This window comes from Cupressus sempervirens, chromosome 2, assembly GCF_028749045.1.
Source record: "Cupressus sempervirens isolate cs-2001-9-10 chromosome 2, ASM2874904v1, whole genome shotgun sequence".
Classification (NCBI taxonomy): domain Eukaryota; kingdom Viridiplantae; phylum Streptophyta; class Pinopsida; order Cupressales; family Cupressaceae; genus Cupressus; species Cupressus sempervirens.
In genome coordinates this window covers 746,489,261-746,560,972 of record NC_143119.1, presented here as the reverse complement: position 1 = coordinate 746,560,972, position 71,712 = coordinate 746,489,261, and the positions used below count along the sequence as shown (strand labels likewise).

At 33.9% G+C, this 71,712-nt stretch overlaps 2 pseudogenes; one reads left to right on the top strand and one right to left on the bottom strand.

Annotated features, from left to right (window-relative positions):
* Positions 1 to 12,419: 12,419 nt before the first annotated feature.
* LOC149575565 (leucoanthocyanidin dioxygenase-like) lies at positions 12,420 to 50,793 on the bottom strand (annotated as a pseudogene).
* A 5,508-nt stretch (positions 50,794 to 56,301) lies between these two features.
* LOC149575564 (jasmonate-induced oxygenase 4 pseudogene) lies at positions 56,302 to 57,269 on the top strand (annotated as a pseudogene).
* Positions 57,270 to 71,712: the final 14,443 nt, after the last annotated feature.

Genomic DNA, 71,712 nt, shown 5'->3' with positions numbered 1-71,712 from the left:
ATCTGAATGATCAAGTTGATAGAGTCACCATCAACACTAATGATCTATTCGAAATATAGTAATTTCTACTTAGAATTAATCATCTATCATTAGATGTTTCTAAATTATTAGGTTTAGGTTATGTTGGCTAAAGTATATTCCCGAAGTTTGAGTCAGCTATAGTATTTTCCAAAAAATTGTAGATACTTTGTCTTGTCAACTAATGTAAGATTTGTCTAGAATATTATACACTTGCCTATAAAAAGGCACTATGTATTCATTTGAAATCACGGTGAATGAAATACAATATATTTTTATTGTGCTACAACACATTGTATTTGGTGTTCTATTTTTTCTCTGTGCCTTTTCCCATCCATCAAATTTGTATTAGAGCAAGGTTAAGAAGAGGAATTTTAAGGATTATGCATAAGGAGGATTGCAGCAAAGAAAGGGGATAGAAAGTTATTGTGAGATTTGTAAGTTTCTTATTGTCCTATTTACGGTTTTTTTATATCTATGAATTTTGTTTATGAGTTTCTATCAAGCATGACTTCAAGGGGTTTTAGGCTTCAATTTTAATATTTTCTCGAAAGAATTATGATGATTGGGCTTTTAGAATGAAGCTTATATTTGATCCCTATGAGTTATTAGATACGATCTTAAATAATTATGCTTAACCTATAGATGAGTCTACATTAAATGCTAATCAAAAGAAAAAACTTCATGAAAATAGGTTGAAGAGTAAAAAAGCTTTGGAGATTATTGGACAAGAAATTGATGACTTTTTTCTTGGAAAAATTAAACAACTATTACAGCCAAGCAAGCTTAGGACATTCGTGAGACTACATGTCAAGGTACAAGTAAGTTAAAGATTGTTAAATTTCAAGCACTTAGAAGAAAATTTGAGAATTTACAAATGAAGGATTCTAACTCTATAGTGCAATTTTCAAATCATGTTATGAATGTGGTTAATCAAGTAAGGATGAATGGTGATGAAGTTATAGATCAGAAAGTAGTGAAAAGGATTTAAAGAAGTTTGCCTCCTAAATTTGATAATATTGTCATTGCAATTGAAGAATGTAAAGATTTAACAATATTAACCATATATGAGGTGTTTGGATCCTTGTATAATCATGAAGATAGGTTGAACAAACATAATGGTAATTCATTGGAGAATGCGTTCAAAACACAAATGATATTTGGTAGAGGCAGAGGAAGAGGAAATTCTAGATTTAGAGGAAGAGGAAGAGGTAGATATAATTTTCAAAAGGAAGAAGGAAAGAGTCCAGATCAAGGAGGAAGCATAAATTAATACTTCAACTCCAAGGGATACAATAATAGCCAGATGTCATAGAGGTATGATAAAACAAATGTTCAATGTTATTACTGCAAGAAGTTTGGGCATTTTACAAATGAGTGTAGAAAGAAACAAGCTGATATGAGTAAGCAATATGAAATTTTTTCTAAGAGTAGTTCTATGACTTTGTTCATTACTTGCAATGTAGCTAAAGAGAGTTCAAATGATTTTTGGTTTCTAGATAGTGGTTGCAACAATCATATGATAGGAAACAAATAGTTTTTGAAAACTTGTATAGATCAATTAAATTAAAAGTGAAGTTTAGAAACAATGAGATAGTGGAAGTAAGTGGAAAAGGTACAATCAACATCATAACAAAGCATGGTAAGAAATCTATTTCTAATGTATACTTTGTGCCTAGTTTGAAACATAATCTTATAAGTGTGGGTCAACTTAGTCAAAAAGGTTATAGAGTTATTTTTGAGAAAAATGTGTGTACTATATTTGATATGCCTCCTAGTAACTTGGTGATTGCAAGGGTAGAAATGACAAATAAAAGAATGTTTCCACTTTGGATGAAGAGCAATATGGTTGATGAAGTTGCAACAAGTTTCAAGGCAACAAGTCAAGATCAGACATGGATATGGCACTTGAGGTATAACCATCTAAATCTCAAAGGATTGTCTTTATTGCAAAGAAAGGAAATGGTAAGGGGCTTACCCCCAGTTGAAGCATCATTAAGTCCATGTGAAAGTTATATTTTGGCCAAACATCATCGAGAGGATTTTCCAAAAGGGATGTCATATAGAGCAAGGGCACCTTTAGAAATTGGGCATTCAGATATATGTGGTCCAATGAAAACACCATCATTAGGGGGAAGCATTTATTTCTTAACATTTATTGATAACATTAGTAGAAAGACATGGGTTTACTTTCTTAAATACAAATTTCAAACTTTTGGCAAATTTAAAGAATTCAAAGCTTATGTTGAGAAACAAAGTGGTTTACCTATCAAGGTATTGAGATCTAATAGAGGAGGAGACTATAAGTCAGATGAGTTTTTAGATTATTACAAGGATAATGGAATCAAAAAGAAATTTACTACCAGTTACACACCACAATAAAATGGTGTTGCAGAGAGAAAGAATAGGACAATAATGGAGATGGCAAGGAGCATGTTGAAAGTTAAGAATCTTCCTAATGAGTATTGGGTTGAGGTAGTTTCTTGTGTTTCTTATATCTTGAATAGGAGTCCAACAAAGATTGTGAGGGACATGATTCCACAACAAGCATGGAGTGGTAAGATTCATAGTGTTTCTCATCTCAAAGTATTTGGTTGTATTGCATATGCACATGTTCCTAGAGAAACTAGAAGTAAGTTAAATGATAAGAGTGAGAAATGCATTTTTGATGGCTATGATGAGTAATCTAAGGCATATAGGTTTTTTAATACTATCACCAAAAGATTCATTGTGAGTAGGGATGTTGTATTTAAAGAGGATGAATCATGGGATGAAAATATGGATAAAATAGTTACAAGTGCTACAAGAACTATCAATCATGGCATTTTGCATTCTACTTCAGATGATTTTTAATTAGTTGGATATATAGATAATGATTTTGTAGGGAATATTGAGGATAGAAGGAGAACATCTGGATATGGATTTCATCTTGGGGTAGGTGTTGTAGCCTATGCATCAAAGAAGCAACCTCTAGAAACTCTCTCATTAGCTGAAGTAGAGTATTTAGCGGGAACAACAACAACATGTCAAACAGTATGAATACAAAGGATTTTAAAAGACTTAATGCAAGATAAAGATGGACCTAATACAATCTATTATGATAACAAGTTTGCTGTTGCACTTTCAAATAACCATGTGTTACACAACAGGACAAAGCACACTAACACAAGGTATCAATTCATCAGAGAGCCAATTAATAATAGAGAAATTAATCTACAACATTGCAAATCAGAGGAGCAACTTGCAAATATCTCCACTAAGACTTTAGCATAGGGATAATTTAAGATTTTAAGGGAAGCATTGGGAATTGTGAATATTTTCTAGAAGTTTGAGTTAACTATAGTATTTTCCAAAAAATTGTAGATATTTTGTCTTGTCGGCTAATGCTAGATTTCTCTAGAATATTAACCACTTGCCTATAAAAAGGCACTATGTATTCGTTTGATATCACAATGAATGGAATACAATATATTTTTATTGTGCCATAACACATTGGTGTTTTGTTTTTCCCTGTGCCTCTACCCATCCGTCAAATTGGTATCAGAGCAAATGAGTGTAAAAAGAAACAAGCTGATATGAGTAAGAAAAATGCAAATTTTTCTAAGAGTAGTTCTAAGATGTTGTTCATTACTTGCAATGTAGCCTGAGAGAGTTCAAATGATTTTTGGTTTCTAGATAGTGGTTGCAAAAATCATATGATAGGAAACAAATTTTTTTTTGAAAGTTTGGATAGATCAATTAAATCAGAAGTGAAGTTGGGAAACAATGAGATAGTGGAAGTAAGTGAAGAAGGTACAATAAATGTCATAACAAAACATGGTAAGAAATCTATTTTTGATGTATAATTTTTCTTGGTTTGAAACATAATCTTACAAGTGTGGGGAAACTTAGTCAAAAAGGTTATAGAGTTATTTTTGAGAAAAATGTGTGCACTATATTTGATATGCCTCCTAGTAACTTGGTGATTGCAAGGGTAGAAATGGTAAACAACATAATGTTTCCACTTTAGATTAAGAGCAATATGATTGATGAAATTGCAGCAAGTTTCAAGAAAACAAGTCAAGATCAAGCATGGATATGGAACTTGAGGTATGGACATCTAAATTTCAAAGGATTATTGTTATTGCAAAGAAAGGAAATGGTAAGAGGTTTACCCCCAATTGAAGCACCATTAAGTCCATGTGAAAGTTGTATTTTGGCCAAATATCATAGAGAGAGCTTTCCAAAAGGGATGTCATATAGAGCAAGGGTACCTTTAGAAATTGTACATTTAGATATATGTGGTCCAATGAAAAGGATGTCATTAGGTGGGAGCATTTATTTCTTAACATTTATTAATGGCTTTAGTAGAAAGACACAGGTTTACTTTCTTAAATAAAAATCTGAAACTTTTGGAAAATTTAAAGAATTCAAGGCTTTTGTTGAGAAACAAAGTGTTTTACCTATCAAGGTTTTGATATCTAATAGAGGAGGAGAGTATAAGTTAAATGAGATTTTAGATTGTTGTAGGGATCATGGAATCGCCTAAGAACCCACATTGGCATGCAGGAAGAAGAATTTTGAGATATATTGCAGGAACTATGAATCATAACATTTTGAATTCTACTTCATATGATTTTCAATTAGTTTGATATACAGATAGTTATTTTGTAGGGAATACTGAGGATAGAAGGAGCACATCTGGATATGCATTTCATCTTGGGATAGGTGTTGTAGCTTGGCAATCAAACAAGCAACCTATAGTAACTCTCTCATCAACTGAAGAAGAGTATGTAGCAAGAACAATAACAACATGTCAAGTAGTATGGATGCAAAGGATTTTGAAAGACTTAATGCAAGCTCAAGATGGACCTACTCCAATCTATTGTGATAACAAGTTTGCTTTTGCACTTTCAAAGAACCATGTGTTTCACAAGAGAACAAAGAACATTGACATAAGGTATCACTTCATTAGAGAACTAGTGAATAATAGAGAAATTAATCTACAACATTGCAGATTAGAGGAGCAACTTGCAGATATCTTCACCAAGGCTTTAGCATAGGAACAATTTGATATTTTTAGAGAGATATTGAGAATTGTAAATATTCATGATGTAGAAAGTAGAAATTAGGGGGGAGTGTTAGAAATAGTAATTTCTACTTAAAATTGATCATCTGTCATTAGATCTTTCTAGATTATTAGGTTTAGGTTTAGGTTGTGTCGGTTGAAGTATTTTCTAGATGTTTGAGTCAGCTATAGTATTTTCTAGAAATTTTTAGATATTTTGTCATGTTGGCTAATGCTAGATTTCTCTAGAATATTATACATTTGCCTATAAAAAGGCACTATGTATCCATTTGAAATCACACTAAATGGAATACAATATATATTTTCATTGTGCCACAACACATTGTGTTTGGTGTTTTATTTTTGCCTCCTCTGTCCATCCATCACGGTCTATCTATACATCTATCTGTGAGATAGCTATTAGATGATGTTAGTATATGATAGGCATCTTGTTATCAAAAGTTCACTGTCAACTTTCTAAATAAAGTTTTGATCTATTGTGAAGTGTTGTTTATAGTAATTGAAGATAGGAATTCTATATAACAGTCTCAATACATCAAATTGGAGAGGGACTGGACCTCGTAAACCTGCACTTCATATAAAAAATATTTTGAATAGAACCAGACTCCAACTGAATAATTAAAGATATTAGCTTCAGAAGATTTTCTACAAACATATATACTTAACACAAATCCCAAACTACATTAAGAAAAGTAGTTGAAAGAAACATATATTATTATTATTATTGATTTTAGATTACAACCAGGGGAAATGATAATAACATTCAATTAGGATGCTTTGTTGAGGATTTTTCTAGCTGATGAACATGTCCTTTCATCTAGTCCTCTACTCTAAAACTTTTCCAAATATTCATTCCAAGATGATCCTTCATAAATAGGAGGAGGATTGTTTTTGTCAATCAATTCATATAGAGGATGGATTATCAAAAGAATTCAACATTGTCATATGTAAAATTTCAGTGAATTTCATTTGATGTATAGTTATGTATTCCCCATTTTCTTAATATTCTGGGATCCGCTATACTAATAAATACTTTATTGGATTGTCACACAACAAAATTGTAAGAATATTATGCATGAATGAAGTCACTAACATTGAAACAAATACCAAATGTTTATAATGAGTATTCTTTATTTTATTGTTATTACATTAAATCATTATATGTTAGTATTAATTTTTTACAATAAATTGAAACTCAATAACTAGATAACATCACATGAATATTAAATACTAGAATATAACAGTAAACCATCAAACCATATAAATAATATTTAATCACCTAATTAATAAATTTTAAACTAGATAAAGATAAGTTCACCACCACATAATTACATGTACATTAATGATCATATAATAAATCTAAATGATAATTAACCAAAACCAAGATGAGTACATAGATAGAAGTGACATTTATATTAGAAAATTTTAAAATTCTTTTACTAAAAAGCTTTGACAATAAGGGCTAACCATGAGTCCACATCCCAAAAAACTATCAACATACAAGAAAAGAGCGCTTTAGAGTCACAAAGCCTTTCCACCATTAGTGACTTAGTCCTATTTTCTACACATATACAACTTAATTCTGTTTTAGCTAATAAACTTGGCCCTTTCCATCCAATCCTTTTCTAAAAGACTTCTGCACATACTCTTTCCAAGGTGAACTTCCATACATAGAAGGATGGTCTTTGTCAATCAATGCTGAAAGAGGCAAAATAATGACTTCATCATGTGGACAACCAAAGAGAGTCCATGATACCCTTGCTCTATCCTTGTGAACTAAACTCATGTGCTCAATGCTCTTGTTTACCACTTCTTATTAATACCTATATTTTCAACCAAATAACCATTATATTCCTATGATTCAATATCTTTAACATAAGCCAATATCTATACAATCTAATTGATTGCTTATTACCTGTACTTTCAACAATAACCATTGTATTCTTATGATTCAATGTCTTCAACACAAACCAATACCAATATAATCTAATGAATTTCTTATAAGCTACACTTTCAATCAACATAATTCTTATATTGTTTATGATTTAGATTTAAGGCAAGACAACACAATGGTAGTTCTAAGTTTGTCATTTGAGAAGTCTTAAATTCTTATCTATTTGAACTTGATACATAATAATAAATCTCAACAAATAATAATTAATATAAATTGATGTTAAATGAATGCAAATCTAGGTATCTCTCTTGAATATCCATCCATAACTTCCTGCAAATAACAAGAATTATATACCTGGATAAAAGTACAAAGTTGTCTCACCTTTCAGGATGACTTGTCAAAATGATTGAATTTGAGTATTTCTATCTAATTTTTTTTTTTTTCAAACATATGATCTTGATGAAATTATTCTAGCTAAGTTATATATGGTCTCACACTTTTCCAATTGGAAATGTCTATTAAATGCATGCTTTGTACTAGTTAATACAATTATTTTAGAAAATTGACATTTAAATAACTCTTACTATTTATTATGATATTTCTTTAATAACATATAGACACCACTTTATAGAGCTCAAAATCAAGAATATTCTCATATAGAGTTCATAGTGTTTTAATTAGATATAATATATTGTAATTAAGAAATTCTACAAGTATGCATTTTAACACTCAAAAAGATGTCGATTTTGAGAAAGAAAAAAAATATTAAATGATTTTTAAAAAAATTAATTATATCATGTTCTAGAGGAGATAGTCCTCTTCTAGAATCTATAATTTTTCTTCTGGTTTGAATAGATTTATTTTGAAAAATGTGGTGGGAGATGAAAACTATCAATTTGAATAAGTTGAAATTTGAATCATTATAAAAGAGAAAATATAGGTCTAAAGCATAGTTTTATTTTTTATTTTTCTAGCTACATATATTATCAATAACATAATCTAACATCAAATAGAAATAAGTTTATTTCCATTTATTTTTTGTGGTGGGAACTAGACCCCTAATTTTTAGCTTTTCTTAGCAACTATAATTTATCTTTAAAAAATAGGAAAATATATAATTTCTTATTCCAAATACTTATTAAAAATTATAATCCTAAAATTCATGCCTTTCTACACATTTCATAAGTTTACTTCATTTTAAAATTCTAAATAATAATACCAATTTTACATCATTGAATGTGAACAACTACACTTGGGTTAGCCTTTTCCTTTGTAAAAGGGTGATAGAACTTTGTTCTTTTAGCCACCCATAAGAGTTTCTTACACATAAGATGCACCCACAAGAAAAAAAATGATGATTAAAGAGAAGTAAAGAATGTACATGAAATCAGAAGGCTGTTTGGGCCATCTAGACATGTTTCTTCTGTGAGGAGGCAAGACAACATTGTAATAATAATCTCCCTAGTCCACTTTAGCATCTTGGGTGTATCCTAATTTTCATCCATAGCCAATAGGGATTCCATCTTGCTTATTTCTCTACAATTCCTTTTCTTCAATGGGAAGATTGATAAAAGCTTTGCACATTTCTTGTATTCAAGAGATTAGAGAGTTTGAGACTCCATGATTGTTGATTTGAAAGAAACCTGACTCTTTTGCAGCTTTTGAAATTTTTGCAATGATTTCTTGTTCTAAATGTGAGGCTCCCAAGGAAAGAAAATCAATGACTAGAACATGTCTATTGTGTGGTTTGGAGGGATCAAGATTAAGTCTTACATAATGGAGGGGAACTATTACCATCATAGTATGGTGCTTTAGACTGCTGAAGGGATTTCATAATGTCCAAGTGGATGAAATCCTCACCATCATGGTCTCAAACTCTCCAATGGTTCCCTTTACAACTAGATGGTGTGCAAGAACATTTATGCTCCAGCTCTTCTCTATTATCTAACATATGAGAATCTCCATGATGAGATCCCTCTATAATCTCTAGTAGCAACGGCATCAATGTTCCAATGCCACCCATATCATTGTTACCTTGTTCTTTTCTACCACCCTAATTTTCCTCCTCATGGTGTTCTTCTCCATGGTTATTTCATCAGTCATTACCTTGACCACTAGGTCTACGTTCAGGAGGCATCACTAAGGAAGAGTCACAAACATAAGCCAAAATATGATAACAATACACACAAAGAAAAAAATGTCATTAAGGGAGCATAACATAGAGATCCCAATGTTGCAACATGGGCTTTGATACCATATGTAATGCTCTGCCTAGAGATCCTTGGAACAAGGATAAATAAAAGCCAAGATATTTTTATTTTTTAAAGCATGAAACCAAAACAATATCAACATGCCACCAATCATAAGATCACAACAAAAGACTTAACAACCAATCTAGGCTTCCAACGAATCTCCAAGTGACACAAAAAAACCAAAATGACAAAGCTACCAAGGTTAAGAATCACATTCAAATTTAAAAGCCTCTGAATTTTGAAAAGTCAAACACTAGAGTTGAAGAACTAAAAAGGGTAGCCAAGTCAACTCTCAAAAAGTTTTGGTCAAATGAGAAGTGCCTGATGGTTGCCTAATTAGGTTTTCTCATTGAGCCATGTGATATTTCTCACTATAGCTAGGTGATATTTTTCACAATAGCTAGGCAAAATTTTAATACAGCTATATAATACTTGTCCAATATCGTACAAAATTTCTAACAAGGCCATGAGATACTTTTAGGAGCCATATGATAGAGTTGGCTATAGCTATATACAATACTCTTCTAGTATCACACGATAGATCTCCTTAAGGCATGTGATACTTTCTAGTATCATATGATGAAACTCCTCAAGGTGTGTGATACTTTATCATTATCACCCAATGCTGAAGCACTATTGCCCAAGGATGCAAGGAAACATTTTGACGAACATTAATAAGGAAAGGAAAGAGGTAGAACCTTACCAGATCCACAAATTGAGACTGGGACACTCGAACACAAGAATAACATGACGAAAATGAGATTAACAATGTATTCAATGATGACAAATTCATCAGAGAATGAGATTATAATAGGACAACCAAAAGCAATCACATGGGAAATGTCTATGGAGGTGGTCTGACATTCTTTCTTGTTTACTAATGAAATTATAATTTAGAATGCTATTATATACTAATATTAACACACCTTGTCAGACATTGAATTTTTTTATTATGGGTATGATATTTAGATCACATGGGGTACACTCATTCTTGGGACAACTAAGGGTAGGTACTCATGTGGATGTTAAGTAGTAAGTAATTAATGCTTTCAAATTTTTTTATTTGATTATATATAGTTTTTTTACATCAATTGGATCGTACTACATGATCCATCATCAGGATGGTAGAGAGAAAAGAATATAAGATGGTGGAATGTAGATACATCAGACCTTAAAGGAAGAGGGATGGATGGGGAAAGGGGTAGGGGATGAGAGAGAAAGTACAACACAAAGTTGACAAGACCCAACCCCAAATATGAATAAAAATAATAGACCATGGGGGACAACAAAGAAAAAGGATAAAATAATAAATTAAGTGAGCTTGTGTGTCTATAAATATGGATGGTGTAGAAGATATATAGTTACTTGTCAGTAACAATGGATAAAATGTGTTAAGGTATTTGTGGTGATAGAAAATGATTTTGTTAATATTGGAGACAAAATTTATAATTGTTATAATAATATTGGTACATAGTAATGTATTCCATCTATTTGAAGTAATGATGATAAATATGTGGTATCTTATCCAATAGCTTATCACATGAATTCATTTCCTCTCATCTATCAAGGGAAGGATGTATTGTATATGTTAGATTCAAGACCAAGGGGAGGATATTCTGTGAAGGGGAGGACATTTTCTATATGTTAGATTCAAGTTCAAGTGAATGCAATTTCATATTCAAGTTCAAGTGAGTTTTAGGTTCAAGTTAAAATGAAGGGCAATTACAATGAATAATTGTATACCATTACAATTACAAGGTTACACCATTTTCAAAGAAGTTTATTGCACCTGATGTGTGCTATTATCAAAATGTCGTATGGACAAAACAATTCATAACACCCAATGTGTGCTCTTATCAAATTATAATACAAACAAACAATTCTTTAACACCCAATGTGTGTTATTCTATTGCACCCAATGTGTGTTCTTATCAAATTGTAACATGAATAATACAAGTTCATTGCACCCAATGTGTGCTATTTTTAGATATTATGCACCCAAAGTGTGCTAATTCAAAAGGGACAAAATAAGTCTCAAATTGAAACCTATCAAAGAAATAGGAACATTATATAAATTTAAAGTCCAAGAATGGACAACATGCTGAAATATAAAAGTTTGAACCTTGCAAGTTCAAATAGATTTTAGATCATATCACAGGTACAAGCTTTCAAAAGATGATTCAGATCAACCAAAAAATGTTTCTAGTTGAGCTCAAAGTTTGAAGAGTTTAGAATACTCCTAATTTCATGTAACCCTTTCTAGTTAAGGAGGGGATGTTAACGTATTAATCATTAGGGTTATAGAGTTAGGTTATACATTTTAGTTTTGGTAGTTATTAAATAGACTAGTTTATTTATGTAATGAATCTTGTTGAATAAAATATAGGAAAGTTTCCATTATGTTTCCATTACAGTGTTCTCATATGGTTTATGCTTTTGGAATAATCAAATTTATGTTTTTTCTTCTCATTTTCTTATTCTTTTATCTTTCTATACAAGATGATATAAATTCTAAATTTCAAGCATAAGCATGCACAAACTTATTAATTTTTATATTTAATCTTTTAATAGAAATCTTATTTGATTTAACATATGCTTCTTTAAATCTTTTAGCAAATTGAAAAACAAAAATGTATGACAAAAATGATAATGAACAGAATTCAAAATCTTAAAAAAAAGTTATGACTTACAAAAATAATCCAATCCTATAACTGCTTAAAGCTCACACAATATCCCCAAAAATATTTATAATGAATACTATGTCTTTCATCGTTTGAATTGACTAATACCCACCACTTCTGGCCTACTTGCCTCATGTTCCAGTACATTTTCTACTTAAATTTAACCAAGTAGTGTTCCATCCAGCTTTCCAATAATTAAAAAAGAATAAATTGAAAATTTTCAAGCCGTTATAGTTTAACAATTAAACTCAAACATTGAAAAAATATAAGAAGGTTGAAAATAAGCAATGAATGGCATTCACTTCCTTTATAAATTGATGCCCACTTTCTTCAAACAAATCTAAATCTTTCAACTTATAGAAGGAAAATTATATTCAAATAATTTTAAATAGTTCGAAGATAAACTTCCTGATAAGAACAGTTGACCATTAGTTCGCAAACCAAACTAGGAATGAATAATAAAAATAAAACATAATTTTTTAAGAAAAACTTTTCTCTTAGAGAAGTCAAGAGTGTTGCAGTTGATGAACATGCCCCTTTCCATCAATACCTTTTGATGAAGAAATTTTGTAGATACTCTTTTCATGAGGAACCCCGATACAAAGCAAGATGCTCTTTATCAATCAATGATGGAAGAGGAGAAATAACAACTTCATCATGTGGATGACAAAACATGGCCCATGAAATCCTTGCTTTCTTCTTGTTCACTACACTCATGTGCTCCATGCTTTTGTATCTCCCATTGCTCGCTATCTACAAAACAAATACTCCAAATGAAAAACTACTAGTTTTTGTTCTTACTAGGGGAATCTGATAACTAACTTCTTCCATTCAATACTTATTTTTAAAAAAAGCTCTTGGAAAATATTCTCAGCATCATTATAATAAAAAAATGGAAAACTCAAATGTAAATGTTGGTACCTCCAATGCATCAGCAATGTTAACAATGAGGGTGCCAGGGGCACTTTGAACATCAATCCAATTCCCATCCTTTCTAATTTTCAAGCTAGTGGTTTCATCATGGAGAAGAAATGTAAGTACATTGGGATCAGAGTGAGGAGAAATTCCAAGTACAACTTCTAGCTAAGGACATGGTGGATAATAGCTAACCCTAATATGCATTTCTTTTCCCTCTCCACCCATTGCTTTGTTTATTAGATTTTTGTTTTCTAATCCTTGATGAAATTTTAAATACAAAAAAATAGTACATAGCTATATCAAAAAATAAACATTGAACAAAGAAGCATATTCTATTCACTGAATTGATTGCTTATAAATGTATGATATGAGGGAATTAATAAAAGATGTTTCTAAAGGATAAGTGGATAATGTTGTATGACCTAGTTTCATGGAGGACATTCCTATCTGTTCATGGATAATGTTGTATGACCTAGTTTCATGGAGGACATTCATATATATTATCAAGGAAATCTGCAATGCCGTTATAATGAAAGCTGATGTGGATTTGACTAGCATGGGTTTTTTACTGTTTCTAACATCCTCCCTTAATTTCTACCACTAATGATAATGTGTGGGAGAAATTATAATAAAAAATTTAGATAGGATAGTCTTGACATTGAGCCTTGTTAGGTACCCATTTACAATCATAAAAAAAAAAGAGAGGGGAATATTATATGACTATCCCCCCTTAATGTTCACCTCAACCATGCCTAGCATGCCCCATAGTTTCAGAAATTTGGCCTCAAGCATATTCTTAGTAAATATGTTTGCTACTTATTCTTCACTTGGACAAAATTGGAGATTAACAAAATTTTCTTGAATAAGATCCTAAATATAGTGAACATCAATGTCAATGTGTTTTTTTTTTAGCATGAAAAATAAGATTATTTGCAACTTGGATAGCACTTTGATTATCACAATAAAAAGGAGTAGCTAAACTCTGTGCAAAACCAAGCTCAAATGAAAGGTTGTGAATCCAAAATGTTTCCTTTCCAACTTCTTTTGCTGCTCTATATTCTTCTTCACATGAGAACAATGATGTAGTAGTTTTTTTTTTGCAGCTCCATGTAATTGAACTTGACCCAAGCTGAAAAATATAACCACCAGTAGATTTCCTATCATCTATATCACCTCCCCAGTCTGAATCTGTAAAGCCAATCAAAGAAACTGAGGACTTGTAACTATAATGTATGCCATAGTAAATGGTTCCATGAATGTATCTTAAAATCCTTTTGGCAGCCAACCAATGAGTTTCTTTTGGTTCCTACATAAATCTAGATACCAGATTGACTGCAAAACAAATGTCTAGTCTAGAATGTCTTAGATAAATTAGGCTACTAACAAGTTGTCTATATAAAGTCCATCCACCTTTTTGGAAATAAATTCTTTAGTAAGCTTAATTCTAGATTGAAAAGGAGTAGGGGTTGGCTTAAATTCAAGCATGTTAAATTTTTCTAAAAGATCCAAAACATATTTTTCTTGAGAGATAAATAACCCATCATGAAGTCTACTAATTTGCAAGCCAAGAAAATAATTTAGTTCACCCAAATCACTCATATGAAATGACCCTTTAAGATCTGATTTCAAATCATTAATTAACCCAATATTTGGTCTAGCTACGAGTAAATCATCCACATAAACTACAACAAGAATAATTTCATTTTGCACTCTCTTTACATAAAGATTTGGATTTGATTGGCATTTTTGAAACCCATGAAGCTGAAAATACCTGTCAATCTTCTCATTCCATGCTCTTGGTGCTTGTTTAAGCCCATAAAGTGACTTCTTTAATCTACAAACAAGATTAGGATGTTGCTGATCTACAAAACCTGGTGGCTGATCCATATATATTTCCTCATATAAATCTCCATTTAAGAAATCATTTTTTACATCCATTTGATAAATATGCCACCCAAGACTTGTAGCCAAAGAAAGAATAATTCCAACTGTTTTCATTTTAGTGATAGGAGCAAAAGTTTCTTCATAATCAACACCCTCTTTTTGATTAAATCCCTTAGCAACCAATTTAGCTTTAAATTTTTCTATAGCACCATCTAATTTAAATTTTGTTTAATAAACCCATTTTCAACCAATCACATTCTTACCTTTGGGAAGTGGCACAAGTTCCCAAGTTTTATTTTTCACCAAAGCATCATATTCTTCTTCCATAGCTTGCTCCCATTCTTTCTTCCCTCTAGCTTACGCATATGATCTTGGGTCATTTACTTGTAATACTTTGGCCATGAGAGCACTACCATTCCTCGCTTGAATCTTTGAGCCTTGCCTATATATTTCTTCAACACTCCTTGTCTTTCGTCTAGCTGAAAAGTCATCTTCTTCATCATCACTACTTGCAGAAAATGTCTGATTACCAGCATTAGTTGTTTTATTATCACTACTATTTTCATCATTTATAGAGGTGCACAACTCATCCTCATCCATGTAGTCTCCATTTCTTTCTAAAATATTTGAAAAATGAGAAGCATATGTTTTTGTAGAGTGAGAAGGAGTGGCTATAAGTTATGAATGCTCATCAAACTTCACATCTCTACTAACAAAGAGCTTGTTTTTTGTCAAATTATATAACCTATAAGCCTTTGATTCTTCACTGTAACCCATAGAAAAACACTTATGACTCTTTGGTTCTAACTTTTCCCTTTTTGCATCAAGAATGTGTGCCCAAGCAATACACCCAAATACTTTAAAATATCCAATGTGAGATTTCTTACTACTCCATGCTTCTTCAGGGGTGATATTTGTGAGAGCTTTGGTGGGGATTCTATTTACAATATGTGTAGCACAAGAAATAGCCAAACCCCAAAATTTATTATACAAACTTTTAAAATGCAACATACAATGGGCCATTTCTAAAAGAGTTCTATTCATTCATTTAGCCACCCCAAATTGTTGAGGAGTATAACAAACTGTTCTTTGCACCTTAATACCATAATTTTCACAAAATGACTCAAATGCATAATTTCAATATTCACCCCCATTATCCATCCTTGAACATTTAATTATTTTGCCATTTTGATTTTCAACTAATGCCTTAAACTTTTGAAACACTTCAAACACTTCTCTTTTCCTTTCAAGAAAATAAACCCATACTCTCCTACTGTAATCATCAATAAAAGTGAGAAGGTACTTGGAACCTGAAAGTGAAGGATATCTTGGTTCACATAAATCACTATGAATGAGTTGTAGTGGATGATTAGACCTCTATGCTTTACCTGAATCAAAAGGATCTTGATGATGTTTTCCTAACACACAACCTTCACACACACCTTCACAAGCTAAAATTTTTGTTAATCCTCTAACCATATCCATTCTAACCATATCTTGTAATTTTCTATAATTTAAATGTCCAAGTCTAGCATGCCAAAGTAGTGTCATATAATCAGTCTAAGCAATAAAAGCATGAGAGAGTGTATATTTATCATCAATAAACCCCACAAATTTAAATAGATTCTCTTCATGATCAACTCTACCAATAGAAATTATATTTCTTGGGTCTTTTCTATCTCTAACAATAACTTGATTAGTATTGACAACAAACTCATATCCAGCTTGAACTATTTTGTATACTGAAATAAGATTCACCCCCAATCCTTCAACCAATAAAACATTTTTCAAAGATCCATTTGTTACATTAATAGTTCCTATTCCTAAAACTAGAAGTTTCATTTTATTTCCAATAGAAATTTCTTGATCTGAATTCTTCCCTTCATAAACATCAATAAACAAAGATCTATCCCCCGTCATGTGAGATGATGCCCCTGAATCTAAAATCCATTCTTTATTAGAATCTGAAGCAAAATATCCCCCCTTAACACTAGATTTACTCTTGGGTGTAGCAATTACCTCCTCATTTTCTTTCTCTTGCCTTTTTAAAGAAATAGCTACAAAACTATGTTTATTCTTCTTTCCATCCTTAAACCTTTCTTGCTTGGGCTTATATTGCTGCCTTTCATTGTCCCTCTTCTTCAAACAAAATTTATCCATGTTATTCTCACCCCCACAATGCCTACAAATAATGGGCTTTCTTCCAGCTTGCTTTTCTGCACCATCATTTCTAGAAAAATGGTTAGAACCTTTATTATTTCAAAATTTATTATTACCTTCCAAGTCTTTTTTCCATCATTTCAAAAAAATTTACTTCTGGCTATATATGCATGATTCTTCTTAATATGCCCTTCTTTAATAAGCTAAACTTAATCTAAAATAGATTTGCAAAATTGATCAAAAGTTTGCTGGGGGGTATTGGGATTTATTTGAAGAACCCTTTTCCTTGATTCCTTAAATACTTTATATGGCTAGGGGGGCATATGCACCGAGTTGTGGTGCCAAAAAGGTGACAAGTAGTTTTTTTTTCCTATTTTAAATAGCGCGTACGCACTATTTAAAAACATAAAAAAGTTTATATGATGAGCTGTAGACCCGCAGCCCATCATTTTCATCAGTATTTTCTTCTACTCCTACAACAAGCAACGTGTACGCGAGTTGAAGAATTAACATTTTCACCACCATTTGCCAAAATGCCTCCTCGTCGATGAAATCCAAGACCACAAGCGCACCCACAACGATGCCGTAAGTGATATAAAACTAACTTTGCATTGTTTGATATATTTTTCATATTGTTTTGTAAGTTTTTTATATTGTTTTGTAGGGTTTTTACAAATTTCATTTAGATTTGTTTATTTATTTGGATTTCAATTGATTTTTTATCAAGAAATGTTCATAATCAACCAAAAAATCCACAAGAACATCAAAACCCTCAAGAACCTCAAAACCAAAACCCTCCTCAAGAAGAACAAAAAATTCCACAACCCGAACCAATTACAAGACCTCCACTAGGCACGCAAGAAAATATAATAAATGAAATAGTGAGAGGCAAAATTGAATTAGAAAGATTCATTGCTCAGTTGAAAGAATCCAAACAAACAAATCCAATGAGGGCTCAATTGGCATCATCCCTCGAATCCATTAACACCTAGATAGCCTGAGTTAGTGGTCAGTTAGATATTCAGCGGGTTGAGAGGGATGAACAAAAAAGCTTTTATGCAAATAAATTGTCATATGAAGATGTTAAAAAAAAAGAAATACCAAAAGGTAGTATATGTGCATTATTTAGAAAACCCAGTGAGAAAAATACTATTAGAGATGGTACTAAACAATTCCCCATCCATTGGTGCATACACAATGCTATTAGAAATAATTTTTGGGATAGATGGCGGATGGTTTTTGATACCCCTCCTTGCAACAATCACGAGGTCCCCATGTATTTTTTGAAGAAATTATATTGTGAGTTTGTCCTTGCGGAGATCCCCAATTATTTTGATATATTAGACTCCCAAGGTAGAGGTGGGGGGTCATCATTTGAGAGGCTGGGAGCACGTCGTGACCCTAATGTAGTTAGGGCACCTGTGGTCAAGCCACATCGTGAGCATGTGACTATTCCTTCAGTTGTGAAGGAAAATGTAGAGGCCAGCACTCTAGGGACCATTAATACTTTGACATAGACCCTCATCCATTCCACGAGCCCATTAGTTGAGGGGGAGCCTTTTGTGCGTCGTGGTCACATGTGCACTTCATGCAGATCCCTATGCACATTTGGCACTCATGCTAGAGATGGTGCAGATGATGGGCTTGTCACCGATCAATTCCTGAATGACACATTTGGCATTGACACACAAGTAAATTACAATTATAATTTACTAATTTGATCACATTTCATATGTATAGTGAATGATTAATTAATTAGCATCTATTAACATTGTTCAAAATTCAAGGTCAGAGTGTTGCTGGGCCTAGCAACGATCCTCTAGGCCCATTTTTTGTCCCTTCCATGAGTCCTGAGGTATGTATCGATTTAATCATTTTTATTAATACATATATTTATTATGTAATCATATTAAGGATTGACAAAAAAAAATTATGCATGTGCATCAGTTCTCCACAGGACCCTCAACCTTTACCACAAACTCAGAGCATAGACATCATATGAGATTCACAGAGGTACAGTTGTTTCATGTTAATTTAATTCATTTGATTATATTTATTTTATGTTTCATGTTAGATGTAATGTGTATTGTATGGCATGCAACTCATGATGTCGGGCACAACTCCTCATCTGCAATAGTCTGTTGATAGTGGAGTGGCCATAGCTGTGGCTAGCTTACAGCCACTGACGAAGGTATGAAAGAATTTTATTCATTTTAGTTATTGTTTATAATAGTTAATCTCAAAATTTATAATGTTAACCTTTGTTTATATATTACTATAGCTTTTATGGTTTTTACACAAGCAGTATGTATGTTAGGCCTACTGATACTCTTTTAATTATGGATCAAAACCTTGTTTTTGTTTTACTAAGTGGTAAGGGGTAGTTTTGTTTAATGGTTATCTGCTAATAGTAGGTTAGTTTGTTGTTAAAGGGTCATCCCCCTAGTTTTGGCTACTTTTAATTCAAAAACTAGGAGTGAAGGTAGAAGTGACAGTGAAAGAATTAGATAAAGAAGAACTAGGAGCACATATTGAAGTTAGAAGTAGAGAAGAAGTAGGAAAATCAAATAAAGGTATGAGGAATAAGAGTAGGAGATAATGAAATTAAAAGTAAAGATAGGAATAGAAGATTAGTTGTATTCCGAGTTGATTGCAACTAGGAGTAGGACCTACAAGATGGAAGTTATATGTTTTCTATAACTAATAGTCAAGTTTAAAGATATAATTGGTGATTAGATATACTCACCTTGGTCTAGTAGAGTCATAAGTGCAGGAGAATTTGTGTTTTTAATTAATATTATTCATAGGCCAAAGTCAAATGTTGAACTTGATAATAGAACTAGGCATATCCTTATGTTTCAAAGAAAATATAGTTTTTGGAATCAACACCATCAACTCTTCTTCACTATTTCTTTGGGATGAATGGAACTAGCATAACAAAATTATACATTCTTTCATTCTCGTCATCCTCCTCCTCTCATACAAAATAAACTTGGATAAGATAACTTACTAGACTTTTGGATTCATGGCCCTTCTCTCTTCTTTTCATACTCTTATAGCTATGCTAGTGGGATAAATCATTGAGTATTTTCTTATCTTTTATTTTTGCTCTTTCTTTTCTCAAGTGACCACTTGAGCTTTTGCTATAGCTTTTACAACATGATGCTTGAGATTGAGACATTTTCTTGAGTGAGGTCTCTTCAACTAGTTGACTTGGAATCTTATTAAGCTTTAGGATTTTGTTGTTCTTTTATGTATCCTTGCAAATGAATGTAATAGTTAATATTCTTGGTTTGGGAGCTTTTGTCCTTCAACTTGGTGATATTTAATCTCCTTGTAGTTTTCCCAAAATCTTTACCTCTTTCACTTTTTTTCTTCTACTTTATTGTGTGCATGAGGTGGACACATGCTTCCAATAAAGTGGGGACTACATGTATCATTTGAAAAAGTAAGAACAGTTATTTGGTATTATTTTTAGCCCCATTTTAATATACATTATGCGTTCCTACATTGATTTCACACTCTCCTTTAAACACTCATTGGACCTTCAAATTATTATTTAAGTCCTATATTGATTCATTTTCTTTAAAAACTCAAGGTTACTCTTATCTATAAGTGTTCTTCTCTATTTCAACTTCAATAAAATAATTCATTTCATTTATTGGACCTTATCTTACCATTTATGACATGTATTTTCTCTCTAAACCCAAAAATAAGTTGTTTGATCAAATTTCACACACTCTAAATATCTTGGACCCACAATCAAAAGTTGGGTTGGAATTGGTGGGTATAAGATGACTTTGGTGATATTTACTTGGGTACAATATTTTTGTTGGTGATATGTGTATTTATAAGTGATTATATTTATTGAATTTTTGTAGGGTCTCGTCATGACTGACCATCCACGAGCATTTGAGGTGAACTTATAGAGTGACTATTTGTTGGTGGTAAGAAAATAATTGATTTTGTGTGTACATATATTTGATTTCAATGTATAATAAATATTGATTCATATCTACTTTCTTTGTATCAGTTGGAGCTGGAGAAGAGCCTCAACAAGAGGTCGAGTAAGCGTGTTAGGAGGGCCTTGTCATCTCCGCTATCTCCCTCCACACAACAGCAAAGGACATTGAGAGACTTGCTTCCTTCCCCTCGTGGGAAGGAAAAGATGTAGTTGATCTAGACATGTATATATATAGGCATTAGTGGACATATTCGATACACATTTGATGTCTATGACATTCTATATTTGATGTATGACATTTATTCGATGTATGACATTATTCGACTTATGACATTATTGGTTAATATATGATATGTTTGTTCATATACGACATATGATATGATATGTTTGTTCATGTTTGCTCATGTATGACATTAAATTAGATATGTCTGTGTGTGACATTAAATTATATATGTGCATGTATGAAATTAAATTCAATACCTAATCTATTCAAAAAATTGATATAATATTGATTAACAATAAACTTTATCATTGTTTAAGCATAAGTTAAGAATTTGCAATATGTCATCATCATATGATTTATGATCTTGTTCATGTAAAAAATTTTCCTTCTCTATCATTTGTTTATCAAGTTTAATTCAATACCTAATTAGTTTGAATTTTTGATACAATATTGATTGGAAATAGACTTTATTAGGCAATATTCGTGGACCTCCTGGGAATTGGTCACCTAAATGGGAACCTTGAGATTTATTAGGAACTCCATTAAAGAAATCAGTAGTTTGAAATTACTCTATCCAACAAAATAGTGGTCTACAAATATTAGAGACATAGACTTAATATTTACCAAGTGGCCATCCAATGCCAAGTGTTGTGGATGTATCTCCATTCAAAGTTCAATCACATGTTAAATAATAGATATTTTAGGAGTAAGAATAAGTTGTCTAACCTTATTAACATTCTTTTGTATGAGTTCCAAGTAAGGTATCAAGAGTGCTTGAAATTCAAGACTTTGTCTTCTCATCTTGTCCATGTCTTTACTTAAATCAACTTGGATTACCTAAGGCACCTCAATTAACTTAAAAACACTATTCTTCAAATCCTCATCAATATTTTCAACTTTCTTTAAAATATATTGTGTCAAATGTAGTACATCACATAACTATTGGAGTAGGTGGATTATCTCCTTAAGAATATTTTCTAGCTCGGTTGTAATACCACCAAGTTCAACTTGTTGAGTAGTAATGGACTCATTTAGTTTCTCCATAATCTTCTTCTCTATTCTTTTCTCTTCTAATTGTATCAAATTTTCATTAACATCAACATCAGGTGCATTTACCTATTTTACAAGTAAACTTAATTGATCAATCATTGGAGGTTTGTCATATACTGGTGCATCTAGAACAATTTTTAATAAGATGTCCTTCACATCATATAATACTTGTTTGTACTTCACTTCCTATCTTTCTCTTTTGCATCTTTCCCCTTCACAATTATCCATAATTTATCATAGCATCAAAATCCAATTTTGTATGATCATAGATTGAAACTATAATAGCTTCATCTAATATTACCTTATCTCTTCTACTCTTTTTCATCTTTTTCTTGTCTTGTAATGTGATTGATCTTATACTTGGTGACATAATTGGTTGCACTAAAGCCATCTCCTCCTTAGATTTCTTATTTTTCTCATCAATTAAAGGTTTGCCTTACTTTACCCACTTTTTGTTGTGCAAATATTAGGCTATTTAGCTAGTGTCCCTATAACAACATTTGAAAGAACAATTTTGTTTAGTTTTGGCTATGTATACAATAGTGTTCATTATTATTTAAGGGAATAGTGATAGTTACTAATCCATGTAACCCCAATAATGTTTCCTTTTATTCATTACAGTCCTATAATAGTTGATAATTTCTATAAGGATTTAACTAATTCTAACTTGGTTGTGCATAAGGTACCTATTAGTAAGTCATATTTTGCGAATAAGGAGTCTAAGAAGAATTTTGATCCTTTGCAAAGCTATTCTCCACATCAAACTCCCATGCCTGATTCAATTCAAGTGTCTACTTGTAAGAGACAACAAAGAAAACCTAAAGCTTAAAAGATTAAGGAGAAAATTGACCTTGGTATAAAAGCTACTCTGGAAAAAAATTTGATAGATAGCAAAAGGAAAAGGAGTGAAAAAGGAACTCCTTAGAAGAATGAGGGACCTTTGGTGAAGTGTCAGACAAAAGATGTGCTCTCTAATCTAACTTGATGTGGGTGGTGCTAATGTAATTTTGCTTCAAAAATCAAAATTGTCTCAATAATCATATTCTTCTATAATTTTAAAGTTGACTAAGTGGAACTCATTTCATGTTCATGTTGCAGGTGTTTCGGGTGGTTCATGTATTCTTTGGAACCATAAATCTTGCACTGCTATATATTCAGTCTTTTCCTAACTAGCAGCAAGTAGTTATTACTAATTTTGGTATGTCATTCATAGTGCTCAATATATATGGCCCTACTTCTACATGTGATGATAAGACAAAACTTTTGGATTCCTATTCTTAGGCTATTTCCAACATTCAAGATGGTAAATTTATTATGCCTGGGGATTTCAATGGCATTCTATCTCAGGATGAGAAAATTGAAGGTATATTCCCCATCTTCATAAAATGATAAATTTTCTAATTTTGTGAATAATAACACCCTCATTGATATCCCCCCTTCTAAAGGGGCATTTACATGTGTTAGCTAGGGTTTTGGAACCCTAAATATTTCCCCTCTTAACTAAACAACATGAGAAATTAGAAAATGAAATTTACAAATTATTTTGCATTTATATTATTTATTTAATTCTTTAATGAATTAAATATATTCAAGTTAAATGCAAAGTCATTAATTATTAAACCATTACTCTAATTTCTCATGTGATTAATTCTATAAAGAATTAATTATAATATGAGGGTGAAAGTAGAAGAATTATATTTGGAAAAGAATGATTTAAAATAATTAATTCTTTTTTAAAATAATTAATTATTATTATTGTAATTAGTTTTGGTAAGGTAAATTGGAAAGAGATTTTTAAAATGATTAATTCTTTAAAGAATTAATTATTATTGTAATAGGGGGGTTTTTTATGAAAAGTTGTATGGGATTGAAAATAGATTTTAAAGAAAAGAAGTTAGGGTAGTTGAGAAATGACTTGGGGTAGGATTTGTTTAAAAATAGGAAATTCTATTATAAATGGGTTCCTCCCATTTAGAAGGAGTCTGCACTTCTGAATGAAAGGGAAGACAATTTAGTTTTTTTTAAATCTTGTATCAGAAAGGTTCATCTCTCCATAGAATACTGAGTCAGAACTATTTTTTCCTAAGTATTATATGCTTTAAAACTTTGAATATATTTTTTGAAGTTGTGGCAAAGTATATAAAATTCCACAGTTTTATATGTTATGTTAAACTTTCTGGAGTAGATACTATTGTTTACTCTACTGTGATTCATGTTCTTGTGGATATTAATTGCATGTGAAAGTTTAGCTTTCTTTTGTTGCATATTGGAAATGTATTTTGGAGTTTAAAGGTTCTGAGGGAGGAAGTTAAAATTGTCCATCTATTTCTTATTTTAATATTCAGTCATGTTGATAAATGGATGTTAGTATTCCTTCATTGCCTTCTAGGTTAAAGGCATAACTAGAAAATCATTTATTGTAAATCAAAAGGAGGGAGCTGTACCTTCATTTCAAAATTCAGAGAGCACTTGACAAGATAATTGCAAGTGACTCTATTGTTAGTTTCAGAGTTTGTCTTTCTTTTGGGTATTCAAGAGTCAATTGTAAAGGTATTTTTGCAGAGGAAAAATCTGTTTACTAACAATTTTTGGCGATTCTGCTGGGGAAAATCAGAGTGCCTTGTGCATTTGATTTCTTATATTTTGAGGTACCTCCCCTAGGATGGAGATTGGTGGCTCTATTGAAGATGAATACTAGAAGGTATTTTAAAGATATCCAAAAATATTGAAGGATTGGATTCCTACAAGAAATGAAGATGAGGTCAATGTGTTTATTTTTATTCCTCCATTTAGAGAAAATCCAATCCAAGAAATTACAGAGGACATGGAAAACTGAGTAGCATTTTTAAAATCTTTTTATGGTGCTATCCTCATCCAAAAAAGATTTCTTGTGAAAGAGCCAGAAAAAGTACAGGAGATGTGTGAAGAAAAAGAAATTGGTGAATTGGTGCATGAACAAGAAAATGCTCTTGAAAAGGACCCTGCAAATATTTTCCATTATCTTCCTCTAGAGGAATCAATGCAGCAATTTTCAGTGGAAACACCACATGAGCAAGAAGAAGCTCCAAAGGGCATCGTTGAGGTTGAATAAAGTAAGAAATTTTTGTCAAGTGTTTTCTTTTCAAAGTTAGAATCTTTTAGATTTGATACTTTTGACATATATTCAGTCAGCTACTCTGATCAAGAAAGTTTAATAGTCCATCAAGATCAAAAAACACTTAAGGTTGGCAATGCTAAAATAGAAAATTTCTTGCATGTTGATTATAAATGCTTCTAGTTTAGTCACAGGGAAACTAATGAAGAGTCTCCATAGCCCAAGGCATTCAAAAGTATTGAGAAAACTGAGATGGAAGTCAAAGAAAATTCTTTTACCCCTAGACCAATTCCATGCACACAACCCTAATTAGAAGTGTTCAGGTTTGATTGTGAAGACGGGGTTATGGATTTTGGTCCTTTACTAGAATCTTTTTGTTTTGAGATAGACTTTATAAACAAATTCTCGGACCCTGAATCTTTGAAGGAGGAAGTTGTAGATTTAAATGAGAACTATGTGAGTTATCACTTCAATAGTTTCAGGAAAGACTATCACCATAGAAACTCCATTTTATTTGCCAAGAATCTCATGGAAGATGTCAAGAATCTTGATAAGAAACAACCGGTGCAAAAAGATATTGAGGTGCCACAATTGATGGGCTATAATATTGACTGGCTTCTTGGTTTTAACCTGCTATTTGAAAAGCTTATAGATGTGGAGTTTTTCTTTTCAATGGTTGCTCTCCACTTACCAGGAATGAGATCACTTGTACATCAACCATTATTTCGCACAAACACATACTTCTCTCAACCAATTAATGGTTTTCCATGAGCAGCTAGGTACATTTTTCTGAGTATGGGCTGCTTGCTCTACTCTTTGTACATAAAGTTTTTGTTGTGGCTAGGTGTGGTTTGCTTTGTTCATTTTTGTGGTGCTGCTAGTTTTAGTGTTTTTGGTTTTCCCCTACTCTTTTCATCTCTACAAGCAGCTCTCCTTGTTCTCTACCCTATGACTCTATTTCCCTAATGACTCTTTTCATTAATGGAGCGGATATATTTTTCAACTATACCGGCTCTAGGCATTTCACTTCAAGAAATTAGGGTTCATAAAAAAATAAATTATAATTAGTGGGTATAATGGAATAATACTCATCTTTGCAAGCAACAAAATATGTGGATAGTAATATTAACATCCAAGGGTTTCGTTCAGCAACACCTTAAAGGCTAAATTTGTGAGTAAATATTCGGTGTCAAAATATGCCAAAAATCTAGAATGGTATGCCTTCTTTATCGGGTATTCATGACTGCAGCCTGTATAGAGTTACATAAAATTTGAAAGTGTGGACAAGTGTACCTAATTTATCGGGTGTATATGGAGAGATTCATTTTGGCCATCATACATTAAGAATCTGTGCTGCTAAGTCAGATAATTCCTCATCAAGGAAATCCAAAATGTGATTAATAGAAGATAGTGAACCCTATCAAAGTATTGGTCTGAAATTTTCATGCTTAAAAGCTACAATCGCAGGCCGAGGAGGTTTCTTGAAGGTAGTGTAATTCTGATTTGTAATGTTTAACACTTTTTCTCCCCTCAAAGAAGGAGAAATAAGTGAAGGAAGAACCCACAAGCTTTCAGTTGATAGTTTCTTCTAGAATCACCATAAATCATATAACTCCCGAAATGTTTTGGTGGACAACTATGCAATAGCTTGGAAGCTTATGCAGTGCATATGGATGGTTTGATTTATAGTACATTTGCAATCATGAAGTCTCATGCCTAAAATGTGATAACCCTAATTAGGGTTGAGATGTGATGGCTAGAAGATAAAACAAGTTCGGCTAGAAATGATATTTTCTATCAATTTTTCCCATTAGCAAACAAATCAAAGCATGCCTTGTTGTTGAAGCGTACAGGATGGTGCACCTAGTTGAAATGGTATAATCAATGATATGATTATTACCACTCAACAAAAAGATGTAAAATGCATCTATATGCCACCAAATCAAGAAATCTATCTTGTGGTCAACATATTGTAATAATATTAGACATTGCTCCAGATGTCACTAATGTTCCTGTTATATGTTTTTGGGTAATTGAATTAAAGACTAGACCAGTAGGTTGTATTTTTAAAGTGCAATGTCCAAAAAGGGTGCTTGATGATAAAGGTCCCCGATAGGTCAATGGGTTTTCGTTCAGTAGCTGTAACCCATAGTATGCAGCGAACCCATCATTTTGATGTTTGGCACTTCCAGCATTTCAGAGTAAAGGACGATAATGCAAGTTTCTCTCACAGTATGATTATTACCTCTGCGCATGGATGAGAAGTATGTCTCCAATTGCAGCAATTCTTTAGTTGCAACTATTACGTCTGTGTCAACATTTAGAAAGAAGGTTCAAATGTCTACAAGTTCTCTTGGAAATACTAGCATTAGAGCTTGTACAACAGTGCTGGAGAATCAATATGTGAGGCACGTGCTAAAGTTATTGTGGGGATTCACTTATCCATTAGATTGAAATCAATTCTAGAGGAGAAGGGACAATGTTTGCTTGATTATGCTAGTCTAGAAAGGCAAGTTTTTCCACTAGAGTTGAAGGAAGGTCTGGAGAGATCGGGAGTTATGAATTACAATAGATAGTTTTAGTTATATTGTAGGAAGCTTGCAAATTATGCTGAATAGTAGAAGCAAACAAAAAAGAAGAAGAGAAATTGTCATCGAAGAGATAGCAGGAACTCGATGCATTTGATCAACAAAATAATGGTGCAGTACCTCAGTATAATGGCAAAAACTATGTTAAAGATAAAAGCAATTTTCATGGGGCCAATAGTGTTAAAGTAACCTCATTTGGACAATGAAATCATTTTGGTTGCCTTCTACAATGCCTTATGCACCTGTGAAAATTGAAGCACCTCCAATTGATACAATTTGCCCAGAAGGTAAAAAGAAGCTCAGGTTGAAATCTCTTATCCCTGCTATTTTCACAAAGGATAAACATGAGAAGCAATCTGAGACTTTTGGTGCAATTCATATTTGTCCCAGTTGCAAGGATACATTAACAAATAGACATGCTAGAACCAAAAAGGTGGTGTGAGATCTTCTAGTAGCTCTTGTTCATGCGAGTCATCTGTTGTCTTGAGTCCTGAGACCATCACAATACATATAAAAAAATTTGTGAGATCAATGGACATTGAAGATTGTTCATGTCACACACCCTCAAATTATGATGATTGTTGGATCTAGGCTAGAATCTATTATAATGGAAGTACATTGAGACAGCATGGTGAAGGATGGATTTGCCTAGAAATAGAAGTCTTCTATTTATGTTTTGTCATCAATGGACATAGTCTTCCAAAAGATTGGCCCTTTGGGATTAGGGTACAAATTATTGAGCTTCTTTGAAGAGTTATAGGTGGATATCAAAGGTCAAATGTGTCATCATGCTCAGAATTTCATGACATTTCACAAACAAAAAGGATGAAACTTCTTGAAATAGAGAAGCAATGGTGAGTAGCTGCCCAAAAGTCATAAAACATAGAGGAGCTAAGTGAGACAGTGTTGTGAGCATTATTGTGATTATGGGAGACCCAAATTTTGGTTTGTGTTGTGGACGGTCACTCCAGATATGCACGTAATACTCTTTGAAGCACATCTTGTTGAATGAAGTAGATGGGGACAAATTGGTGTTAAAATGTTGATAGATGATTGGTTTCAGAGATAATTTGAAGACAGTGGAATGATGACTCTATGGCCCAAAGGATAGACACTAGATTGTAGCATTGAAGTGAAAGCCAGAGATTCTGGAGTTCTCTGCATCCCGACACAGAATGCAACCCCCAGAAAGAGCCAATGTCAGCTAGGGTTTTGGAACCCTAAATATTTCCCTGCTTAACTCAACAACATGAGAAATTAGAAAATGAAATTTACAAATTATTTTGCATTTATATTATTTATTTAATTCTTTAATGAATTAAATATATTCAATTTAAATGCAAAGTCATTAATTATTAAACCATTACTCTAATTTCTCATATGATTAATTCTATAACGAATTAATTATAATATGAGGGTGAAAGTAGAAGAATTATATTTGGAAAAGAATGATTTAAAATAATTAATTCTTTTTTAAAAGAATTAATTATTATTATTGTAATTAGTTTTGGTAAGGTAAATTGGAAAGAGATTTTAAAAATGATTAATTCTTTAAAGAATTAATTATTATTGTAATAGGGGGGTTTTTTTATGAAAAGTTGTACGGGATTGAAAATAGATTTTAAAGAAAATAAGTTAGGGTAGTTGAGAAACGACTTTGGGTAGGATTTGTTTAAAAATAGAAAATTCTATTGTAAATGGGTTCCTCCCATTTTGAAGGAGATTGCACTTCTGAATGAAAGGGAAGACAATTTAGTTTTTTTAAATCTTGTATCAGAAAGGTTCATCTCTCCATAGAATACTGAGTCAGAACTATTTTTGCCTAAGTATTTTATGCTTTAAAACTTTGAATATATTTTCTGAAGTTGTGGCAAAGTATATAAAATTCCATAGTTTTATATGTTATGTTAAACTTTCTAGAGTAGATACTATTGTTTACTCTACTGTGATTCATGTTCTTGTGGATATTAATTGCATGTGAAAGTTTAGCTTTCCTTTGTTGCATATTGGAAACGTATTTTGGAGTTTAAAGGTTCTAAGGGAGGAAGTTAAAATTGTCCATCTATTTCTTATTTTAATATTTAGTCATGTTGATAAATGGATGTTAGTATTCCTTCATTTCCTTCTAGGTTAAAGGCATAACTAGAAAATCATTTATTGTAAATCAAAAGGAGGGAGTTGTACCTTCATTTCAAAATTTAGAGAGCACTTGACAAGATAATTGCAAGTGACTCTATTGTTAGTTTCAGAGTTTGTCTTTCTTTTGGGTATTCAAGAGTCAATTGTAAAGGTGTTTTTGCAGAGGACAAATCTATTTACTAACAACATGGACCAATAAGGGAAAAGAATTTCTCCAAATTACTAGAGACTTGATAGGTTTCTTATTTCTCATGATTGATTCCTTTCAAATATTAATATTAATTCAGAAATCCTCGCTTTGGTTGCTTCAGATCATTTTTCCATTTCTCTATGTATTGAATCTAAGGGGAGTCCCAGTGGTATTAAACCATTTTTTAAGTTTAAGCATATGTGGTTTAGGCACTTGGATTTCTTGTCACTACTCAACCAATGTTGTCTGCTCCTTTTGTCATGGAATCTAGAATGTATTAGCTTCACATGAAGATTAGATAGGGTTTACCCAGCTACTTGGAGCTAACAGAGTAGATAGTTCGATCCCACGATGAAAGGTGAGAGAGATTTGGCTGTTGGCAACTTTGTACTAGCCAACACTGCAAGTTTTAGCATCACCCGAGATGGCGTTGTAAAATGAAAATGGAATGTGATCTCCAAAAAGTGAGAGAAGTTATTATAGTTCTTTGCAACATGGTCTTTTAGGAATTGGAATTGCATCCATACCTCGCACGAGCTCTGAGATATGCCCCGTCAAAGATCGCAACCCTATGGGATTTAGTAATCCTTGGGGACATTTGGTTCTGTGTTCCTGAGAATGTTTGAGTGCTAAGGGGGATAGGATGAGGTTGAGGATAGGGTTTACCTGGCCACTCGGAGCTAACGGAGCAGACAGTTCAATCCCACGATGAAAGGTGAGAGAGATTTGGCAGTTGGCAACTTTGTACTAGCCAACACTGCAAGTTTCAACATCACCCAAGATGGCATTGTAAAATAAGAACAAAATGAGATCCCTAAAAAGAAAGAGAGGTTATTGTAGGTCTCTGCAACATGGTCCTATAGGAATTGGAATCACATCCATACCTTGTACGAGCTCCGAGATAAGCCCCGTCAAAGATTGCAGCCCTATGGGATTTAGTGACCCTTGGGGACATTTTGGTTCGGTGTGCCCGAGAATGTTTGAGCGCTGAAGGGGATAGGACAAGGTTGAGGATAGGGTTTACCCAGCCACTTGGAGCTAACAGAGTAGATAGTTCGATCCCACGACGAAAGGTGATAGAGATTTGGCAATTGGCGACTTTGTACTAGCCAACACTGCAAGCTTCAGCATCACCCAAGATGGCGTTGTAAAATGAAAATGGAATGTGATATCCAAAAAGTAAGGGAGATTATTGTAGGTCTCTAAAACATGGTCTTGTAGGAACTAGAATTGCATCCATACCTCGCACGAGCTCCGAGATATGCCCCGTCAAAGATACCAGCCCTATGGGATTTAGTGACCCGAGAATGTTTGAGCGCTGAAGGGGGTAGGATGAGGTTGAGGAATTGGTTTAACCAACCACCCAAAGCTAATGGAGCAGATAGTTCGATCCCACGACGAAAGGTGAGAGAGATTTGACAGTTGGCAACTTTATACTAGCCAACACTGCAAGTTTCAGCATCACCCGAGATGGCATTGTAAAATGAAAATAGAATGTGATCTCCAAAAAGTGAGAGAGGTTATTGTAGGTCTCTGCAACATGGTCTTGTAGGAACTAGAATCACATCCATACCTCGCACGAGCTCTGAGATATGCCCCATCAAAGATCGCAACCCTATGGGATTTAGTTACCCTTGGGGACATTTTGGTTCGGCGTGCCCGAGAATGTTCGAGCGTTGAATGGGGTAGGATGAGGTTAAGGATAGGGTTTACTCGGCTACTTGGAGCTAACAGAGTAGATAGTTTGATCCCATGATGAAAGGTGAGAGAGATTTGGCAGTTGGCAACTTTGTACTAGCCAACACTGCAAGTTTCAGCATCACCCGAGATGGCATTGTACAATGAAAATGGAATGTGATCTCCAAAAAGTGAGAGAGGCTATTGTAGGTCTCTGCAACATGGTCCTGTAGGAACTAGAATTACATCCATACCTCATACGAGCTCTGAGATATACCTCATCAAAGATCACAGCCCTATGAGATTTAGTGACCCTTGGGGACATTTTGGTTTGGCATGCCCGAGAATGTTCAAGCACTGAAGGGGGCAAGATGAGGTTGAGGATAGGGTTTATCCAGCCACCCAAAGCTTTCGGAGCAAACAGGTCGATCCCATGATGAAAGGTGAGAGAGATTTGGTAGTTGGCAACTTTGTACTAGCCAACACTGCAAGTTTCAGCATCACCCGAGATGGCATTGTAAAATGAAAATGGAATGTGATCTCCAAAAAGTGAGAGAGTTTATTGTAGGTCTTTGCAACATGGTCCTGTAGGAACTGGAATTGCATCCATACCTTGCACGAGCTCCAAGATATGCCCCATCAAAGATTGCAGCTCTCTAGCATTTAGTGACCCTTGGGGACATTCCGGTTCGGCGTGCCTGAGAATGTTCGAGCACTGAAGCGGATAGGAAAAAGTTGAGTATAGGGTTTACCTAGCCACTCGGAGCTAACGGAGTAGATAGTTCAATCCCATGACCTTTTTTCCACTAAGTTGCAAATTTGAGCAACTTTTACAACTTTCAACAATGCAACTTTGCACAAAAAGTGCAATTTTTACATTTTTCACTTGATTCCAATTCTATGACTTAGAAAAGGTTTGGAAATAGTAAAACCTCAAAGGAATATAGGAATATAGATAGTTTTATGGTTATTTCCTAAAATTTGCTAAATTGTTGCAAAAGTTGCTAATGCAACTTTGCAATTGTTGCATTGACAACATTTGGGTGAATTATGCATTTTGTCTTGGAGGGTATGGAAACTGAAAGGTGTTGATGGGAACATGCTAGATAGGGTATAAAAAACCTATTAAAGCCTAAAAACATCTTAGAGTTGATTGTTTGTAGGATTTTCCCATCAGGAACTAGAAGGGTCACTTGGTACATTGTTACAAATTTGCTCATTTTGGGTTGTTACTTGGGTCCGTCACCCTATCCTCTACATAAATATTGATCTTAGGTTAGTGGTGGATAGAAAAGACCTATAAAGATATTAAATAATGTAATAAGGCTATTGAAGCCTCTAAAAGATGTAAAAGGCACTAAAAGTGCAATATTTTGTAAAATTGCCAACATTGGCAATATAAGCCAAAATGGGCTTAATCAAGTCATGTAAAGGATCCAAAGGGAGGTTTCATTTGGTTTTGAGAGTCTAAATGAGTTTAAAACCTCATTCCCATGTGTGGGAGACAAGTTTGGGTAGTCAAAATTGATTGCTCCAAAGGTGGATTTAGTGTTTTCTCTAAAGAAGAGTTTCATTTTACATTAGAAGTCATCTAATATAACCAAAGTGAAGGTGTTTGAACCATTTTGGGATTCTAGAGACATTGCAAAGTAAGATTTCTAGAAAGCCCTAGGGTAAAGGGGCTAGAAAGGAGGGTATGCAAACTCACCTAGGACTAGATTTCTATGCTCCTTTCAAACACTTATTTGTTGATTTCATTGTCTAGCCGGGTATGCAAACTTGCCTAGGGCCTCTTGGGAAAAAAAACAAACCTCTACAAAACAAGACCAAAATACATATTTGCATTGTTTATAAAATCTATTACTTGATTCCAAAAGGCCATCATTGTTCCACCTTTGGAATTCAAGTTATAGAGGTTTCTTTGCTGATTGCTTTGTACAGACCAGCAAATTGGCAACTTTAAAAAGATTTTTCAAACTAGTAAAGAAACTAATCAAAAAAACTCTTAATCTTTACAAAAGCATCTACATTTCATACACTATCAAACCACATGAAAATAGCAACCCTGTCAATCCATTAAAGGTGTGGATGAAGGGTGAAATCATAAAATTATCATCAAAATGCTTAGTTTGCTCTTCATTCCAATGCCAAAATTCGTACAAAATCCTGTGCCAACCCTCAAACTGACATGGATTGGTCTTAAATACCTCTTACCCACATGAAATCAACAGATCTAATAGGTTTCCAACTGATTCTTGAAGCCCTTATAAAGTTTTACCACTTTTTGTTAATGTTGTCAAGCAACTTTGCAAACTTGCAAAGTTGCCAAGTGCAACTTTTGCACTATTGTGCATTTAATGGCTCCATGACCTCAAACATGGTTAAATGAACCTATTTCCATGTAATTACAAATTTTAACATTTTTTCCATCTTTCCCATCCTCCTGGGGTCTTGGTCAATGTTTGACCATTCTAGGCTCTAACAAGCAATTTAAGCAATTTTGCCAACCTAGAAGCAACTTGGGAACTCAAACACAACAAAAACCTATTTAAAAACACAACTCACACACTTGGGGCTTTATCACATAGCCCTTATTCATGCAGTTTGGCCAAGACCACTACAAGCCAAAAATGATTTAGGAAACTTGGCATATTTCCTAGGTGCTCCTGCACCAACAAAGCTCAAAGCCAATGGGTAGAAGTCAATAGTAGGAAGAAGAAGTTGTCAACTACGAGCCCCTTTTTTAACATGGTTACTAAGATAAAGTACAAACCTAATGTAGAATGTAAGAATTATTGTTTGGATAGGAAGAATAATAAAGAAATAAGAGAATTGGCAAGTAAAGTTGATATAGTAAATGGGAGACAATTCACCATCTAGGAGAGTTGTAACAAAAGTTATAAAGGAATATCATATCATAGAATATTAGAGGATTGAATGCTCCTCATAAGAAGGATATTTTGCAAAATGTGGTTTGGTAACCCAATTTGAACATTTGGAGGGACCCTTGTGGAGAAGGGTAGGTATTTAGTTTAATGGTTTGAATCTATTATTGAAACAAGTCATTTGCTAAATGTTTATTACTTCTTGGGGATCTAGTTTGACTCCTCAAATAATTGGTATCAAATCTAGTAGATCTATTGAGGGGTGCAAAATTAGTTACTTGTGTTGTAGATTGTTATATTGAGAAGATGCCTCCAAAAAATATATATAGAAGGAGATACAAGAGCTGATATAAGCTACCAAAATAATGGATAGAGAGTTGAGGAAAAAAAGAGACTAAGATGCAATAAGGTAAAGAGAAGTGAGACAAGTAAGCAAGTAAAATGCAACCATCTTGGAAATCTTGGAAGCTTTGGAAAGGATTCCTACGATGGATGTGCATGAAGAACAAGAAAGTGATGCTTAAGCACTTGAGAATCCTCATGGAGAGGATGGAGGGGACTTAGATCTTGAAGAAAGAAGGATGATAAGGTTGTTGAAGATATTTCAATGTGGTAGAAGAAAGACAATAACTGATTTCCATATCTATCATGGCAAGATAGATAGTGAAGAGGTTTTGCAGTTGATAGATTCCCAAGAGAACTATTATAATTATGGAGATATAAGTGAAGTAAAATAAGGTAAAGCTATATAAAACATAGCTAAGAGGGACAACATTGACATGGTGGAGTAGTGTAATGGAAAAAAGGTTTTGTAAGGGTGGAAGAAACATGACCAAATGGTGAAGGATCTGCCTCTTCCATCAAATAATACAATCCAAAAATAGAGGATAAGGAATAACTTGAAAGAAAAGGAGATGGGTTTGATGACCTACATAGAGGAATTTCACAAGTTGAGCATAAGAGGTGGATTAGAGCATAAAGATGAAAATGTTGAAGGTATCTTAATGGGCTCATATAAAACTTGCAAAATGTGATTACCTTGATTTTTCCTAAGACGCTTAGAGATAGTTTCCAATTGGCTATAAGTGCATAAGATATGGTCAATAGGAAGAAAGAGAGACAAGAAGGTGGTAGAGGAAATGAAAATAGAGGAAGGGGAAGAAAAACCAATAATATGGGAAGAAATGATAGTTTAGTTTCATATGAAATGGTGAACAATTTATATTTGGAATGGTCACCACATAATAGGCCGTATAGAGCATCACATGTAAGTAGTGATGATTTTCTTAAAAGATAGATTACTATGAGCATCACATGTATAGAGCATCTCCATTAAAATATGTTTATTGGTGTAAACCTATGAGGAATAGTTGGTCCCAATTCAGTTGTGTGTTAATATTAGGAATGTGACCAATTAATGCGACAACCTCATCATATGTCACCATAGTCGAAGTATTGACAGCCCATAGGAACTCAACCTTTGAATATCCCATCTGTAAATGACCTCATAAAGAAAGTTCAATAAACCCGCATGAAACAGTGAAACAAAAGTTGCATACTTGTGAAGATGATTAGACTGCAGGTCATCAATATGTCTCAAATCTATATTCAGTTCTTTTACTATGCATATAAATGGTTTGTTATATAAAAGACTTATATCCACTAGATAAATAATCATTTTCTTACTATGCTATCCTTATCCTTGGCTGATCTTCGGTAGACCATTTCTTAACCATCCTCCTTCGATCTATAGGTCACTGTATTAATCTGGTTCATCTTGTCTCTACTCAAATTAATAAGAATTGGCAATCTCAGGGATTGCCAAAAGAGGAATGGGTCCAAGTGGAAGATAGGATTTAGAAGTGATTTTAATTAAAATATAATAAATAGTGTATTACAAAAAGGAGAATGGTATGTTCTTCACAATCTACTCCCTCACAACACATAACTAGCAACATAGAGCATACCTCCTAGCCACCTCAAGAACATAAAATTTCAAAAACGAAAGTGCACAAGTTTAAATTCAAAGCCTCAAAGGTCAAGAGCACAACAACTAAAAATAAATAAATAAATACGAACAAAACCCAGATTTGATGGAATCATAGAAAATCTGGTGGCTAGATAGTTACAAGTTGACTCAAGCTAATCCTTCATCACCATTGACGTTGAAAATAACATACCCAATTGAAAACCAATTTGCATATACAAAGTGACTAACATTACTCAAAAAGAGAGAGTAGAAGCTACATACTACCTTGCGTCCAAGGTGCGCTAAAGAACATAACCAAACTCTTGGAGATCGTATAATCCTACGTTTACATAATCTGGTAGTAAGAAATTTCATTAACTTATGAAACATTTACCAAGTTACATGATTTGTCTTTCCAAAAATGACATCCTAGATACGCTTTCCAACAATATAATTAAGATCCTTCCATCACACACTGCAAGTTTCAGCATCACCCGAGATGGCATTGTAGAATGAAAATAAAATGTGATCTTCAAAAAGAAAGAGAGGTTGTTGTAGGTCTCTGCAACATGGTCCTGTAGGAATTGGAATCTCATCCATATCTCGCACGAGCTTTGAGATATGCCCCATCAAAGATTGCAGCCCTATGGCATTTAGTGACCCTTAGGGACATTTTGGTTCAGCATGCCTAAGAATGTTTGAGCACTGAAGGGGACAAGATGAGGTTGGGGATAGGGTTTACTCGGCCACTTGGAGCTAATGGAGCAGATATTTTGATCCCACGATGAAAGATGAGAGAGATTTTCCAGTTGGCAACTTTGTACTGGCCAACAATGCAAGTTTCAGCATCACCCAAGATGGTGTCGTAAAATGAAAACAGTGTGTGATCTCCAAAAAGTGAGAGATGTTATTGTAGGTCTCCACAACATGGTTTTTTAAGAGCTTGAATTGCATCCATACTTTGCACGAGCTCCAAGATATGCCCCGTCAAAGATTGCATCCCTATGGCATTTAGTGACCCTTAGGGACATTCTGGTTCGATGTGTCCGATAACATTCAAGCATTGAAGGGGATAGGATGAGGTTGGGGATAGGGTTTACCCAGCCACTCGAAGCTAATGGAGCAGACATTTTGATCCCATGACGAAAGATGAGAGAGATTTGGCAGTTGGCAACTTTGTACTGGCCAACACTGTAAGTTTCAGCATCACCCGAGATGGCATTGTAGAATGAAAATGAAATGTGATCTCCAAAAAGTGAGAGAGGTTATTGTAGGTCTCTGCAACATGGTCCTGTAGGAATTGGAATCTCATCTATATCTCACACAAGCTCCGAGATATGCCCCGTAAAAGATTGTAGCCCTGTGGCATTTAGTGACCCTTAGGGACGTTCTGGTTTAGCATTCCTGAGAATCTTTGAGCACTGAAGAGGAAAATAAAAGGTTGGGGATAGGGTTTACCTAGCCACCCAGAGCTAATGGAGTAGACAGTTTGATCCCACGATGAAAGATGAGATAGATTTGGTAGTTGGCAACTTTGTACTAGCCAACATTGCAAGTTTCAACATCACTCGAGATGGTGTTGTAAAATGAAAACAGTTTGTGATCTCCAAAAAGTGAGAGAGGTTATTGTAGGTCTCCACAACATAGTTTTGTAGGAGCTAGAATCGCATCCATACTTTGCACGAGAGCCAAGATATGCCCCGTCAAAGATCGTAGCCCTCTAGCATTTAGTGACCCTTGGGGACATTCCAGTTCGGCGTGCCTGAGAATGTTTGAGCACTGAAGCAGATAGGACAAGGTTGAGGATAGGGTTTACCTAGCCACCCAAAGCTAATGGAGTAGACAGTTTGATCCCACGACAAAAGATGAGAGAGATTTGGCAGTTGGCAACTTTGTACTGGCCAACACTGCAAGTTTCAGCATCACCCGAGATGGCATTGTAGAATGAAAATGGAATGTGATATCCAAAAAGTGAGAGAGGTTACTGTAGGTCTCTACAACATAGTCCTATAGGAATTAGAATCTCATCCATATCTCACACGAGCTCCGAGATATAACCCGTCAAAGATTATAGCCCTGTGGCATTTAGTAACTCGTAGGGACATTCTGGTTCAGCGTGCCTGAGAACGTTCAAGCACTAAAGGGGATAGGACGAGGTTGGGGATATGGTTTACCCAGCCACTCAGAGTTAATGGAGTAGACAGTTTGATCCCACGATAAAAGATGAAAGAGATTTGGCAGTTGGCAACTTTGTACTAGCCAACATTGCAAGTTTCAACATCACTCGAGATGGCATTGTAGAATGAAAATGGAATGCTATCTCCAAAAAGTGAGTGAGTTTATTGTAGGTCTCTGCAACACAGTCCTGTAGGAACTAGAACCTCATCCATATCTCGCACGAGCTCTGAGATATGCCCTGTTAAAGATATTTGAATTCACAGTGTTTAATGAGAATATAGTTGAGGCTTACTTTACTTTTCTATGTTAAGTTTGGCTTTCAATTTTGGAGGAATGAATCAACCTTGATGATAGAGGTAAATGCTGAATAATATTTATTTAATCACATTGTTTGAAAAAAATTTAATGACCTTTAAATACAATTGAAAGAAATGGAATTGATCTCCCTTACTCATGTAGATGAATAAAATTGGAATTTAAAAAAGAGAGGGCATCCACCATAAAACCATGCAATCATGCACTTCTTGATGGGAGTATCATAAGTTCATTGTTAGATGGATATGCGAAATGTGGAAGAATTAAAAGGAAAATATGTTGATTGATTGAATATAAAACCAAACATGTGGAATATTTAAAAATATATCATGGGGCTATTAATAAAATCAAACTAATAGAATCAAACTCTACAAACATGGGTATTCAAACTATGAACCAAAAAAACATCATTATTGAGGTTTGAGCATGTTGGGCAAGATAGGGTCTTATTGAAGCTAACAAGAAGCATCATTGTATATAGTGTTTTATAGGCATAAAATTAAAGTGGCATAAAACCATTCACATGAAAAAACATCTAGAACATGTGATAAAATCATATTTTCAAACCATTCATGTAGCCATAGTCACAAATTTCAACAAAGAATTCAATCAACATAAAGGTGCTAAACTTTCTAAGCTATGGATAACTATTGATCTTTAAATATAAAAAAATTTATATGGGTCTAAGGTAATATGCATTATGAAATTTCTTGATTTTCCAAAATATTATATCTTAAAATTCACAATCATCAAATCTTAGCATCCAATCATATAATCTAGTAATACAAGCATCAAACCAATGGGATAACAAAAAATCAAAGTTGATTGCATAAGGTCTAACAATATCATATAATTCATTTATCAATAATTTGAAATATCATAAGCATATGTCTAATAATGTCATACATGAAATATATGTAAAAAATGACATGCATAGAAAAAATTATACAAAACATATGTCCAATAATGCCATATAGGTGTAAAATGTACATCATTAGATATATACTCTTTCCAACTAGGGGAAAAAAATAAATCCCTAATTGTCTTTAATTGCCAACAAGTGGGAGATGGTGTATATAACGAGGTCTTACTAACATGCTCACTAGTCCATTCATCTAGAATCTTCTATAACTCGACATGTTACAATCAAAATTATATGCGAATAATTAACTATTTTATATTAAAAATATATATATATTTACACATAAAACTTAATATTTTCTTACAGCTAGCTGATAATTCCTCTGTATATACACCTCAGGGATACACTGATGGTCAGGAGTAATAAGACCCTACAAAAACCATCAAAGTTATCACTCGATTGTGCCTATGAATTTTATATTGAATTTCAGTACTAATGAAATTTTAATGTAAACTCTTTCATACCTTAGTCATTGGCTTAGAACTAGTGAGTGCAATAAGGACTCATTGATCAATACAATGATGAAGATGTAAAGGAATCTTTGATGTCAATAGCTGAAAATGATAATACACGAGACTCAAATGCAATTATGAAGAATACACATTTTCTTTTGTCTCCATATCAAATAAAACATTTTGGTACCTTTGTGAATGTAGTATGACATCCTTCATTTTATAATGTTGATCCCAAAGCTACAACACTTATTATTTATTACACATGTATGTAAATCTGTTAAGCATCAAATTTAACACATTTGTGTGCAAAATAATGTACTATATGTTAGAGTAATAAATTCATTTTCTTATCAATTAAATTATATTGATATAATTACTAAGTTACTTATTATATTGATATAGTTTCCTTATAATTCCTTTCGATTTACAACTAATTGAAATGATTTCCCCAATTTTCCATCTAGTCACTAGGAAATTGGATTTGTTGTCTCTTTCTCTTAAAGAACCGGATCTACTAGTTCCTTTGGTCTAGAAGCCTTCCATTGAGATTGGGTTTTTGAAAGGTTCAAGGGTTGAGGAACTTTTTATAGAATATCTTGAAGAAGGAGAGGTCATGTATAATGGTTTTGAGGAAGGCTAGAGTTCCATCCAGATGGTGTTGCAAAATGGCCAAGCGGAGGAGGAGGTAGAAGAATAAATAGAATAAATGCATGAGAAGGAGGGTCATGAGGGCAATGGAAAATTTGGGGAGGGAAGCAATTAGGAGAATGGGTCAAATATGTTCTCAACTAGAAGGAGAGTATTGCATTGGGCAGTGATACTAGTCCACCTCGTAGCAAGATCACCAATGTTGGTGATGACCTTGTTAAGGAGATCATGCTACCAATCAGAATTTTACCTATAAGCCTACAAGACTTCATCCCTTGGTAGTGGTAATGGTGGTAATTATGGTTGAATGTGTTTGAAATAGAAAAAGAGATGAAGGGTGTTTTGCATGACACTATCCACTCATCATAGGTTGTATGGATTCAAACCCACAACCAAGATTTTATACCATTATACAAATTACAAATCATAAGACTATGCCTTTCATGATAGTCACATTTTCATATTGGCAAATGAAGAATGACTTTTGGAACAAACATAATAAATAATTCCAAATACAAATGAAGCCAATCTATTGTATTATAAGATCAAATGGTAAAGACCAAGCCCAAACATTTATTAAGGTGTAGCATTTATAATTGTCAGGTTCATGTGAAGAAGTCATCATTCATATTCTCATTGTTGTGTAATTTGATGATAAGAAGAATACAATGATATAGAGGTTGATAGTGACTTAAAACTTTACAAAATGCAATCAATGAGAATTTTACATTGAGGGGGGAGTAATAATCAATGTTTCATTCTCATTGTTTGAAAAACTCTTATATAAAGAGGGAGTAGACAGATGATATGGTTTAGTCTTCTTCCGAGAATCTTAGTCATATTGGTTCAGAAGGATTCATGATACAACTACTATACTTAGTGTGACCAATTGATGCTAAAAACCTTAGTATTGATGCTACAAACCTTAGTATTGACATACTTTAACCTCTACAATTCCAGGCATAAGATGATTAGCATACAATGTTACTTGAACAAAGAACACTAATAACTATTGAGGATGTGAATTGATAATACCATTTCGCAAATGATTTTGGAATCTCACCCTTTATCACTTGTGCATCAACTTTATTAGCCCTCTTCTTTGGTGACCTACAAATGAAGAATTAGCACGGTAAAAAATCTAAGATAAGATTAAAAAAATGGGTCCTATTAAAGAATCTAATATAAATTCAAATAATGTATCTAGATTCTAAACAAATCAAAACTAAATCTCATCACTTACACATCATAACAATACGGTCCACCTTAGTCATGTGATAGTCTTGGGGAAGAGGTTGTAACATTGTATTTGGATCCAATTGATCACTTTTTCTCTCTCTCCCAATTCAATCTAATGAGCCAACTAGATCTGCTTGACATTTTAATGTCTCAAGTATTGCCTCATAGTCTGACTTGCGAACTTTCCAAAGAATCTTATTATGTGGTTTTCCACCATATTTTATCAAGTGAACATTTGATGCAACAACAAGGTTTGAATAATGAAGAATCTTCCTCTCTGTTTGCCAATCCTTGAATAACCACAAGTTAGGATTCTTCATAGGATATCGTCTAAGCCATGTGCCTATTACAACCACTGCACCGACATGGTACTCTAAACCTTCACCATCTATAATTGAGTGATCCAATTTTTGTTTGGCTTGAACACAATGACACAAATAATAATTTGTACCTTCTTCATTGTCTTCAGGTGCAATAATAGCAAAAACATGGCCTGCAGTGACAAATGTACAAAATGCGGTCATTAATTCAGAAAATACTTGGGTAAAAGTTATAAAGTTACATATTAAAATTACAAAGATATATATATATTACCAAGTTGCATTAGATTTGACAAGCGGTCAAAGTCAATAGATGAATCCATCTCTACCATTTCCAGTGCTTGTGGGGGACGATAGGTGTCAGTTGGGTCCAACACTCGTATATCCCATTTGTCCACCCATTCAGTTGACTCACAGTCATCCCAATTTTCCTCTGCACATGATGGGCAATAGCATGCCATTTTTCGTGTGTGGATACTCCATGAACCTGCATCAGAGCTTCTAAAAGAGTGTAACTCACTAGATTTTGTTAGTGTTCAACAATCCTGATATGGTGCAATGTTAGTATTATCTATCAACCAAAAAAATCTACGAACTGTAGACTCACCTTCCTTACTTGGACCCATTGTAGTGTTACACCAGTGGATGATGGATTTTGCATCTATCAATATTGCTCCATCTTTGTACTTTAGTTCTTCATGAGCCAAGGCTCTTTTAATGCATGCGCTTGCACCATCGTGCTCTCCCTTACCATGACCAGCCTCTGTGAAATTTCACATATATTGAATTCTACACAACCTGTGCATCCTACTCAACCAATAGAACATCCATGCATTCTTGAATTGAGATGCACAATTGTCTAACCAAATAATGTGTTGACGATATGATATGCCCCTGTTAGCCAAATCTCCATAAAATAGTTGAAAACAACCATGTACAAACTCCGTAGAATGTGATCGATCATCACTGATGTAAAAATGGTACTCCCTCAAAATCTTCATGTCATCCTCTGTACTTGTAGGTGAATGCATGAATGTTATGTGAACAAATATGGAAACTTGTTGAGATGTATAATACTTTTCTTGCACCTCATTTTGTGGTTGTAGTGTGTAGTTCTCTGCAAAATCTACAACTGAAACAATTGTATCCAATGGAAACGTATCCTTGCACAACTTGAATTGCAAATCCAACCATCGAGCTCTATGGGTATGCCTTGCATACTCGTAAATAATCTTTTCACGAAAAATCTTCATGAACTCATACAGTGGAATCTTTTCAATGACTAGATCATATCTTTTACCATGTTTCCCATCTTTTAGAGCATATGTCACTGTCTTGAATTTTTTGTAATCTACTATTTCATTTCCAATTGCATGTGTACTATCCATATGTTGACAAGTTAATAAAAGTTGCAAAGAATCACAAAATAAGCACGTACCATCCAAGCATGATGTCTTGTAAAATTGTTGGTCATCCCCTATTTCACATAAAATGTTGGATATGAATTCCCTTGAAGATCTTGGTGGCTCTTTTATGTCACAATCCTGCAAAACAAACTAAGAATGCAAAACTACGCATATGTGCCTAAAAACATCAAAATGGTTAGAAAATTCAATATGTATCCTACAACAACAAGTTGTGCATGTGTGATTTATTTTCACATAAAAAGGTTTACCCATCTCAAAAAATCTAACTTATTCGAATTTGAGGATACATACCAATAAATTTTCCAAAAAATTGTGTTTGAGTTGAGTCCAAAAAATGTTTCGCATGTGGCTCGCGATTTCGGCTACCAATCCTCCTTCTTACAACATCTCTTTGATTAGGAGAAACATGTGTGTTATTTTTCCAAAAATCTTTGATCAATGATTTCAAGGCTTTACTAATTTCTTTATCCTTTCGCGGTAGTCTACCGCTAAATGTTCATAACTCATTTTTTGTTGGATCTTCTAATCTCTCACACCTTAGCATGACTCTCCTTAAGGTACCTCTACCAATTTTTAATGTTTTGCTTGTCTTTCTCATAAGTCGAGCTTTCTTCATTTGGCTACTTACTATTGTCGATGTGAGTACTCGTCGTGATATTACTATCTTTGGTGCATGATTTAGAACCCACTTTGTCATAAGCACTCATTAGATTCTTTACAATATTTATTTCATTTGAATCATCCATCATTCTTAGCCCAATAATCTTCATGATAGGCCTAAATTTCAAATTTCTCATTATTTCAACAAATAATTGGCATTGACCTGTAATATTTAATTCTTCAAAAACTAATCTCCACATATGATTAACTTTTCTTTGACAAGTACGCTTGCTAATCTTGTCAGGCATTGATTTCAAAATGTTAGTATCAATATCAATCAAATATTTTGGTTTTCTAAAATGAATTCTAGAAGGTGTTCTAATCTCTTCAATTCTCTCAACATTTTGAACATCAATATAAGGTTGAGTGTATTGAGTACCTTGAACCAAAGATGATGTGCCTTGGAAATAAGATGTAAAAGATGGAATATCACCTACTTGATGTGTTGATGTTGTGCTTTCAACATGACATGATGGAGTGTGTATATTGTCGGATCTATAAAGCAGTGTCTCTTAAACATGAGAGGATGATATGACTTCAACACTGGAAGATGGTATAGCGGATGATATGACTCCAACATTCAAAAATGGTGTAGCGGATGATATGACTCCAACATTGGAGGATGGTGTAGCTTCACAATTCAATTGTCTTCTTGAGCGTAACAATCTTATTCATTCTCTTTGTCTTTCTAATTCTTCCTCCTTGTTTCTTTGTACTGGTGGTTCTTGATTCTCTTTGAAAGTAAATTCTTCATCATTGCTTTGCAATTTTCTTTGTTCACATAGTAATTTCATTTTATCTCTTTTAATTGTCAAATCTCTCTCCCTATCTGCATTTGTTTGAATCTTTGGTTTCTTCCTTAGCATGATGATGATTTCTACATGTCAAATTATTCAAACATCCGAATTACTTAAAACGTGTAAATTACAAAGTATTCAATTACATATAAAAATTATAATTATTTGAATGAATACAAAATATATATCAAACGAATTGTCAAATTTCTAACCATTTCGAAATAACATTTCATTCAAACATACAATTTTCAATGAATTCACTATATATTAGATAACATATCAAATTATAATCAAATTTTTATCTATATATCGACAAACAATATTTAAAATGGATTGCACTAACCTTTTCTATTAAAGGAATATTCAAAAATTCTTCAAATCACATATCCAATGATTGAATTTGGTGTTTGCTAGCTTCCAAAAGTGTTGAAATAGTGTTTGCTATGTTGAAACCCGTGTTTTCTATTAGAATAACAGAGAGCATAATAGACCAAAAGTTAAAAATGGATGAAATGGGCCCCAAGGTTGGTTTTCTACCATTTTTTGGTGATTTGAGATAGTGCGTACACACTATCTCAAAACACATCACTCCCCATCCTCCCTACTCTCTCTCCCATCCCCTCCCTCTCTCTCTTACTACTCTCTCCCATCCTTTACTCTCTCTCACTCTCCCTCTCCCACCACCTACACTCTCTACCTCTCTCACCCCCTCTCCTCTCCCATCTCTGGCTCTTTAGATCTCTCACACACACTCTTATCCCCCCTATCTCTCTCCCTCTCCCTCTCCTACCACCTAATTTCTCTCCCCCATCCCCTACTCTCTCTCTTCTCTCCCATCCCCTACTTTGTCTCTCTTACACACATTCCCATTCCCCCTCTCTCTCCCTCTCCCACCACCTACTTTCTCTCCCCCATCGTCATACTCTCTCTACCACCCCCTACTCTCTCACACTCACACTACTACTACCTACTATCTCTCTCTCCCTCTCTACTCTCTCTCTCTCCCATCTTGTAAAAGCTCTCTCTGCCTCTCCCACTCTCTCTCCCACCACCTACTTTCTCTCCCCCATCCCCTACTCTCTCTCTCGTCTCCCATCCCCTACTCTCTCACACTCTCACACTCTCCCCCATCCCCTACTCTCTCACTCTCTCCCATCCCCTACTCTATCTCTCTTACACATACACCCCCATCCCCCCTCTCTCTTTCCCTCTCCCACCATCTACTTTCTCTCCCCCATCATCGTACTCTCTCTCTCTATCACCCCTTACTCTCACACTCTCACACTCTCTTACAAACACACTCCCATCCCCCCTCTCTCTTTTCCTCTCCCACCACCTACTTTCTCTCCCCCATAATTGTACTCTCTCTCTCTGCCACCCCCTACTTTCACACTTTCACACTCTCTCCCATTCCCTACTCTCTCACTTTCATAGATACACACACTCTTATCGCCCCACTCTTCTTCTTCTCTCCCATCCCCTACTCTCTACATCTATCACACGCACTCCCATCCCCCCTATTTCTCTCCCTCTCCCTCTCCCTCTCCCACTCCCTCTCCTACCGCCTACTATCTATCTCTCTCAAGTTCTCTTTCTTCCTCTCTACTCTCTCTCTCTCTCTCTCTCTCTCTCTCTCTCTCTCTCTCTCATCCCTTACTCTCACTCTCTCTCCCATTCCCTACTACTTTCTCTGAAACTCTCACACTCTCTCCCATCCTTTACTCTATCTCTCTTATAAATAAATATACATTCCCATTCCTCCCCCCTCTCTCTCTCACAGTCCTTGTCCCACTGCCTACTCTCTCCCATCCCCTACTCTATCTCTCTTAAATGCTTCCATTCCACCTCTCTCTCCCTCCCACTCCCTCTCCCACTGCCTACTATCTTTCTCTCTCTCTCACTCTCTCCCTCTCTCTCCTATCCCTCTACTATTTCCTACTCTCTCTATCTCTCTCTCCCCTCTCTCATTTTTGACTCTCTCTCTTTCACACACACACACCCATCCCCCCTCTCTCCTCTTCCATCCCCTACTTTTTCTCTCACTTTCTCTCCCTCTCCCACTGCCTACTCTCTCTCTCTCTCTCACTCTCTCCCTCTCCACTCTCTCTCTCTCTCTCTCTCTACTACCCTCTAGTCTCTCTTAAATTTTCACACTCTCTCCTATCCCCTACTCTCTCTCTCTCTCTCTCTCTCTCTCTCTCTCTCTCTCATACACATTTCTATTCCCCCTCTCTCCCCCTCTCCCACTCCCTCTCCTATCATGTACTCTCTCTTCCATCCCCTACTCTCTCTTGAGCTACTTTATCTTCCCCCTCTCCCATTCCATACTCTCTCTCTTTCACACACATGCAATCCCATCCTCCTCTCTCTCAAGTTCTTCCTCTCCCACTCCATCTCCCATCACCTACTCTCTCTCTCCCCCATCCCCTACTCTTAATCTCTCTCTCCCAACCTATACTCTCTCTCACACTTCCTCTCTCTCCCATCCCCTACTTTAAATCTCTTTCCCCCATCCCACACTCTCTCTTTTCCACCCCTACTCTCTCTCACACTTCCTCTCTTTGCCACCCCTACTCTCTCTCTCTCATCCTATACTCTCTTTGCCACCCCTCTCTTTCTCACTTTCTCTCTCCCATCCTATACCCTCTCCCCTCTCCTATCCCCTACTTTCTCTTTATCTCTTTCATGCACACACATAGCCATTCCCCTATCCCCTCCCCCACTTAGTTCTCTTTTGCAACTTAGATCTTAATAGTGCATGCACACTATAGTGTGTGCGCACTATAGCGTGCATGTGCTATTTAGAACTAAGGTTTAAATAGTGTGTGCGTGCTATAGGCCACACGCGCTATTTAAATCTTAATTAAACCCAAACCTAAAGCTTGGTTTTTCCTTGGATATCCAACCCAAAGGTTTGGATTGGATGAACAAGCTTGAGACTTGTTTTCCAGCAAACATACAAAAAATGATTTTTTTTCTTCTGTGCTCCCCTTCAAGATTTCTCGTGGTTGGGTATCAATAAGATCAGGTTACATAGCATTATAGGTCTTTGTGTTAGCTATCTAACCATATAATTTATTTTTAATTTGAACTATTTCAAGCCTTTCATCTATAATTTCTTTTGAATGTATGTTCATTTTTTGTCAAAACCCACCACGTACTAATTGGGCTATAGATTTTATCTCGTTTATCGAATTTTGTAATAACTTAATTTTTTAGAAACTAGACTCCATTCTACACACTTTGAAAAAAAAAAGTTTTGATTTTAGATTAGTTTTCAATTATTTCTAGGGGGAGCACACAAATATTTCATGTTTTTGGGATGTGTCTAGTTAAAAAATTCATTAAAAAAAAAATAAAAAACATTATAAAATTATTCGAAAAATCTGGGATAAACTACATAGTGTTAATTAACTTTTGACCAAAGTGATTAAAGAATTCCAAAAAAAAAATTAAAATTTTAGGGGGGCCACACTTTGTACTGTGTTATGTTTTTTTGGAATAAATAGTACCACTTTTTGTGGTCCCCTTTTTTGAGGACATAAAACTAAACCATTTTGAAAAAAAATTAGTAGTTTAGAAACTAGATTCAAAAGACTACGACTTTTGTTTTTGTCATATCTGAAAATTTTGAGCTTCAAATTCTTGTTGAAGTTCAAAATTTGTAGATTTCAGGAAAAAGGTGTCCACTTATACCCCCCTTTTGGCACCACAACTTTGTGCACTTACCTAGGGCAGCTTACTTTCAACCATTGCAATCAACTAAAAATCCCTTTTTGCATATTCAGCACCTATTTTTTTTAGTTGAGCATTTAAAAAGGTAACTTCATTGAAGTAATTAGACATATTTTCAAAATCAGATGGATCTAAATTCATCAATTTTTCATCTATACTAAACATGCTAGCAATGTTTGCATCTTTATAATCTTTTTCTAAAGTCTCCCATAGCTCTATTAGGTTATCAATATCAACAAATCTTCTATTTAGATTGGGGCTCAAAGCTTTACCAATAATACCTCTAGCTTGCTCCAACTTGCATTTTCATAACTCCTTTTCTCTATCATTTTTTTGAGGTTCCCCAATTTCTTTATTTACTATCCTCCATAAAGCCTTCTCTCTTAGATCATTCTTGACTACAATCTTCCAATCTGCAAAACCACTTCCATCAAAGATAAGAAAAACTTCATTTGAAGAACCCATTTTAGCAAAAAAAATCAACTTTCAAACAAATCTAGCAATACTCCGGTAGCATAATAGCCCTCCAACCAAATATCACACCAAAAAAATATTAGCCCTGCAAACAAACCATTTCTAGAAATATATTTTTTTGTAGCAAAACCCTCTAGCAATATTTCTAGCTGAACTTCTAGATGAATCTCCAGCTGAACCTAGCTAAACTAGGCTCTGATACCATGATAAAATTTTAAATACAAAAAATTAGTACACAACTATATAAAAAAAAAACACTGAATAGAGAAGCATATTCTATTCACTGAACCAATTTCTTACAAATGTATGCAATGGCCTCTATATGTAGAGAGCCTATGATATGAAGGAATTAATAAAAGATGTTTCTAGAGGATAAGTGGATCATTTTGTATGACCTAGTTTCATGGACAACATTCCTATCTGTTCATGGATAATGTTGTATGACCTAGTTTCATAGAGGACGTTCCTATCTGTTACCAAGGAAATTTGCAATGTGGTTATAATAGAAGTTGATGTGGATTTGACTAGCGTGGGGTTTTTACTGTTTCTAACAATCCCAACCCTCTACTCAACACCTGTAACAAAACTTCCCAAAATTTGTATATCTCTCTTGAGTATTCATCCATAACCTCCCTGTAAATATATCAAAACTATCAAATTTTATGCTTCTTATTTTTAAGAACTATATACCATAAGAATTTATTACACATAAGCTAACACCCATGAAAGAAAATGATAATTTGAAGAGAAGAAAACTATGTATGTAAAATGAGAAGGCTTTTGGGGCCATTTGGATATATCCCTTCTTTCAGTCGGCCAAGCAATGTTCCAATAAAATTCTCCCCAATCCAATTTGGCATCTAGGGAATACCCTAGTTTACTTCCATAGCCAGGTTTTCCAGATTGTTCTGTTTTGTATACTTCCTTTTCTTGCAAAGGAAGATCAAAGGTCTTGCCCATGGATTTCATGCAAGAGATGAGAGAGAGTGGGATTCTATGATTGATGATTTGAAAGAAACCCTAGTTTTGTGCAGCTGTTGAGATTATTGCAATGGTTTCTTGTTGAAATGTTGTTGGGCTCCTTGCAAATCAATGATAGGAATGTGTGTGTTGCATGGCTTGGATGCCTCAAGATTAGATCTTAGATATTGGAGAGGAACAACTTGGATTCCATTTTCTGCTAGCAACTGAACTCTTGGTAAGCTATCTTGCTTCTCCATTATCCAAGGATTGCTTCCACATTGAGGTGTGCAGATAGAGGCTTTAAGCATTTAGCTTGGTAGTGCCATTCTATTTCTCAATCGGAATAGTGGATATTATGTTTATATTTTTACATAACTTTAGTACTCATGGAAAAATATAATGTTTGAATTTCTACAAATATTTCACGAGCAAAGAAATGGAGTCAAACACGTACAAAGAAGACAGATATATAAGAACACATTTGGCAAAGCTTGGTTATGTCCACACTTTAGAAAGATATTATTTATATTAATTAATCAACACATTACATGGGTTGCACACAACCATTATATAAAGCTCTACAAATATGAAGAGTCTAGAGGGAAAATGAAAAGTCATATGACTGTTGGGCTTCATATCCCAACAATCTCTCCCATGAAGGCCAACTAGCCCAGTCATGCACTAACATTCCCTTATGCATTTCAATTTCAGATCTTAAAATACAATTAAACCTTGAAAAGATCTCAAGAAGAGGCAGACAAGAAGGAAAAATGTAGTTGATCTCACAATAATGGGTTCCACTTTTTGACCAATTTTGACATTGAAATCAATATTTTTGCAACAAACATCACGTTCAAGTGACTATATCTCCAAAAATATAAATAATTTCAAGATGATATAAACTAGTGATTTTGAGTACTTTGTTCCTACTTTGTAACCATATTTTTTAATCTTAAAAAAAAAAAATTATTTATGACAATTTTTTTTATCTCCTCCGAAAAGTGATACATAATAAAATTAAATATTTTAAAAAGTGATAGTTTTTTTGACACACATAACCTTTTTTCTAGAAATGATAATGAAGTAATTCTTTCGATGTTAGATTTGTAAAATCAATATCCAGAGGATGCATTTGGTTTGATTTATTTTGGTTGAATATTGTATACTTTATGAAGTTTTGAAGTGACATGAACCGTAATTCAGACATACATTCCGTTTGACACAGATAATTTGAAGTCAATTTATCATAAACCTTTTTTTTTTTTTTTGAATAGAAAGTTATCTCAATAAGCCAGTGCCTCCATATTTTTCAAAAAAAAAATGACCTAATTTACTAATTTTCCCGAGGTGTCAAAGTCGGTTGATGTTCAATCGGTAATGAACCTATAATGAGTTAAACTCATATTTGAAAGTCTTAATGATTAAATTATATAATAAAATTATAGTCATTGGAAAGCTTGCTCTGAGTAGCACATTTTGACATTTTTAATTTTATAGTAGGAGATCATTCTCCTACAATTATGGCAGTCAAAAGAGAAAAAAAAAAAAAAAAGTTGAAATCTTTGTGATTTTGCATGTTCATGCGAACATGGCATTCGTGCAAACACATTTACCATGTTCCTGTGAATGTATGTTCATGTGAACATGCAAATCATGTTTGCACAAACATATTTATCACATATGTTTGCATGAACATATGAAATATTTCATTTTGCAATTTTTTTCATTTTTGTTTGTCCCACTAAAGTGGAACCCATTATTGTGGGTTCACCCGACTGCCAAAAATAATGGTTGGAGAGCTTCCTCCAATGTTTTCAGCTATCAGCAAATGACAAGATGTCTGCTACTCAAGAAAGTAAGTGGGAACTATTGGAATGTAACTTCATCCTTGAATGAAATATAAAGGCATAATAGAGGATTATAGAAATTGTTGGATTATGAATAGGGTCAGGTCAAATTAATATTTAAGTTTGTAAAGTTCTAGAAGTCATTTCTGTTTAAATATTTCAAAAAGGTCTATTTTTTGTATGTCTTTTAATTAGATGTTTCTGGAAACAATCCAAGACCTCTATAAAAGAGGCACAATGTAATGATTTTTTTATCAATCAGATAATGAAATAATTTTATAATTTCTATAAGTGTTTGTATTGTGTATTATGTGTTTAATTATCATTGTGGGTCCAATCCATCCACCTCCATTAGTTTGGTATTAGAGCCACAAAGACCTAATTGTTGATTAAATAGGAAGCAATGTTTTGGTGTTGCTAAATTGTGGAGGATTGATTTGTGTTATGAAAAAGATAGTTGTTTTCAAGAAGAACACACATGAATTGTTGAATAGATGAGGGCAAGTTGGCAAGAAAGCACATTATTGAGAAAAAGAAGACTTTTCATGAAGATTATAAAGGAACCAAAGTGTTTGTAAAGAATGGAAGAAAGGATAGAGGAAAGAAAAAAAGGTATGGTGTGAAGTCTTATAATTATTTAATGACATTTGAGAAATTATAATAGCAGAACAATATTGTGAGGAGTCTAGCTACCAAAAAGGCTTGTTACAAGTTGTTTGAAGATTAAGTTAAAAATCTGGAAGTAAAAAGCCATTTAGAATTATCTAAGAGAAAGAGTAAGATGTGTTAAATTGTTGATTGCAATGGGAAAAGCTAGTAGAGTTCAGAAAGAGAAGACAAATAAGTTAGAAGAAGAATAAGTGATGGTGAAGAAAGAAAATGCAAGATTATCGTGTGAAAAAGATATTTTGCAAAAGAAATTGGCAAAAGTAAGAATTGAAATGAGAGAAGAAAAATGTAAATTGTTCAATGAAATTAGTGTCTATATAGAGGAAATTGAAGAGCTGAAAAATAGATTTAAATTTGTTGAAGAAGTATGTAATTATCTTGTGAAGGAAACATGCAAGTTTAGAGGGAAAAATAAAGAATTAGAAAAAAAGTTAATCATGTTGAGAAAAAGAACAAAGTTTTAGAAGAAAATGTGAAGAAATTGGAAGGGGAAAATAGTATGTTAAAGAAGGAATTGTCTACTCCAAAATAAGAGAAATAATGTTTAAATGTAAAACTATTTGTATGTGATGTATGTTGTGACACAAATTATTCGACTGATTATGGGATTGAGAAATGTGATTTTGCTGAAGTTGTTTGCAGAAAGGAGTGTAATGATGAACATGAAAATTGCATCGATAGAACTTCTATCTATTATAATGACCATATTGGTTTGAATATTATGGAAAGAATGAGTTTCAAAGGTAAAGGTCTAGGAAAGAATGAATAGGGATTAAGGAATCCGATTGAGACTACAGTTTGGCCAAGATATGTAGGCAGCGGAAAGATGAATAAATTTTCAAGAGAATTAATTGAAGACATAAAGATTGTGCAATGTTCACATTGTAACAAGAAAGGGCATACAAAGGATAGGTGTTGGAATATACATCCTTGTAGTATTTGTGGCTTGAAAAATCATTGTGATAAGACATGTTGGAATAAAGAGTGCAATAAAGATTTTATGGCAAGTTGTATCAAAATGGATTGTGGATGGAGCTATGGATTAAATTGGAGGTTTATTCAAGTACAAACGTTCAAGCGTAAGAAAAATTGTCGTAGTAGTGGGAAATAGTTCAGAGGAAGGCATGAAAGAGGCAAAGAGATTATTATTTTGCAGAGTAAGGTTATTTGCAGATACCTGTCACCATTTGTAATAGATGAAGCTATGAAGGGGTAGCTGAAAGAAAACATGAATTTAATCAAGGTTATTAGTGAATCCTATCATTGGCTATTAGTGAATCCTGTGAAAAAGAGGAAATCATTTCAAGCCAATTGCTGACAAAATGTTTGTAGAAATTAAAGGTCATAGCCTTGGAAGACACTATTCAGATACAAAGATTATTGGAAAGTTGCATTTTGGCATCAGGAAAAAGAAAGGATTTGGATATGTATGTAACAACATTTGAGGTTGAAATTAGGGGAGAGTGTTGGAATATAATTTCCCCCTCAAATGAAATGTAGAGGCATAATAGAGGATTTTAGAAATTGTTGGATTATTGAATAGGGTTAGGTCAAATTAAAATTTAAGTTTGTAAAGTTCTAGAAGTCAATTCTATTTAGATATTTATAGAAAAGTCTATTTGTTGTATATTTGTTGAGGCACAATGTAATGGTTTTTTATCAATCAAACAATGAAATGATTTTATAATTTCTATAAGCACCTATGTTTTATATTCTATGTTTAATTATCATTATGAATCCAATCCATCCACCCTTATGAGGAACAACTTATAACAGTTGTGTCTCACGGACTCTTGATGGTGGGTTATCAATGGTTTCTTAGTTTATTAGTATAGTTGAATTATTCTTATTCAGCTTATCATATATCAAGACTTGTAACTTGTGCAAGACTCAAACATCAAAATAAATAATGAGGTTGGGGTTGAATTTAGTAGAATGCTTTTGAATTATGTAGCGAATCAAGTAACAATAGTGAAAATAAATTTGAAAGGTATCAAATAGTTTTCTTGTAAAAAAATCCATTAAACCTGAATTTTTTGTTTTTATCTCAAGCTTGATCTTTCAAAGATACCAAAAACTTTATATCAAAGAGACATTTTCAGATTTCCACCACCCAAAACTGAAAATAAATTATGTTATTCGATGGAAAAATAATTTAAAATAGAAAGACCACAAAACTAGACAAAATAGCACTAAAAAACATGTTTTAGGTTTCACTCCTCACAACAAAAATACTAGATTTTCTATTGCTTATATGAAGATTCATGTTTTCTCTAAAATTGATAATGACACACCTCCTTGGAAACATAAGGTTGAACTGTAGTTGAATGCGGCAAAAATAACCAAACCCAAATTTGGAAAGGCCTAAATTGTCATTGTGGGTCACAACGAAAGAATACAAGAACACTTGTGTTATCTCATTTTAGGAGCATGAATGGGTAGTTTACCAAGAGTTCAAATATTATCAGAGAGTGGGATTGAAACAGTTCCCCTCCAATATGTGAGATCTCATCTTGAGCCTGCCAAAGCCCAAAATACCTATATTCCAATCATTGATTGGCATGGCTTGAGCATCCCTCATCTACAGCAAGAAACCATTGCAGCAATCTCAACGGCTATAAAAGACTAGGGATTTTTTTAGATCATCAATCATGGAATCCCACACTCTCTCATATCTCAAGTACAAGCCTTGTGCAAAGCTTTTTTTAATCTCCCCATTGAAGAAAAGGAAACATATAGAAATGAAGAAGCTAGGAGCCATATTGGATATGGAAGCAAAGTAGGATACTCCTCAGATGCAAATCTAGACTGGGGGGATTATTATTACAACGTTGCTTGGCCTCTTGATAGAAGAAATATGTCCAAATGGCCCAAAGAGCCTTCTGATTTCATTTACACTGTTTTCTTCTCTTCAATCATAATTTTTTTTGTGGGTGTTATATCTTATGTGTTAAGAAATATTTGTAATGGGTATGTAGTTCTTGTTATTTGTAGTGAGGTTATGGATGAATATGGTGGAGAGGTATACAGATTGTTGGAAGTTTTGATGGAGGCTCTGAGAAAAGGATTGGGATTGGAAGATGAAAATGCATTGAATGAGGTAGTGGGTGGAGATAAGAAAGAAATTCAATTTAGGATAAACTATTATCCACCATGTCCTCAACCAGACTTGGTACTTGGACTTTCTCCTCACTCTGGCCCTAATGTTGTTACATTTCTTCTCCATGATGAAACACCGGACCTGCAAATTAGAAAGGATGGGAATTGGGTTGATGTTCAAAGTGACCCTGGCACCCCCATTGTTAACATTGCTGATGCACTTGAGGTACCTAGATTGGCATTTGAGTTTTCTTTTTCTTTTATATTGAAGTTGAGAATTAGGTCTTATATTTTGTTTTCAAGGAGAATAACTTAAGAATATCAGTTTTCTACAATTTAGAAGAATAATCAATAATTTTTATGATATCTATTGTGTAAAAATTATTAATGGTGATCTGGGACAACAACTGCAAAAAGTTGAAAAATATAACTTTTTTTCTTTTTCTTACATTCTGATGACAGGTTATAAAGTGTGATTTGGAAAAAGTTGACAATAAAAATGGTTCACTCAAATTTATCAAATTAACATATGATATGAATAGATTGTAGAAATCTAATAATCTTCAATATTAATATTAAAAACTTCATAATTTTTCATTTAGGGTGTTTGTTTTGTTGCAGATAGTGAGCAATGGAAGATACAAGAGTGTGGAGCACAGGAGTGTAGTAAAGAAGGAGATAGAAAGGATTTCATGGGCCATGTTTTGTAATCCACATGATGAAATCATTCTTTCGCCTCTTCCAGCCTTGATTGACGAACATCATCCTGCTTTATATCAGAGATCATCATCGAAAGAGTATCTGCAAAGGTTTTTCATCAAAGGACTTGATGGAAAGGGGCATGTTTATCAACTGCAAAAACCTTGACTGCTACATTTGTGCTCCACCATTATTTTAAAAAAAAATCTATTTTCTTAGATGGTGATGCCTCGTTTGGTTGGTTTGGTTTGCAAGCTCATTGTCAGCCATTCTTATTGGCAAGCTATTTAAAAATTTGCAATATTATTTCCCTTCCATGGTTCACTGTGGTGTCAATTGCTAAATAATGTGCATGTCAATTTATAGAGACAGTGGATGCAAATTTATAAAGTGAATATTAACTTTTCTGAAATGGATACATTCACTAAAGAACAAGGCTGAGTTCCTTGTTTCAAGTTGGCGTCCTCATATGAAGTAAGTAGATACCATTAATTAAAAACATATGGAGAGGTCATTTGGTTTGAGTTGGTATCAATGTAGATATTATTTATTGAAGGATAAGTTATACACATATACATATGCATATATGCATATGTGTAGATATATGATCATTAATGTAAATGTAATTATGTGGTAGTAAACTTATTTTTAAGTAGTCTAAAATTTTAAAATTTATTATTTAGTTGATTAAATATTATTTATATGGTTTGCTGTGTATACTAGTACTTAAAAGCATTTAATATTTATGTGATATTATCTAGTTATCAGGTTTGAATTATTTGCAGAGAAATTAATACTACATAATACATATAACGATTTAATATAATAACAATAAAATAAAGAATCCTCATTACAAATAGTTGGTATTTGTTTCAATATTAGTGATTTCATTCATGCATACTATTCTTACAATTTTGTTGCATGACAATCTAAGTAAGTATTTATTAGAATAATGGATCCCAAAATGTTAAGAAGATGAGAATACATTACATCAAATGAACTTTAGTAAAACTTTACATATGATGATGATGTGTTTTTTCTCACGATCAAACAAGATATTTATTAGTATCAAGTACATAATTATACATCTTACTAAAGTTTCATGAGCCTTTCATGGACCCATAAACTTGTTCTTTAACAAGACAAAGTTCCAACACAATATCCTAAACAACTACACTAGTAATTAATGCATCATTTTCAAGATTTGAAAAATCTAAAATCTAGACTTAAATCATGAACATTAGGTATCGTTCTTCAATATTATAGAGTAAGGTATCACCCTCACATTTTATACCCATTTTTAAAACATATTATCTAGTTTTATTTAATCTAAGACCAATAATAAGAATAAGAATTAAAAAGTAAGAATGGGCGATGGTAAACATGGGCCTTTAATTATTGAGTTAGGGTCTGGTTCTATTCGTAATTTTTTTTTTAATGAAGTATAGGGTTAACTTGATGTATTGAGACTGTTATACAGGATTCCTATCTTCAATTACTATAAACAACCCTTCACAACAGATCAAAAATCTATCTAGAAAGTTGACAACGAACTTTTGATTGCAAGATGCCTATCACATATTAACATCATCTTATAGCTGTCTCACATGCACATATATATAGATAGTTAGTTCATTTGTGTTTATGGTGACTCTATCAACTTGATTATTCTGATTCAGATTGATTTGAAAGCCTATTCATAGCTACTAAACTATTTTGCACTGTCATGTGATTGTCATGTAATTCATAAGTATATTACCAATAAGGAGGAGATATTTTTCACAGCAAGTCAAATTGTGATATTGTTATCAGAATTTAATTGTGTAGTTTTGAGTCAAATACATGATCCATGTTTCATAAGTAGTGATTCACACAAATCCCTATAATTTCATGAGAATAAATTGAACACTTAGCACTCATTGAATCTAGGTGATGCTCACAAAACTGAAACAAGAAGATCTCATAGATCTCCAAGCAATGAACATCTAATTTATATTTATTTCATAAAACATTATAGCTTACTAGTGTAGCCAAAACTTCTACCAATCCCTGTGCTTTTGGAACTGTGTAAGGACCCTATAAAACCATTCCCCCTATCCTTCTACAACACCTATGATTCATTTGAAAAAAAGTTTTAAAACGTGAGATTTATTTTCCTAAGAAGGGTTATCTTAATATGTATTCAGATTTAAATTTTACCATTTTCTTCCCTTTTTTCACAATTGGAGTTTCATCTTCTATAGTTGAGAGTAAAATGGAGTTTGTACTCTTTTGCTAGAGGTTTCTTCATTGTTTATTTCAATTATAAAGATGAGTAACAGATTTTATTGATGGTGGTACTTGGAGGTGGGATTCACATCCCCTCTCAATGATCCTCTCATTTGCCTATTTTTCCCATTATTTCTAACATGATAAAGTTTATGAGGTTATTAGACTCTATGACTAGAAACATCTTAGACATGCTTTATTTGCATACATTTTAGTTGCAATTGATCTTTCCTAATAAGGTCATTCTATAGGTTAATGATAGATCTTAGTGTTGATTGGTGAACTAGGTGTGATCCATGTTCACTAATAACATTATTTTTCTAGCAATCATTTGGGTCAATTATCATGTTTAATAATGTTGATCTTCTGTTTACAATTATCATATTTTCTTCTCTCCATTCTACTATCTAGATTTACTTTCTACTACATTATTCGCCATACCAAATTTGCTTCTAACTTTCTCGTACATTATTTTCCATATCAAATTTGCTTCAATCACTAAAATGGTAGATGTTGTGGTCAATGTTTCTTTCTTTTCCCTCCAACCCATTATTTCTAGATTATATCAATTTTGTTTCTAAGGTTGAAAATAGAATTAAGGATTGTTAGTTCTACCTACCTATTTATAGGTGGAGACTATATACTATAGTTTTGGTTTGCTTCTTTTTCTATTAATATGTAGTGACTTCCCTTGCAAAACAAATGCCAAATCAAAAATCTCCATAATATGTGGAAAAATCAACAAGAGTCAAAGTCTTTTGAATATTGACCAGTCAACATTAGTTGATTAACTAACATTAATGTTAATTAAAATTATACATATACATATATGCTCAAATTTTAAAGAAACTATAAATTCATTACCAATTTACTAATACCAAATACCAAATGCTAGGTGGTCTAACCATGTCGACCAAGTTGAAATAAGCTCCAGAACTTGTCTAAGATCACAAAGGCAAGAATATTGTAGGAGTGCTTTACCACCCTACCACGAAGTTGTTAAGCTTCCCTAGAATCTTTCCTGACATGAAAGATACCCAACCCGGGAATGAGGAAGACTAACCAAGTAAAACTAAGAGAAGTAATGGAATTGTGCAATACATTTTTTTTAGCATATTCATAAAATCTCCATCCATTCTGCAAGGTAACATAATGCAGTCATGCATCAGAAAAACAAGGAACACATGCTCAATATGCACTATCTACACATAGGCATTTCCATAAGTTATTTCAATAAAATAAGCATTTGGTAAGAGTTATCATAATACATAATTCATAGCAGGTGAAATATTTGAGTTCCATGACAATTTCTGAGTATTATCCCACCATAAATATCAAACTTCTCATAAAAGTATTAGACAATAATAAGAAAGATTCATATCATTCTTTCCTAATTTATCAGATGGAAGAACACTTCCTAATCACAAGGAACTTTCATCCATTTTGATTTACATTATTTCAAAGTAAAAACATATGCAACACTTAAGCATTAACCAAAAATATAGTCACATACATTCACTATTCATCAACTTAAACTTAATACAATAGGATACAATATACCCAAAATTAAGTTATCAAATAAATGCATCTTTATCTTGATGACATCTCACTAATTTTGTATAGTATATGTTTGAACATTCACAAATACACAATCAAAGTACTGGTTGAAGATTATACAACAACAGGGTAACCACTCAAGAAAAGGAATTTTTGGAAGAATAGTTATTATCTTTCAAGAAAAAGCTAAATTCAGTCCAATCAAGTAGTCAAGAACATCATAGATTCAATAATGTATAGATTTTTATGGTAGGTAAGTTTCCTTTGAATTTATGATCAATCATAGATATTTTACTTGACTCTGTTAATGAGTAAGGAGCAATTTTTAAATAAATAACAACTTGACTCTCAAATCTACTAGGGAAAGGGTGAAATAAAATCTCCTATATTTGTAGTTAAAGGAATTCAATGGTTTGTATGAGATATAAGTTTCAAGTATTTCCCATCAAGATCTAAGTAATTATGGTGATTGTAAGTTAGTAACTAATACATGGAATAAAACTATTGCTAAATGTCAATTATAGCATTCATTCACCAATAGAAACCATCTATATCTGGCACCACTGAGACATCAACTACTCAATGGTCCAATTCTTACATTGTGACATTAACACAGCCAATATGTCCACAAATTGATCATGATTATTACATCTATTAGAGAATGTATTAGTCTAGCTATGTCAGAGCTCAATGAAGCATGGCCACTAATAGAAGAAGCATAGAAAATGACATAGCATTTTTGTCAAGAAAGGTTATTAGTAGGAACCCAGTAATAAACCAAAGATGTCATTTAATGTGTTTTTCAACTCAATATCCATTGTGTACAAATACTGAAGTATAGAAAAATGCTACTTATGGTCTGGCTCAATGAGCTTTGATGGAATGAAGAATGGAAGTGAGTCTTGTGAGAAATAATAAATATTTCAATCACAAAAAACCCTAGATATTGCTTTCACAACCCTAAAATCAAAATTTACTACTCTGAAATATTGCTCGATAAACACTATTACTGAGTGACAATTTTGCTTGCTCGGTAACCAAAGGAACCGAATGATAGAAGACCTTATTGAGAGAACTTGGTAACTAAAGAACAACAACTCAATAGCCAAAGGATAGTGAGTGAGCTTGGTAACCACTACAGGGTGGAGTTTGGTAGAAGGAAGCACCGAGTGAACTCAGTAGAAGAAGGCACCGAGTGAACTCGGTGACCACTGCAAAAATAAAGACTTTAAAAAGACTTCACCAAGTGATGATTTATAACATGAACAACTTCCACCATTAAAACCATAAATCTAAAGCTTGAAATAATCAACAATAAACTTATCAAATGCAATAAACAAAGGGAAGAGTAATAGATTCAACTATGCCTTCTTGCTTTCTATTTAGCTTGGATTCAAACTATTACAAAATTTGGGAGCGTTCGGCTTCAACCAGAAAACCCCAAAAATAACCCTAAACTTGAACAACTTCAATACTTAGAAACTTTAAACTTGCAGCTCTAATGGCTGCATACAATAACACCTGGAGAAATCACTGCTTCAATAGAACGAATGAAACAATAAAACATTCAACTTACAGAATGATCAAAGAAGGAACACATGCAACTGCAGGCATGAAATGAACTTCCTTTTCTCTGCAGTCTGACATCTGGATCTGCTGATCACTTCTCTCTTCTTCCTTCTCTGCAACTTCTGATCTGCTCTTCTTCTCACCGGTCAAATGAATCTGATCATTCCTTTTCTTATACTTGCAAAATGTTTTCCCTTCATTTCTAAATTCAAAAATTTTCACCTGCCATGCAATAAATTCATTTGATCATTCTGCAAGCCATTAGGGAGGTAGGTGGGCATTTGGCTCCAGGGAGAAACAACTGACCACAATTAATATTCCAACACTCCCCCTTTATCCTGAGCCAAAAAAACAAGGATCACTATTGATCCAAATCAACTACACCAAGACTTCCTCTTAGGTGTACAAAAGTTCCAATGCCTAATGGTTTGGTAAAAATGTCTACTAGCTGCTGCTCAGACTTACAAATTTCATTTTGATATCCCCATTCTCCACCAACTCTCTAATGAAGTTGTATCTGATTTCAATATGTTTGCTTCTCCCATGGAAGATTGGATTCTTGGAAAATGCAATAGATGAGATGTTGTCACAATAAATTATGGTTCCATCCTCTTGTCTTTCATTCAAATCTGTCAAGATCCTTCCTAGCCAAATAGCCTGACATGCTGCTGCATTTTCTGCTATGTATTCAACCTTTGTTGTAGATTGAGAAACAATAGGTTGCTTCTTTGATGCCCATGAAATTGCACCCGATCCCATGTGAAACATGTATCCTAAAGTGCTCTTCCTATCATCTATACTTCCAGCCCAATCACTATCTGTGTAACCAACGAACTTGAAATCATCATTTGCAGTATACAAAATCCCGAATCTCTTGGTACCATTCACATACCTTAGGATCCTCTTTCCCACTTGCCAATGAGAATCCTTTGGTGTTTCCATAAATTTAGAAATCAAACCTACTGCATGCATTAGGTTTGGCTGAGTTGCAATCAAATACATTAAACTTTCAACCATACTCTTGTATAGTGTTGGATGCACTCTCTTGCTAGAGTCTTCCTTGCTCAACTTTAGACCTATTTCTATTGGTGTGGGGGCTGCCTTACTATTTTTCATTTTGAATCTCTCCAAGATCTTCCCTGCATACTTTTCTTGAGAGATGAAGATTGCATCATGCATTTGTTTTACTTCTATGCCTAGGAAGTATTTCAAGAGACCGAGGTCTATCATTTCAAATTCACTTTTCATGGCCTCTTTGAACTCACCAATTAGATCCTTGTCATTTCTAGTAAAAATTAAGTCATCTACATATAAGACAACAATCAAAACATTTCCATTTTCTGCCTTGATGTAGAGAGTAGGCTAACCATTTCTTTTGTTAAAGCCATTGCTCATTAAATATGAGTCAATCCTATTGTACCATGCCCATGGAGCTTGCTTGAGCCCATAAAGAGCTCTCTTCAACCTATATACTTTTCTCTCTTCACCTACAACTTCATAATCAGGTGGCTGCTCCACATACACTTCTTCTTTCAATACACCATTTAGGAAGGCGGACTTCACATCCATTTGATATACCTTCCATTTGTGCTGAGCTGCAATTGCTATGATAGCACACATGGTTTCCATTCTTGCAACTGGGGCATATGTCTCATCATAATCTCTTCCATACTACTGTTTGTAGCCCTTGACTACCATCCTTGCCTTATGCCTATCAATTTTTCCTTCATCATTGCATTTGATCTTATAGACCCATTTCATTCCAATCACTTACTTCTTGGGAGGAAATTCAGTTAGTTCCTATGTCTCATTCCTTTTTATAGCATCTATCTCCTCATCCATGGCCTTACACCATTTCTTCTCCTTAATAGCTTCTTTAAAATATATTGGATCACTATGAGAAAATAGTGCAAAATTAACACTCTCATCATAATCTTCATACCTTTCATCTTGGTATATCTCCCTAAGACTCTTGGTCTTTCTTGGTAATAGGGAGGAGAGTGTGGGATCAAAATCTTCACTACTGTTGCTTGGCATTGACACTCGGTCATGCCTAGAGGAGCTTGGTAATGACTGAGGCTGCTTGCCTTTTCTTCTATCTGCTCCTTCTTCTTGTTGTTCATCAGCATCCTCTTCACTTATAATTGGCACTTTACTTGAAGTGCTCGGTGACTCATCAATTGAACCATACCAAGAATGATTTTCAAGAAATTCCACATCTCTTGAAAGCATCATCTTGTTGTTCAATGGGTCATACAATCTACATGCCTTTGATTCTGGGCTTGTGAAAATGCATTTCACACCTTTGTCATCAAATTTATGCCTTTTCTCTTTAGGCACATGTGCATATGCAACACATCCCAACACCCTTAGGTGTTCAACTGTCCATCTTCTTCATGACCATGCTTCCATTGGAATTCTATCGCGAATTGCCTTTGTAGGACACCTATTAATTAGGTAAGCTGCTATTGCCATAGCCTCTCCCCAAAATTCAGTTGGAAGACCTTTCTCTTTCATCATGCTCTTTGCCATTTCAAAAATGGTCCTATTCTTTCTTTCAGCCACTCCATTCTGCTATGGTGTATAGCTGGTTGTGAGTTCTTTCTTTATACCATGTTTCCTGCAAAAAAATTACAAAAGAGTTGGAGGTATACTCTCCTCCTCTATCTAATCTTAGGACCTTGATATAGTGTCCACATTCTCTTTTAGCCTGGGCTTTAAATTCTTCAAATTTCTCAAATGCTTCAGATTTATTCTTTAAGAAATACACCCATGTCCTATGATTGAAATCATCAATGAATGTCATGAAATAAGTACTCCCTCCAATGGAAGTAACTTGCATAGGACTAACTAGGTCAGTATGCACTAATTCTAATGGATATCTAGCCATCCTAGAATTTCCAGAATTAAAAGGAAGCCTGTGTTGCTTACCCAAAATGCAAGCCTCACACTTGTCACATGAATTTCCTATACATGGAAAACCTTCTACCATTCTTTTATTTGATAATAAATTTAAACTAGCATAGCCAAGATGACCATACTTGAGGTGCCATAGCCATGAGGGGTCTTCAATCACACTCCTTAGAGTTGATTGTGTGGGATGTGCAGCACTAACTTGAGATGAGAAACATGTCTCAATCCTCAAGGGAAACATTCTATTCTTGGTCATTTGAACTGTTGCAAGTAAATTCTTGCTCCCATCCTTTTCTTGAATGATACACCTATCATTCTTCATCAGCACTTTGTATCCATTTTGAATGAGCTGACCAATGCTCATCAAATTGTGCTTCATACCAAGGGCGAAATACACATTTTGTATTTCCTTCTTCTCACCTTTTTTGGTGTGGACCATAATAGATCCTTTGCCCACAACTGGTAGGGTTCCATTATTACCCATTTTAATCTTAGATTTAAAACTCTTGTCAATGAATGAAAACAAGGTTTTATTACCACTCATGTGGTTGCTACATCCACTATCGAGGTATCAAACCTTAGGGCTTCCTTCTTCACCAACATTACACATGATGAAGGCAGTAGCATTGGGTCCACTTCCCATATTCACATCAGCCACATGTGCTTGTCCTGATTGATCATTCTACTTCTTCCAACATTCACTTGCATAATGCCCATATTTATTAAAGTAGTAGCATTCTACATTTCTCTTATTTGAGTTGTAGTTTTCTTACCTCCTCTTGAAGTATTTTGTGAGCTACTTGCTCCATCTGCTCTTCCTGAACTTTCTGCTGCAGAATTTCTTTGTCCTCCATTACCGCGGCCTCTGCCTTTGGAGTTCCTGCCTAAGCCATTTCTTCCTCTCCTCCTTCCTCTTGGATTTGACTGAGCATTGAATGCTTTCTCTTGGGTAGCAGAAGATGTGGATCTATTGCTCCTATGCTCATGGGTTTGAAGAGTACCCATCAACTCATTTATTGTAAAAAAAATGAGGTCTTTTGCCTCTTCTATGGTCATGACTAAATTGTCATATTTATGAGGTAAACTCCTCAATATCTTTTCCACTATCATCTGCTCTTGATAGTCTTCTCCATTTGACTTTAGTTGATTAATCACATTGGAGGTCCTTGAACTGAAGTCTGCAATTGATTCATTTTCCTTCATCTGAATGTTCTCAAACTCCCTCCTTATGTTCTACAGCTTTACTATACAGACTTTATCAGTCCCCTTGAAGTTCATCTCAAGGATATCCCAAGCTTCCTTTGCATAATTTGCTGCTGCAATCTTTGGGAATACAGTCTCTGCCATTCCTGCTTCAATAAGACTTAATGCCTTAGCATCCTTCCTCCTTCACTCTTTCAAATGAGTCTTTTGTGCATTTGTGAGAGTAGCATACTATGTTGGGTCTGTCACATCATTGAATCCATTAACTATAAACTCTCACAAATCATTTGCAACCATAATGGTTTTCATCTTCTTTGCCCATGTATCATAATTTATTCCATTGAAGGGTGGTGGCTGCTGCCATATCTTTCCTGCATCTCCTGCCATGATAAATATCCTAGAAAATAAATGCCCTAACTCACTATGGATGTGGGGCCTCAAAGTTTTGATACCATGTGAGAAATAATAAATATTGCAATCACAAAAACAACCCTAGATATTTCTTGCACAACCCTAAAATCAAATTTTACCACTCTGAAATATTGCTCAGTAAACACTATTACTGAGTGACAATTTTGCTTGCTCGGTAACCAAAGGAACCAAATGATAGAAGACCTTACTGAGAGAACTCGGTAACCAAAGAACAACAACTCGGTAGCCAAAGGATATCGAGTGAGCTTGGTAACCACTGTAGGGTGGAGCTCGGTAGAAGGAAGCACCAAGTAAACTCGGTAGAAGAAGGCACCGAGTGAACTCGGTGACCACTGCAAAAATAAAAACTTTAACAAGACTTCACCAAGTGATGATTTATAACATGAAAAACTTCCACCATTAAAACTAGAAATTCAAAGCTTGAAATACTCAACAATAAACTTATCAAATGCAATAAACAAAGGGAAGAGTAATAGATTCAAGTATGCCTGCTTGCTTTCTATTCAACTTGGATTCAAACTATTACAAAATCTAGGAGCATTCAACTTCAACCAAAAAACCCTAAAAAAAACCCTAAACTTGAACAACTTCAATACTTAGAAACTTTAAACTTGTAGCTCTAATGGTTGCATACAATAACGCCTGGAGCAATCATTGCTTCAATAGGATGAATGAAACAATAAAACATTCAACTTACAAAATGATCAGAGAAGAAACACGTGCAACTATAGGAATGAAATGAACTTCCTTTTCTCTGCACTCTAATGTCTGGATCTACTAATCACTTATCTCTTCTTCCTTCTCTGCAACTTTTGATCTGCTCTTCTTCTCACTGGTCGAATGAATTTGATCATTCCTTTTTTTATACTTGCAAAATGTTTTCCCCCCATTTTTGAATTCAAAAATTTTCACCAACCATGCAATAAATTCATTTGATCATTCTACGAGCCGTCAGGGAGGTAGGTGGGCATTTGGCTCTAGGGAGAAACGACCGACCACAATTAATATTCCAACAAGTCTAGTTTAGTAAAAAAATGCTAGTTATGAATCTTGGTCCCATTTTGAGCAAAAAATAACTCAAGTCCAAGGGAGTACATGGTAGGATTGTTACTTCCATCATAGAACACCCCAGTTTCAAAAGAAAATTGCAGTTCACACAAAATTTAATACTAATGGTCTCACAAATCAAATACAAGATTTGATGTGCTTTTCTAATTAAACTTCACCTTACCAAATGGTACTAAACTAATGTAAATGGACATGCAACATTCCTGGCAATAGATTTTAGAATCATGACACAACCTAATATTGTTCCAGTATAAGCTCTCTACTTGCAGAGCATGCACAAGATCTATAATAACAAAAGTTTGAAAAATATCTAATATCAATCGAAAGGTAAAACTTAGTTCATAGCTATAAGTAACTCAAAATCACTGAGCTCAAAGCCCAAAAAGAAATACCCAAATCACACATCAAGAACTTGTTTGCTTCTATGTCAAACATTCATTTGAAGGTAAAGCTAAGCTCATGGCTATATGAAAGTAATACACAAAATTGCCGAGCTGATAGCCAAAAAGAAAGTAATACCCAATTTAAAGATCAAAAACCATCATGGTAATGCCTTTCTTCTTTTACCTTTCTTCTGCCGACATCATCCATGGTATTAGCATTTAAAGAAAAATGTTCTGTAAGAAAAGGCCATCTGGTGTTGAGGTAGCCATTGCATTATCTTCTAGAGAAAAGTTCAATTTATATGCAGAGCTTTCGCTCCTATTCTTTCCCAAGCGCTTGACACCTCTATTCTACCCATGCCTTCATACCTCTATGTGTGTCTATGAATTGCCAGTCTTTTCTTTCCCTGCAATCCTTGTCATTGTTCCTCCTAATTAGATATGCTACCATACATTAATGACCCCACTCTCTATATATGCTTGTTCCAAAACCTGGTTTGCTCGCACTAAATTTATAATCCCCTCTATTGGTGTTAAAAACAAGGAATATTGTTGCACCCTCGATTTTAATGTTTTTTTTTTTAACAATTATTCATGCTCTTTGTTTTATTTCTAAGCAAAAGAACTAGATACATGGGATTGAAACCAATTGCTCCCTCATTGTATGTTCTGTAGGATATATTAAATATATATTGTAGAAGAGAATTAGGAGAAGGCATCATGTTCGAATAGCCATCGTCTTCCCATTCTTTGTTAGTGCCACTGAATTTGTATGCGATACCTAAGATGACGTCCCCAACTAAATGGTAACTAACCCAATCCACCATATCTAGAATTAAGGATAACCAATTCTAATCATTTATTATAATTATGAAATTGGTTCATTTGCCATCCATGTGGAAATGTGAAGCTAATTATTTGGCAAGAAGAAGTTGATTGTGACATCCTTCCCCACTTAGAGAATGCATCATCCCAATGTAGATATATGTAAAATTTCAAAATCATAGTGAATTATATTTAAGGTAATGAATCTACAAGATCAAGATCTAACTTCCATTTTTACTAGAACACATGCATATGCATTCAATTCTATAGAAAAAAATATAGATTTTTAGCTACTATAATTAAAATGAACTTTTCTTTTCCTAATGTGAAATCTACATTTCATTGACACATTAACTTTCATGGATCTATCTCTTCAAAGACAATATTAACACATAGTTGAAGTAATAACTAAAGAGAAAATAACATGCATTTGTAGAAACACATGTATTAGCAATAATTTCAAAATCATTTTCTACATGTGACTGTGTGAATTCCATTACCATTCTATAGTTTTACAAGGTTAGGCTACCTCTCTCCGACAATATTCCCCCTTTCTAATGATGTGTCATTCCCTCTGTTACATTACAGGAACAACACCCAATGTCAGTCCATCATATATTATAAATCAAATTGACTTTCCAATGAAATATAAAATCATATATTTCCTTATCTCAAGAAGTCTCAAGATTTATAACATATGGACTCAAAATCACATGATATCATGCGCATACCTTGGCATCACCTGTGGATTTTTCCTTACTAGTAGGTACTTCTTATCCACATCATGCCATACTAATCAATATCTCAAGGAGATCAACTCAAATATTAGTAGTCAAAAATTTTGTTCAACGTTATGACTTCTTAACTTGCATCTTGATCATAAGTAACATAAATAATCAGTCATTCATACCATATGTACCATACATACCATCTAACATATGGTGTTCGCTAAGTGAGTAATTGTCCACATCAATAGACTAGTGTGCACAAAACATAATTAAGTAATGCAATCCCATTACATCTAACTCATCCTTGTTTGAACAATCATGGAATATAATGACATGCATACATAATATCATTAATGTAATCATTAACATTTAATCATCATTATGCATCTAAATGCTTGCATAGTTGACATCCAAATGTATTTACATCTTAATGCATCATATAGCTCCAAATTAATAACATACATTTAACCAATATCATAGATAGATCAAGGATAGAAAGTCACACAATAAAATATGTCAAATACATTAATCCAAGTTCTACATCAATAGATAATTCAACCAAATCCCAAACACAAATGTCAACCAAAGGGTCTAAGTCTATGTTGAACACCATATTGACTAGGAGTCAACAGATAACTAAAGATGACTACATCATTGACCATTATTCATTAACCAAATTGACTAAATAAAAGGATTCAACAACTTCCTATAGAGTAGAAATCACATGCATGGTGGATCACATATACAAAACTCCAATGCAAAAATATTATCAAAGTAGACAAAAGAGGTGTCTATACATACCCGTTTGCATTTCCATAGGAAGACTATATTTCATACACTTGCCACATAGGCAAAAAAGTCAAATCAGGTTAGTCAAAAGTCACCTTCAAATAGTTTAATTCAACAAGTAGATAAAATATCTTCTAATTAATCTTTCAACTTCATTCTACTTTCCAACTTATATATTTCATAACCAATTATTGACCAAATTGTTGAACACAAAATATCATCACATGATTATGCCATCAATGAAAATATCAGAGAAGTTGACCTACATATCCAACTTTCATATCCAACTTTATTCTATCATATGTAAAAACCATGTTTTGTTAAGCAATTGCCACATTATCATTTGCAAGAATCACATAAATAAGAAAACCCATAGCTTAATTAGTTAGCATCTATTTCACTCCCATAATCAAGGATTAACAATAATTATCCATTTACAAATGTAAAACATGACATTATCCAAGGAATCCATCCATCAAATGCATGATTTAATAAATATATGAAGTATAATGTAAAGCATCATACCTCAATGGGAATCATAGAAAATCTCAACCTACATGTCGGACATGGAATAATAAGCACATCATACAAGTGCAGTGTCATCTATCATATGATCAGCATTGTTAAGTAAATCATTTAGGTATGCTCATCAATTACCTGCAAGGATCAGTAATCCAATTTTTATCAATTGAGTGACCTTAGGCCCTCACGCTCATTTTGCCACCATAGTGTGCTTAACCAACATATAAGCACATGTTGTGATGTATGGCCTTTACACCATTAAATCATCACATAATGACATAATTAAGTACATCTCAAATGACGAGAAAAACAATCAAACTGAGATGACATTTTCATTGTGTTCTTCAGTCTCCA